The 69742-nt window shown below is 50.4% G+C and overlaps 5 protein-coding genes; 1 reads left to right on the forward strand and 4 right to left on the reverse strand.

The window, feature by feature from the left end:
- Positions 1 to 40432: 40432 nt before the first annotated feature.
- CHC_T00003483001 (hypothetical protein) lies at positions 40433 to 40750 on the reverse strand. The gene has a single exon (XM_005714795.1). The coding sequence runs from the start codon at positions 40748 to 40750 to the stop codon at positions 40433 to 40435; it is 318 nt and encodes a 105-aa protein (XP_005714852.1).
- Positions 40751 to 44716: 3966 nt separating this feature from the next.
- CHC_T00003484001 (hypothetical protein) lies at positions 44717 to 44956 on the forward strand. The gene has a single exon (XM_005714796.1). The coding sequence runs from the start codon at positions 44717 to 44719 to the stop codon at positions 44954 to 44956; it is 240 nt and encodes a 79-aa protein (XP_005714853.1).
- A 5-nt stretch (positions 44957 to 44961) lies between these two features.
- Positions 44962 to 45060, reverse strand: CHC_T00003485001 (hypothetical protein). Its single transcript, XM_005714797.1, has one exon. It carries the CDS (start codon positions 45058 to 45060, stop codon positions 44962 to 44964), a length of 99 nt encoding a protein of 32 aa, XP_005714854.1.
- A 3660-nt stretch (positions 45061 to 48720) lies between these two features.
- On the reverse strand, positions 48721 to 48804 carry CHC_T00003486001 (hypothetical protein). The gene has a single exon (XM_005714798.1). The coding sequence runs from the start codon at positions 48802 to 48804 to the stop codon at positions 48721 to 48723; it is 84 nt and encodes a 27-aa protein (XP_005714855.1).
- Positions 48805 to 49956: 1152 nt separating this feature from the next.
- CHC_T00003487001 (hypothetical protein) lies at positions 49957 to 51564 on the reverse strand. XM_005714799.1 is given in 2 exon segments: positions 49957 to 50253; positions 50254 to 51564. 1 exon segment carries the CDS (start codon positions 51562 to 51564, stop codon positions 50254 to 50256), a length of 1311 nt encoding a protein of 436 aa, XP_005714856.1. The 3' UTR covers positions 49957 to 50253.
- Positions 51565 to 69742: the final 18178 nt, after the last annotated feature.

Raw genomic sequence — 69742 nt, forward strand, 5'->3', positions numbered from 1 at the left:
CCAACGGCCAAGTTGAGAGGTTTAACCGCACGCTGACTTCCGCGTTGCGAAAATATGTTGTAGAGAATCCCAAGGACTGGGACCTATTTAGCGACGCTGTGACGTTTGCATACAACACGCAAGTTCATCGAACTACGAACACGAACATTGCACCCTTCGAGCTGGTGTTAGCTCGGGCGCCGAGAAGCATTGCGTTACAAGCGCAGCCAAGTTTGGAAGGATTTAGCTCGAATCGAGGGTATTACCTGAAATGGCAGTCGTGGTTGGAAAGCCTGATGAAAGGCGCTGATAAGAGCCTGCGAAAAGAACAAGCGCGCTACAAGCGAAACTTTGACGCAAGGATTCGCAAACCGAAGTATGACATCCCCTCAGGATCCTACGTTTTCCTCCGGAAGGAACAGGGGACCGCAACAGAACCTAGACATAAGCTCGCACAAGTTGCCACGGGACCGTATGCAGTCAAGAAATCAGATAAGAACACGGTTGTCGTCGCCATAGGCGACCAAGAAGAGCGGGTTTCGCGAGATAGAGTCGAATTAGCCCCTAGTCCCATGGACTACATGCCGATATCAGGCCTACGACAGGCTCTACAGTTCCTCAGCGGACGCGAGGGGAATCAAGAACGCGACGCGATGGAGAGTGAGGAAGGTCCTCCCACGCGAGCGCAGATGTTAGAGGACGAGGAAGATGTTGTCAGTCGAAACCTGTCAGCGGAGATACCGCAAGACTTACGAAGGACAAGTAATTCAGAAGAGTTGGAGGAGTCGGAGAATCATCAGGAGGGGGAAGAAATTAACCCCAGACGCGAGGAAGAAAATGAGAATGCCGAGTACGTGATAGAAAAGATCATCGATCACGGGTATCAAGATGAGGAATTAGTCCTCAGGGTGAAATGGTATGGATATGAGACGAAGGACGCGACGTGGGAACCAGTCGCGCAATTACCGCGCAGCGCCGTGGTGAGATATTTCCGAAGGAAGAAGTTATCCTTGCCGCCGCAAGTCGGACGCGCCCAAGCGGGGTAACACCCGTTGGGATGTCGTCAAGTGGGAATTGGTACTTTGAGACGCGGCGCGAAGACAGGGAAGAGTGGTGCTCACAGGAGTCGGGACAGCAGAGAGTAAGGAGATGGAGGGAAGAAGTGAGATAGGCAATTTTCCCTTGACCGCTGCACATGTAGAGAGCGGCGAGTGTCGCCCTCCAAAGAAATGGAGGAGTTACTGTAGTCTCCGGTGTAGATAATACGCAAATTACGTATGATCACGCGTCGCGGTCGTGCGCACGTGATATGACGTTTGGATCAGTGATCCGCCCCGGTCCAATTTGATTTGATGAAAATTCTATGGGGCATTTTAAGAATGGACAAACGGACAATTGTCGCACGGGAAAATGCGAAACACAGAAGTAGAAGTGCAATGTGAATTTTAACGAAAGTTAAGGGAACGGTACCGCTGGTCGAGAGTACAGGACGTGGAGATATTCGCGAAGTCAAGTTCGAGCATCTGCGACGGGCTGCAACACGCCACCGACGCCGCCCATGCTCCGACTGAGTCGCAAGGAAGTCCTGATGGGAACGCCGATGACGTACAGCAGTCGTGCGCGCGGTACCACCTCTAACGGGTTTCTGATTTTCTTTTGTCATCAATGTTTTTGTTTTGTTTGTATCGCTCAACAGGACCTCGTTACCGAGTAGAAGTAGAGGGAAATAGATCGTCTGGTAGACGACCGACGATCGTCGCAAAAAGACTTCAGACAAGCATGCGAGGAGGCACAAAACGACGCCCCGTGTCGCGGGCTGTTCGCAATTGAGGGCGAGCCGAAGAAGCAACACCGTGTCGCAAGCTCACGGTATCACGCGAGCAATTACACGACTGACTTCGTCATCGACGAGAAGGTTAATGTGTCAACACAATCAGAAAGGATGGGTTTCACCGCGTGCACATTCGTTTCGTCCCACGAGCGACCTATGTACCCGCCTACCTCCCAAGTCCTTCCTTCTCTTCTTTTGCTTTTGTTTTGTTTTCGTTTTCTGTCTCTTTTCTTTTTTTCGTTTCTTTTGTGACATGCAGGGCACAGACCCCGAACCACGGGGAGCGGAAAGAAAGCTGCGCGACGTGCGCCGGTCGACGTCCTTGCTAGGAAGACTTACGAACCGACGATCGCCACTAATCTACGACGCGTTGGTTCAAGTGGAGACGGAGAGCCAAGTGTCTGTTCGTTTTGCGAGGACGGCAAATTGCGAGACCCCCCCTGCCTGTCAGGAATAATGTGCTGCGTGAGGAGCTGGAAGGATGTCCGAAGAACATAAAAAGAATATGTATATACATGTATACAATGCAGTGACTGGAGTCACGCACGAAATCGAAGGAGCGGATTGCTGTCGCTCGTTGGAATGGGGGATGTCGTGGCACAAGCAAGGGTGGAGACTTTCGGTCCGTCACCGTCTTAAACCACCTGGAAAGGTGCGCGCGTTAACGCACGAAACTATACTGCACGGAGTAGGTGAATTGTTCGCTCGCCGTTTCCCTACAATGATAACGAAAATCGGCTTGCCGCCGTTACTGAGGAGGTCACATTTCGTGGCATCTCGTTCGAAGAAGACAGTATTCGTCAAAGACAGGCGTGTCATAAAGTGATACGAGCTCCGGCGCCCTTTACGAATCTTTTTATTGTTGCAGTGTCGACGCGAGGGAGATTAGAACCATGGCCACCGATTTCTGTTGACAGTCGCGGACACGAGTGGCCTCGGTCGCACGACAACCGAACGAGGAAAAGAATGAGGATTTGTCCCCACACCCCGGCTACGTAGCACCCCCGAAGTTCAGAAACTGGTAATGATTTCCGAGAACGGATGTCTGAAATACTTCCCGCAGTGTCCCCCGACGGTTAGGAGGGTAACCATAAAATGGACGTCTCGTTCAAATCCCGACTGCAGGCTGAGGACACTGCCAAACACCTGTACACGTGTCGAATTCGTGCACGACACTTTGTCCTTGCAAGGCTTAAATTGCGATGAAGCCTCTGAGCCAAGGCCCAGAACCCTGTGACTCCCGTCGTCGACGTCGACATTTCGAGACCTGCGTATCAGCGACGACGAAAGGGAAATGACGGCGCCGACTTCGCGCCGACGACGCGGTGGTGCTCAGAGGACATAATAGAGGATACATTGACACCACTTCATTTCACATGAGGCAACCACGAGGACAACTCGACGACAACGTCACAAAGGAAAGAGAGACTGTAAGGACAGTGTAGCTCGAGAACACGGCCCCACCGGCTGCAATGGATATAAGGCCAAAGCAACCAAACCTCAGGGACGCCGCACACTTCGGTGGGGTCGGCTCCGTAAGAACAACAAGTGCTCGACGAAGACAGACGCGTTCCCAGGCGACGCAAGTCTAGCCGCGCCTTCAGAAATTTTATTGGGGCATGTAGAAACGTGAATTAACGAGACAACCCGGATCGCGAGGTGTAAACCTCCTCAGATCGGATACCGGGAACAATGAGGTAGAGAAAAAAATGTTACGACAAAGTAGCTGCTGAGACGTGAACGTCAATTAACATGACGTTGGTGGGTCGAAAGGGAAGTGCAAATATAGAGAGGACAACTGGATAACGCGCACATGGTCACTCACTGCCAGTGAACAGGGAAGAGCGCGCCGCGCTCGCTTTAATGACGTCCTCGCACACGGCGATTGCTACGAGGATCCCGTGTACCCGTTGCGACACTCCCAAGACACTCGCCACGCGAGGTCGACGCACAAGGTGGAAAGGAACATTTAAAATATTCTTACAGGGTTCGCGTGCCAGGCGCGGGAAAGGAGGAGCGAAGGCCACGCTTTAGAGTGAAGGGATCACACAGTACTCCCCCCCTCCGATGACGCGCAGAACTTAAGGAAAATCAGGGAACTCGAGGACGGTTTGACGCCGTCATTTTGAGATGGGGAAGTTGCCGGACGCGGTGAGAAAGAGGAGGGCATCGTAGTAGGTCTAGGCTGAGGTCGGTCACGGCCCCGACAGTCGAACAAGACATCTACGCATCTGCCGCACAGCGCTCCCTGAGCGCGCCCAAGGAATGGAATACCCAGGGTATTTTCAATGCCACACCGCTCGAAATGGGTTGGAGGTGAAGTAGGGCTCTCGCTGTCATACTACCTGCAGATATTTGTTGACCTGATTGGAAAGGAGGGAAAGCCGCGCCAGGGCTGCGGTAAAGAGGAGGAAATTGGGAAAAAGAGGAGGAGATTGACAGAAGATGATGTGCGAACGCAAGGGCAGGGTGCATACAATAAGAGGAGGAAGTCTACGGACCAAGAGGTGACCGGAGACGGATGGAGGCATGTTGCAACGAAAATGAAAAAGGAAAAACAAAAAAAGGAAGAGGAGGAAGCTGAGGAGGAGAGAACGCATATTTACTCTCACAAGAGGGATAATGAGGCGAAAAGGGGTCATGAGGGATCGGCCGTGAACAGCAGATCAACGGGACGGAGCACCAGAGCCGCTTTCCTTCGGCAGAGAGGTGAGGAGACGGGCGAGGACGCGTAGGTCCTCCAGAGTTGCACCCTGCAGCGCCTCTGCCTCTACGCCACGGGCCCGGAGAAGTCGATGATAGACGCCTGAGGCGGTGTTATTTTCTTTGGGAACTGAGGGTGAAGGAAGAGCCAAGGCAGGCGTGACGGGTGGCTCCTCACGTACAGGGGAAGTCTGACGTGGGGTCGGACCCACGTCAGACGGCGGCACTTCCCGGACTGATAGGGTTTCGGTTGAGTTTGTTGAGGGAAACACGACGCGAGGAGGACTTTCGCGTGTGGATGGACCCACCGGAGGGGGGTGTGGCAGTGAACGAGCTGGCTGAGGTGGAATTGCAGGCAAAGACGGCTCGGTGAGACAAGGCGTTGGGGACTGTACGTCCAGCGTGGAAGGTTGGACCGCGGAACGAGGAGACGAAGGGCCGGACGGTCGAGAGCACACGCTCTCTGCACGAGGGTCCACGCATCGCTCGGGAACCGCGTCGGGGATGGGGATTTGATTCCCGAACTGTCCACTCAGTCGAGCTTCTGAGGATGAGCACAACGTCGACGTCCAGGGGTTAAACCAGACGAAGTCGCCCGCTGCGCTGTGACTACGTCCGGGAGAAAAGGAGGTACGTCGCTTTGCGAAGGAGCGGGAAGAGTTGTGAGGGGGACGCTGTCCCAGTCGATCTGCCTAATTTTGTCGAGCAGCGAGTGCAACTCAAGGTCGGTGTCGGCGCCACCCAGGGGGACAGTGTAATCCAGAAGGCACATGAGCTTAACGAGCTTCGGGGGAAGGTACCACAGACGCCAACAATCATACGCCTCCCAAAGCAAGGTGCTAGCGACCTTCACGCACCACTCGGTCATGAAGACAACCCACAACCCGTGTCGGGGGTCGTTCAGGTGGCTGCCGAAGTATGTAAGGATGGGGCCCAATTCCGACCAAAATCCTTGGCAGACTTCAAACTGACCCCACCATGAGGGAAGCTGCTGGTATCGGTTGACGTAGGGTGACCGCGCGATCTCCCCCGCCTCGATCATTTGGTATGCCAGGAAGTATTCTGTGTCCGCCCTCATTTTGCGCTCGTACCGAACGGTGTGTTGGAAGAAGAAGAGGTTCCCGCGTTTCATGCGCCGGAAATTAACAGGGTGAATCGCACGCGTCCACGACATTGCGTCATTCGTCACTGTCAATTGGTTATGCCATAAGCGGTTCGCTTCCAGTACGGGGTCACCATGGGTCCAACTGAGGAGACTTTCAAGATAATGGCGCTCCCCCTCCGTGCGGAATCTCCACGTGTCGCAGCCGAAGGAAGGAGGAATAAGGGTGTCGGTCAAATGGAGGTCAAGCCGGGCGAGTACAGTGTCCATGAATCGCAGGGACAAGGTGCGACGGCCGCGTGGAGAGGAGTGACGAAGGATGGAGGTAGGAATGGCAATGCGGGCGCGCCAGTCAAAAGTGCGAATGGCTTGTAGGGGTAGTTGACCTGGTAACATGCCAGCGCCGTCTTCAAAACTATGTTCGATGGCAGCAACATCGCGGACGCCCACAGGGGAGAACCACTGGGAAGAGGCAAATAGGGAAGGATGTTCACGCATGGATTTGTCTTGTAGCTCATCGAGCGAGGGGTATCGACGGGCTACCCAAGAAGAATGGTAGCCCGGATGGAAGGCCGGTTCGGTAGGGTTGGTAACAGGAGGTAGACGGGGTATGGAAGGAAGACCCCGGGGCACTTCGGGCTTGCGAGGAAAGCCCACACCCGGACGCTTACGGGTGGCACTATCGTCCGAGTGTTCCGACGGAGAAGGAAGCATGGTATTTTCGTCTTACCCTTGTAGGAACGCCGCGCAGAGTAATTGATGACTGGGAAACACGGTAAGGAACGGCAGGAGATTATACGATGGCTTGGCGCTGTACAAGGGCGCTCAGGAGGGGGATATGTGGTGCAATAATGGGCTCTACAGGGGGGTGGAAAGGAAGGAAAATATTTGGATTTGGATATGAAAAGTTGTCCGGGTTGGGGGGACACACGTGTGAATAACTGCACAGTTTTAATTTTTAATTATTTTATTTTATTTAGTTAATTAGTTGGCATTAATTTTGCTGACAGTAGATTAGATCTAGGATCTAGCGCCGCGAGCTACCGTAGTGGCTCCGGCGGGGCGATATATACCTTAGCCCTCTGACCACCAAGTCAGTAAAGGTAACCCGAGTTGCCGGAGTTGAATGTCGCCTTGGTCGAAGTCCGTCTCTACCAAGACGCTCCCTTTTACCTAAGCCTACGGCATCCTCTATCGCTCGGGGGTTTCTTTTCTTTTTCCTTTATTCCCTATCCTTTTCTATCTCTAATTCTACCTATTTTTCCCTTATCTTGTGTTGGTGCCATCGGCCTCGGTTGCGACCGAACCGGTGTAGGTGTTTCGAGCCACCGGGCGACACAGTTGACGTAGCGCTGCTACTGTGACCCATTTTCCGACGGAGACCGTTGCAACGACGTCTCCCTCGAAGGGCTCCGTCGTATTACGAGCCAGTGTTGGTACCATCGGTGTCGGTTGCGACCGAACCGGTGTAGGTGTTTCGAGCCATCGGGCGGCACGGTTGACGTAGCGCTGCTACTTTCATTTCATCCCGTCGGGCTGTGTTGCGACGCCCGCGTCGAAGGCCTTGTCGCGTTACAAGGTGTCGAAGAAGCTCAACGAGCATTGGCCTTACAACCCAGTGGAACCGGGGTACCTAAGTACGCGTCCCACCCCACACTCGTCGAGCAGTTCTCTTCCCAAGTCTCTACCACACCGATCCCGGGCCGGGCTATTTCTCTGTGCCCCCCCTATCAGGGATCTGAGCTACTCCGAGTCGCAAGCTCGTTTAAACGGAGAAGGGAGAGTCGGACACTCCGTAGCGCTGTGCGATCGGCAGTTCTTCTTTTTGCTGCTGTTGTTGTTTTTGCTGGACCATCGGACCGCGGTCTCTGGCTGACAGGCGCATTGCACTACACCACATAAGTCTCTTCTTCCGACGAGTTTTCTGAGGCGAACGACTCGACATCAGAAGTGAAGTCCTCACTATCGGTCTCCGAATCCGCGACGATAGGACTTACTTGGTCAAACTCCAGACTCATTTTCACGGTTTTGTTTCCGATCACCATTCTAACAGACTGGTGACCTAGATCGATGCAGGCTTGAAGTCCTTCGAGAGTTGGATACCCGATTAAGATGTCAACTGGGGATCCTTCAACAACCAAGAAGTGGAGTGAAGTAACAGCGCCGTTGAACGTTACAGGAACTTCCTCGATGGAACCCGGGCAGGTTGTCTTTTGTCCATTGGCGACGATAATCTTCGTCGAGGTCGGCTTTGGAGACAGAGAGAGCTTCGATGCCACAGAAGCATTCATAACATTAGGGATAGCTCCTGAGTCTAACAACGCCTTCATTTGTGTCCCGTAGACTTCTACCGAAACTACTTTCCGACGTTTCGGCAAAGTACCGATCGAAGCAGCTACGGGGCGTCTAGGGCGACTGTTGAACAAACGACGGATCTCTTTCTTGGCCTCGTCGCCATCTCCTCGAATCAGTTGACCGAATGTCAAACCAGAGGGGGCGTTCGCGAGGGAAGAAACCACATCGTACTTTCCCGAGTGCTCTTGGACGGCGTTCTTCTTACTCGTCCTCTTCTTTCTTGTTCGACGGCCGGGCTTAGAAGGTTTCCCCATGTGGTTCGAAGTCCAGTACTTACGCGGGTTGAGAAGGGACGGGATTGGCCCGCCGCCACCATCCTTTCGCGTCTTGGCCACCGGCTCTCCATCGGCGTTTCTCTTGACTGATACCACTAACTTCTCATCAGCAGGGAGCTTGTTGTGCGCCACAACATTCATCTGGTTCCTGCGGAGCCCGTCGGTGTACCCGACACGGCAATATCCGTCTGGGTCTTCTTAGGGGAGTAAGCGCCGCTACCTCCCCTCTGTGGACCAATCCTAGCCCAACAGCTTGTCTCTGAATGACCAAATTTTCCACAGCGAGGGCATTTCGTGTCCTTATGCGGATTCGCATCGCATCTAATAGCGCCATGACCCGGTCGCTTGCAATAAGAACAAGTACGATCATGGGCGGGGCGGTGTAGCATAAACACTCCCAGACGACTGAGGGTGTATGCGCAGTCCGACGTGGACCCCGTTCGAACGGGAAGACGGGTGAAGCACCAGCTAACGAGGCAGGGAAGCGGGCCTTGGTAGCGGTGTGGTAGAGCAGGACGGTCGGGGACGACGCGTACGTGCGGGCCGATCTACGCCTCGACGCCCCGGAGCAGCGCTGGGTAACGTACCAGCGCTGACGGGCGGAGGCGGATCTAGGCTCGCTCGCGCACGCGTGTGTCCCCTACCCGCTCCTTTCCTCCTAACGCGCGCGAAGGCGAAGGCGCGTAGTTAGAATAAGCTGGGTGGACTGACCTTGGCGGTCGGTTGAGAACAAGTCCGTGCTTGTCCTCCTCCGCCGCCGTCGGTCTGCTCCGTATTTAATATACAAAACAATCTATCATAACACTACAGTACTGAGGTGCTGTAGTGGGCTACTGTAGTGCAGGTCGGCCTGCACTGTAATACTGTCAGCTATGTCGAGGCTGACAGTACACGCATTACCCGTGGTGCGTGCGCGTTTCGTTCGCGCGTGGTACACGTGTGCACGTGTATGCGCGTGTCCCTTTGTCCCCGTGGTGTACACGTGGACAGGCGCGGTTGTACTGTAGAGCGTCGAGCTCTACAGTATGGGATCCCGTTGTTGATCTAATGTAACTAAAAAAAGCCGCAGGGGGGGTTATACTACACGGCCCCCCCTCAAGATTGAACGTCCGCGTTCAGCAATCTCGGGCTTGTAGAGGCGACCATGTGGCATCCCCTCCCTGTAGCCCTGGACTTGACCCAGATTCCAACCGCCGTGCCTCGCTCGTCGCACACCGCCCGGTTTCCAAGCGTCCGCTCCTGTAGTGCACTGTACACTATGGCGGGACAGCTGTCCCTAACCCGCCATAATCGCGCTTGCCGCCACCACGTGTATCACGGGTACACGTGGGCCCCATGTGTCCCGGCCGGACCATACCAGTGGACACGTGTGATCCCTCTGCCACCCGTCAGGCCTATGGGGGCTTTTACTTGGTCCCCTCGGGGCTACACCCGTTATATTCTAGTTATTCTAATTTACAGTATAATTTAGCTTCGCCACGACGGCGACGGGGACTATATAGTCAACCCGATAATCAAAGTAAAGAGGTACGAAGCCTCGGGTCTTTACCTTGGTTTCTGGATTCCAGGTTGTAGCCTCGACTCGGTACTGGCTCGCCCATACCGACCGAGACATCTACACCCCTGGAATCCCAACTGCCTTCCCCGCGCGCGTCGACCCTACCGCGCGAGCGCTCCGTTACCTACTGTGCTGTCCGCTCTGTTCGTCCTGTTTTTCCTTCAATTCTTCCTCTTTATTGCTGACTCTAGTTCTACCTTTCTACCGCGCAAGCCGCGCCCGGATCCCGGTTCCGGTCATCCACCGGGTAGTCTCCCGAATTGCCTTACGCGTACGAACGCGCGTCGCTCTGCCTACAGCCGCCACACGTGGCTGTAGTGCACGACAGCTCCTCCGCGCTCTCCCTCGAAGTCCCCTCTCCCCTTCGGCGCACCGTGTTCTTACCGGTGGTCGGCGTCCGTTCGTTGCGGGTACGCTCGTCGCGTCACCGCGACCAACCCCCTTTTTTTGGGGCGCCTCAAGTCCCTGGTGACCATGTCGTCTCCCATAGAGGGTCGACCCTCCCCGCCTGCCGTTGCTTCCTCCTTGCCAGCAGAGTCGGTGCCCCCGCGTTCCGCACCCTTAGCTTCCTTCTCGGGAGCCCCCGGACGTTCCGTACCCATGGTCGCCGGGTTCGTGCCCCCGGCGCGTACTGTGGCGGTCGCGCGCCAATGGTCCCCGATCCCTCCCTTCCTGAAGGTCTGGGGCTCGCACGAGTCGACGTCCTCCGTTGAGCTCGTGACGCGCGAGCCCCTCCCCTCCAACACGTTGGCGGGGCAGCAGGCCGGCCCGCGGCCACGTCAAGCTTTGGGAGGACCCTCAGCGCAATCCCTTCGTACCATGCGGCAGGTCGGAGACGCGGTCAACGCTCTGTCCGAGTGGGTTGGGGTCCCGCTCGAGCGGTCGTCTCCGCTCCCCCTTGACCGATTACAGTTCGCTTGGTGTCATTATGCCCGCTCTGGCATCACTGTAGGCGAAATGTTGAGGCGCGAGTCGCTTCGACCAGACTTGAACAGCAGTTGGCTCTTAAAAGGACTTTTCCGGAATAAAAAGATTTCTGAGGGGGGCATTTGTCCCAAAAATAGGGCTAAATTATTTAAACATCGAGCAGTTGATTGATAACCTAAAATTGTTTAAATGCTTAGCTTACTGTAGTCTTCGCCGCATGCAGTCTAGTTACGGCGTGATGACCCAAACCTGAAAGTTTTCTGCGCGATGGTCAGACCTTTTACGGGAGAGGTTTGGGGCCGTAGAATGAGTGGATTGCTAGAGTGTGGAGAGGAGGAGGCGTTCGAAACAACCGGAAATACTCTAGTCGAGAAACGCGACGAAACTTGTGATGACTCATTAAGCCCCCATGATCTCATTGCAATAAGGGACGCGCTTGAATTGGCCGGTCTGTTGTTGAAACGAATTGAGGACAGCACACCTACCACCTTCTTGTCGCAGAAAGAGATTGCATATAGCTGGCATTTCAGAGATGCCAGCTATATGCAATCTCGCAGTCAGTCGAGCACATGATGCTCGGCAAGCGCTCGAGGAGGTGCTACACGGCAGTCCGATGGAGGTATTGATGGGGCAAAAACTCCTTTACGTTCGACCGCGAGGGGTGCACAAAGGAGCGGCAGTGGCTGAAGTGTTGAGACGCTTCGATGTCGAGGGTGAGACGCCGGACTGGGTTTGTTCTATTGGTGACGACCGAACCGATGAAGACATGTTTAAATAAATATATCGCAATGCTGACGGGAAGAATATTAGTGTTCACACATTTACAGTTGAACGGAAGAGCACTTCAGCCAATTATTACGTACAGCATGTTGATGAAGTGCGTGACTAGTTGGAAAGGCTCACACAAGTAGATGTAAATTCGCCTTGATGGGGCATAAAATATTTGTATAGGAAGAAGACGTCGCATCTTCGCAGAGCCTGTCGCTTAATGTTTTAGTCTTGGCCTTGCCTCCCTCCTCTCACTCCGTCGCTTGCTCGTGCACACATTGTTCCGATCGTCTACCCTGTTTGGCAGCCAACCGTTAACAGTTCGACCCCTTTCCACATCTACCAGAATGCGATGGCCTCCTGACCTCATCCGGTTCGCTTCTCGCTATGCAATCTTCATATCGCGTTCTCGTTCAAACTCAACAAATGCGTAGTCTCTCAAAACTCCCTCTCGATCTAATGGCATAACAGTTGCCACAGGGCCATATGCCTCGAATGCATCCTGCAATGACTTCTCCACCATGGTAAAGGGCAGATTAGCAGCAAAGAGCGTGCAATACGCACTTTTTGTCTTTGCAGAATCGTCGCTTTTTGGGTCCCATTGGTCTCCTCTCGTTTTTAACGATTTCCGAAGCCTTCTTCAACGCGGCGTTCCGAACACGCCCCCTTCTTTGAGCAGGTGCTTCAAAGGGTGTCTCCGGCTTGCTCTCACTTTGATCAGCCATTTTCGTATCGAGGGGTTCGGGGGAGAGGAGAGAGGAAGAAGGTCGAGGCGGCGACGGCGTCTCGCGGGACAACTCTGCAGCTTCCATTGCGGCGGGGACCACTGCAGGACTTGAAAATGGATAAGATGTGGGCGAGTGCAGTAATGATGCGGATAGGAAGCGTAAATATCACCACCCGAATCCGCCCCTAGGGGTGAAGGCGGGAGAGGGAAGAGAAGAACGACTGGGGGAGGTGCAAGAGAGGATGGCGAGCGATCCGTTTTTGGGCGAGCGCAGGCTGTTCACTTGCCACACGCTCACGCGACGTGGCACGTATGCCCGAGTCACAATACTGATCCATGGATATAAATATTCTTATTACATAAAAAATTACATCCCGCAGCGCCTGCGCCGCGCGCTGGTGTGCCGCGCGCTGGTATGCCGCGCGCTGGACACGTACCGCCTGCAGAGCGAGGTGTATGTCATGGAGCGCGCGACGAGGCGCCCCCATCCGCACGAGCGCGTCCAGGAGACCCCGCTCGTAATTGCCCTTCATCCCTTTTCGTCGTGTGAGCCCACCATGGCGGTCTCTATTCGTTATTCGTTCCGTCATGCTGCGCACTTACACCCGCACCACCGTCCCGCGGGCGCCGTCACCCATCCTCGCCCCGCATTGAACAAAAGGGTCCCGCTTCTCCCCGTTCCACCCGCCCACACATTTGCCGCATCTTACCACCACCTCTTTACCCTCTCACTTCCCGCCCCTTGCACCTCTGGCCCCCAACCATCGCCTCTTAACCCCCCTGCAGGGGGGTGAAGAGGCACCGGGCGGCTCCCACCGCCGCATCCAGTCGTGCAACTTCTCCGAGGTCGACTTCATGGACTCCGGCCCGGGCCGCTCGCTCATGTCCGAGCCGCGGTCCTCGGCCTGCAGGACGAGCTCGACTCGCTGCAGCTCGACGACGTCCTCGTCGAGGAGTACCTGCTCGTCAAGCCGGTACTGCGCACATTTCTTTCGCAACTTTGTTCACACCAAGACGCCACCCTCATGCCCTTCTTTTTCGGTTCTCGCTCCACCTGGTCTACCTGTATACTTTTCTGTATTTGTACAACACTCTTGTACATCGTGCTTTCTTCTACGAAAGAGGCGTCATATCACTTTCTCATTTATTAGCATGCTAGTTCCTTAAGCCCATCTCCTCACCTTGCCCTTTGCCACCTTCTCCACTGAGTTGTACAATAAAGTTGAATCGTCTAGTCGACACATCCCGACATCTTAGTACACATTGGCTTCCCAGCTTCGTTATGTTCAACTCCGCGTTCGGTGCTCGGGGTTCACCAAACTTCCTTCCGTGCCTCTGAATTTCGCTTTGATCAAACCTTGCCGCTGCAATCTATAGCGCTAATAGACCCATCATCATAAAACGCTACTGTCTTCATCCCCTTCATTTCAAACGTCGTTCCCCAAACCGAATCTCGGTGTCCCTTACAGATATTCAAAGTTTCCCCCATCCGCCGATCCCAAATATTGACAGTCCTATCACTCCCCCGCTCACAATAAAGTCCGAATCATCTGACCCGGCCGCACTCAGAACCAACCCTTCATGCCCCGGACATGTCTTTGCAGCATGCCCAGAGCCTAAGTCATTGGTGTTCAGCAACTGGACATCCGAAGCCGTGAGCAGGAGTCGCGAGTTATTCTTCAAACATGATATCGGTCGCACTGCACCCCCGTGTTTGGCCATATCCCCGTACAACATTCTCATGGGCAGTGTCCTCTGTTCCAATTTTGGTGAAGCGCTCTATCACAACTTGCACCGCTAAGACAGTCGATTGAGATTGTTTGGATCAGGTTGAGAGGCTATCGATTCGCGAAGAGCATGTCAGTTATATAGTGAAGTAAATTAAAGCCTCGGCTCCGTCCCTTCGTTTCAGACAGCTTCTGGAGGGTCTCAAGTCTGAAGCCGCGCGCTGATCCCTTCGCTGTTCCAGCTTTAAGAAATTACCGACGGTCAGAATCGCGACCAACACTTTCTCAAAGCGTTTCGACTGTAAGACTATCTCTTGAACAATCTCGTTGAGATCGGCGGCACGCCCAAGCAAGTCTGCATCTTCCACGCTATACTTCTCTTCATATCACTCCAGAGCTTTGTCGGAAAAGTCGTTTATGGAGACACCCTCAGGTGGTTCCAGGTATTCGAAGAATAGGTCGACACCGAAGTCATCAATTGTCTCAAACTTAGTCGCGAGGGGTGGGGCCATTCGACATCCTGAAAGCGCACGAAGTGATACGGAGGTTGGAGGAAGCCTGTGTGACCTGTAGTTGTAAAAGGTGGTTTGGTGTCGTCGGAAATAGGGACCCAGTGCTCGAATACAAGAACGATATCGCCTGAAATGACCTCGTTGGTGGCCAATGAAGCATAACCTGTACCAATCATGGCATCGTTTCCCAGACCATTGTCCTCTTGCAGAATAGTGGTGCACTCTTTGGTCTGGTTCCGACCTGCTTGAAATATGCGTACAATGGGATTCCAGGGCTGGTCATCAATCTTGACAGTTCCCTGGACGAGAATCTTTGCTATTTGTATGGGGCGGTTGTTGGGGAGGACGGGGCGGATTCGCAGCATTGTGAAGAATCGTAAATATTGTTACAAGGTGGGAACGCTTGTGATATCTTGCTCCATTTGACGCTCTGAGCACATCCCTGACTTCTTGACGAGATTCATGAAATGATCAAGGGCATCGACACCATTCTTGTAGATACTGAAGTAGGTCAGGTAGGCGCGGGCGACAAGGGCAACGGCAGTGAGAGGCCGATAGCGGTCGGAGACCGCGTTGCGAGCGATGATGGTAACAATGTTCTGGGAGCCCATCTCCAACCCCTGCGCGAGCCATTGGTAGGCTGCACAGACAATCTCAAAGACGGAGGACAAGGAAGGGGCGAGATAGTACGGACCGAGATGGCTGGTGGTGGTAACGACGACGCCGGGGAGGATATCGGTCATCCATGGCTCCTGACCTTGGGCACCGACGTCGAGGACGAGAGCTCGTCGGGTTTCGCCATACTTCTTGTACGCCTGCTGCAGAGCGACTTTCCAATCTGAGACAAAGGTGTCCTTCTCGTAGAGAGCAATTAAGACGCCATCGGAAAGCTCTACGATTTTGCGCGGCCTCGGCTTCTTATAAAAGGTGACTACTGTGCTGGGTACGAATTTCCCATTCCCTACGTCCAAAAACCTTTCCTTGTATATTCGTTTATTTTTGGGGCGCGTGCAGTGCAGTGTCATGAGCGAACACACAGCCGCTCACAGCATAACATGCATCAATGTCTGGTAAATACCCGGAGGGTGTTCAACATTCTCCAAATGGGTCTAGTGCTTCCCTAGTAAGGCGCTGGACAACATCCGGAATCTTACCGGTCGTGTTCAAGTCTGGAAAGTAAACGAGAACTGCCGCAGAGGGTATAATACTCTGTGATTGATCGTTTTGTTTCATCGGGGCGTAACGCCCAGTGTAGCATAATCTTCCTCCTTTCTGTCCCTGTACAAGTTCGAACCACCGCACAGTTAAAACGACATTGTTGCTATTTGCATTCTCAACATGTTCAATTCTTCCCAACCAAAATGGTGTCACTTCGGTCACGTTTGATCCGCAGTTCGCAGTCACCATGCTGCCCCTATCATATGAGCACGTGTCTTCCAGTGCCAATTCGCTTTCCGAATCATCATGTGATGCCTCAACTTCGCCGCAATCATCGCAAAAAGAAGCAAAATGCTGGAAGTCCCACTCTGGCGGGGCGGACTCCTTGCTTTCCATTGAGTCTATTTCAGAAAGAAGTGATAAAACATTTTCTCTGCATCCAATTCTATTCTCTGTCACATTTGTGGGCTTGCGATACGCGCTGATGTCAACTTTGGAGGGCTTATTTGTTTGTATGACTGGCGCTTTTCTCATATCTGGAACAAAATGGAGGAAAGAACCAATGAATCCTTCGGTTCTATCAAGTTTTTGAAGCGCTTCCCTCCTTTCCACCATTTTGTACCCGACCAGGCAGGTAACATGAGCACCACCTCTTTCGAGCTCATGAGAATCACCCCGCTCGAAGACAAACTTTCTGAACGCGAGCATGTTGTTGATTCTCGACGCAACTGCACTTTGTTTATCACAGGCACCTGAAAAATTGTTCATCCCAGAGACGCGGGTAGCATGTATGTTGTTTTGTACTGACGCGGAGTTTTCCCCTTGACTTTCAACAATGTGCCCGTGAAGTTCCGAAACACAGGCTGTATTCCTATCCCGCATGAAGACAGAAATTCGGCTGAATCGGCGGTCAATGTCCTCAAGTGTGTGCCCAACCGGTAAAACGTTAACAACAATGCGGTTGAAGAGCCCTTTATGCACCATGTAATCACAAAATGCAAAAAGAAGCGATTCTTGCTGTCTTTTGATGTATTATCCAGCTGAACATTCAGCTCTTTCGGAAAACAACTCATACCTTGAGCTCTTTTTGCATCTTGCAACAGAAAAAGTGAGCGACATAGCGCATCAATTGTCTGATTCGCACCTGAGGGGATGTTGTCGGCTGACGTGAAAAAACAAACGAAATGCTGTCCAGAAAGTGCCCCGTGATAACAAACACCAGTGGCCTTCTGCTTTAGAGGCTTCCCCGTATCTCTTTTTGTCGTCGTGTAGAAGCGCGGTAGTCCAAACTTCGCCTGGTCGGCCCCGTCAATAATTACAGAAAGAATTTCCTGGGGCCTTTCAATTGCGTTTGACTGAATGAGTCTATATTGTGCTCGCTCAGAGTGGATTTGCTGCAGATGTGCGCGGAATCCTTTCTTAAGTTTTTCTCTAGATTTTTCATATCCTGATTTCCTAGCAATTGACAGAAGACCCTCCTTAAAGCTTGTGCACGTGTCACAAACGGAAAAGCCGTGTCTTCGTCTACACTTGATATGTGAGGCATACCGTTTCCAAGTTTCGTAAAAGTGAGAAGAAGAGCACGCTCGACGGCCATACATCCCTTCATTTTCTCGAAACAGCGTGTAAACCAGGTATTTATTTCCATGTGGGAGGTGCCGCTCGATGCTGTGCGACATTTCATCTCGAAGATCGTCTGCCAGGGCTCGCAGGAATGAAATCACCGAGGATTTTTTAGTTGAGCTCCCATCCGATCCCCCCATTCTCCCGGGGAGGCAGGAAGCGTTCGCTGAAGGTAGTTGCATGACATTGGAAATCATGGTCCTTGACACGTCCAGAGTGTCAATCACCATTCTCCAACAAACCTGCCAGCCGTCACAGTAGAAGTATCGCCGTGAGCGCTGTGGATCCAGAACGATTAGATCGACGAGGCGTGCCTTTCTTTCATCACGAGATATTGACAGGAAATTCTCTCGCATTGACCTACACTTCTCTGTACCGACTTCGAGGACGCAAAGACGCTTGCAACAGCGTTTTGGCATCCAATTGTTGATATTCATGATGGATTGGCGTCGTGTCTTCTGTAATCGCGACTTCAATGATTTACGGTTGAGCGCGATTGGAACTTCTGATAGCGGAGGAGGATCGTCTAAGGTCGTCATGATATCGCTGTATGTGAAGGTTCAACGCTTCAGGTAGTAATGACGAACCTGCAAGTATGGACTGTGTGCAAGCACGCACTGCGGTGTGGGATCAAGAATGTGCAGCCGAACGACTATATATCCCTTACTGGTATTCGGCTGGAAGCCAAAAGTCAGCAGCCCGGATCACTGTGGTCTGTTTTCAAAATAGTAGACGTCAGGAAACTATATCAGATTCCTCTGCTGTGCTTTTAAATTTTTTTCTGAAGGTTACACTTCGAAGTGTTTATCAAAGTCCTTTTCTACGCCTGTCAAATGCCTTGACAGTGACAAATATTTGCCTTTACCAAGCAAGTATTGCGATTCCTACGCAAAACATTTCGTCAAAAGACGCGAAATCATGGTAGAGCAACAGGAATTTGTTCAAGTGGGTGACTGATATCTATATCATCTGCCTTACCCCTAACCTTTCCGAAACTCTCACATTCGATCGACCTGTTCAAATGTTTGAACTCAATGTTCAAATCTTCGGAATGAGCGGTGATTCTCTCATTCGCCTACGATGGTTTTTGTGCCTACACAAAACAACATTCTAAACAATTGCCCCGTACCCGAAGCCTTTGCTGAAGTCACAAGATTCGCGGCATTACCTTTTACGATAGCCAAATCCTACAACTAAAGCGAGGCAGAAAGTCTTGCAGTCATGAAGGTTTCAGGAAGTGAAGTTACGAGTGATACTGTGACTGAATACGTCGATCCGCGTAAAATTGTCAATCTCTGGTACTCCAGGCCAATTCTTCCTCGAGATGAAGATATTGTCAGAGAAGGGTTTCTGCAAAATGGATACATCAGCAGTTATCTCATATCATGTCGAGTGGCTACTGTTCCTGAAATACAGCTACTCTTTGAGAGAGAGCCACATTGCTACACGCCTGAAAAGGCATCAGAAGTGGCACGAGCAGTGATAAGAGAAGAGACAGATAGACGCGCTGGAGGGTATCGCTTTTGTTATGATGGACACATCCGCAAAAGAGTAGCGGTACAGCTAATGGAGGACGGGGTTTTGATGAAGGATTTCAAGTTGAAAGGTGAATTGGTAATGTCGATGCCAGCCCAAGATGAGATTGCGTATGGACTTTCGAGAAATGCTCTTCACTCTTTCTGTGTCCCGCTCTCTTTCCTCGCAACGCTCCTATGCTGCCACGAATACGACGTTGAACTGAATACCTGGTTGAGCCAAAGGCGGCAAAAATGTTTATCAGCGACCGAAGTTGCCCGTGGCCTGGTGTGAAGTACTGCAAGAGGGGTTCAGGATGACAAAGTTATGAGCAAACAGACTGAAACCAAGCGCCAAATCTTGGGAGTTGCTCGCAAGCTTCCCATTTCTACAGTTGACTACTTACGGGATTTCATGTGCAATGATGATGGAGGCTTGCAAGTTGCGTTCACATTGGCAAATTTGCGAGCAATTCCCAAAAGAGTGACGGCAGAGGAATATTTAATGTTGGTGAAACGATTTATCAGGTATTATCAAGATTGCTTGCCTTCTCCGAAGCGGCTTCTCCCCAAAGATGTTTCGACACAGTTGGTGCAGTTACGCCAAGCAATTAAAGAGCTTGAAAAATTCAAAACCCTTTGTGATTACGACGAAATCCCGAATGAGATGACCACAATTGCAGAAAGAATGACGTGTACGCAGCTGCTGGATATCCAAATGCAGGAACATGCGTTCAGCAAGCACCTTATACAACCACTTGAAACTGCTTGCAGAAATCTGGTGCCAAATGGGACTAACCATTTGGAAATCGCCCGAAAAAGATTGCAACAAATACCTCAAGAGAACAGTGAGCACTCAGATACACATAAACATCCTGCGATTGATTCAGACACTGAACTATCATCTCCAGGTACCTCAGAGAATGGAAGCTCAAAAGACGGTGAAGAGGAGGGCTCTGCGGCCGAAGCATCCCTCTTATCGCACAGTCAATACTCAGGCGGGCCCTGTGAACGGCACAATGAGAGACCAGTTGAATCAGTTGCAGAGGCAGCGTCAGTAATTGAGGCATCCCAACTATTACCGGTTGGGTGGAAGATTGTGCAGGCTACACTTGAGGACTTCATGACACAACACGATGAGTGGAAAATGGTGCAGGGGAAAGCCGATATGGTCATGACTGTTCTACAAGACGATGAATCTAATGAGGACTGCCTGAAACAGGTTGTACGTCACTGCGGTATGGCGATGAAACAGAGCGGCGTGTGCTATATCGTGTGCAATTTTATTCACTTCTCGAAGCTTTTTTCAGTTGTATGTGCGGAGGGCATGGAAATGATGAAGCATCCCATGCTTTACATACAAAATCCGTCAACAATCAAAAGAAAGACATTATCACAGCACCCTCAAGAGTCAGGCTTCATCGCAGCAGTATTCTGGAGATCACCAGATCGCAGGCAAAAGCATCATTACTCATATGCAAAAGGTTACAGAAGCTCAACCCTTCCGTCGTGGGTGAAATGTGTCACAAACGTACAACAATCGCGAAATCCCCTCTGCTGTGAACAAGGCGAAATCCTTAAAGTTAGAGACATTGAAAAGGATCTCAGTGTATCTATTCTCGAGCAATGGTGCAAATCTGCAGGTATCTGTTATAATCCTAGAGCAGGCTCTATGTCCATGGGTTTGGCATGTTTGGACTTAGGTATCCAATACGTCGCGTTAGAACATGACTCGGAAATTTTCAGAGCGGCAAAAAGGAGGTTAGTCGCATCTGTTCAAGACCAAGCCTTCAAGCGAAGGAAACTGGAGCGATGTACTCGGAGAGGAATAAAGGAAACCGACAACGAAAAGGAGAAAGAAGGAATGTCCTGTGGGATTGGGGAGAAGCATTGTCGCTTTCCGGGATTGGAAACTTCGTTTTCGTGCACAGCATGCGGCGTAGGAATGCATGACCTATGTGACTGGGCCAAAATCGTGAGAAACATAAGCGTCGAGTTACGAGAAATGGTTGCGGTTTGCTCGGAGAAGTGCTTTGCATTGGAGAAATGAGTCCATTTCTTCGAAATGGCCGTCTCTTTGGTCCTACATCTACCCTTCATTACATCAGCAAGCTGCAGTTGACAGCGGCGGTGTCATGTTTGTTGATTCGAACAAACGCCGCGTGAGAGGGTTTGTTGCTGTTCTTCGTAGCCTTCAAGATTTTCTTGAAGCCGTGGACACTTTACGCGAGATGTCATGGACAAGCTCTCTCCTAAGTCCAAAAGATGGAATCCTTCATATCGTCTTGCAACCCATTCTTCGATCTGACATAATATTGATAAAAGATATCGCGCGCGGATCGCAAGCCCTTATAAAATGACAAGGGCAACGGCGCCTTCTTCGTCTTTTCTAAAACTACCTGAGGCAGACACCGGACAATATTGCCTTCAGTCATTCTCCTCGCAACTGAACAAGAACACAAACCACAGTTTCGCAGTTCGACATGGCGAAATCGCGCGGAACGAGACTACGAGAGTAGCGCTAAACTCCCTAGCAGAAAATGAATAATTTGGGAGTGCAGCTACAGTGAAATGTGATATTTTTAGCATATTTGAGTCAGAGTGCTCTACCCTCATCCCAAGAGCACACTCCCCCGTGTTCACACATCATCGGCGCCCTGGATACCATTGCCCCCGCCGTGCCCCCGCTCGACCACGGGCCCGATTCCGCTGCCCTCGGCCTCCCGCTCGCCCTGTTCGGACGCGGCGATCGCGTCATTCTCCAGCCGTACGCCTCACTGCCGCTCGTGGCAGAGCTCATTCTGAATCAATCTAGGAGGGCCTGCCGTATAGGCACCTCGCATAACGTGGGCTTGCAACTCTCGTCGACCGCCGCCTCGGCCGCAAAGAAGGCCGCCGCCGCGAAGACGGAGTCTCCGCTCGTGCAGACTGCCCACGCATTTTTGCAAAAGTCTAGCTCCACGCCGACGCGGCCTTCGGGGAAGCCCACGCCCAAGAAGCAGACGCCGATTCGCGGCTCGAAGAGCTCTTCTGTCCCAGTGTCGTCGACGCCGTCGCCAGGGAATGGAGACACTTGTCGTTTGTCTACGCCCGGGAAACCGTCCCCGGTTCCAAGCGCCCAGACGGCCTCCGCGGAACGGCGGAGTGCCTATTGTGGACGCACTGGTCAATTTGACGACGGGCAAGGTGTCGGTGTCGGGGAGTATCGAGCCGCTGTGTCGCATTACGTGCGTCGAGCGGCGATTCATGCGCGACTTGACTTTTTCGGCGGCCACGTCGTCGGCGTCTGTCTCGTCGTCGGGGGCGTATGTCGGGCTGGATGACTACATTCGTAGACGGTTGCGTGAGTACCTGAATTTGCTTTTTGCGATCGGTGGCGTCGGTTGAGGGGGTGCTCGGGGGACCGTTAGGCGGCGAAACTTGGAGCTCCGAAATGGTCGACGAGATGAGTGTCTCACAGTTTGAGCTGTACAATAAGCAGTTTGTCAAGACGTGGATGAAGGCACAGAGGCCGGGAGCGCGACGGCTTCGAGCGGCACGGGCGAGCCGAGGACGCGCCGTTGCGACTGCAGGCTGGAAAGGGAGGCCAATTTTGGAGGGAGCGGGGGTGGGCGCGGTGTGGACGGTCGGGTCGCGAGCGGCCGTAGCGCTTGCGCGGCGGTATAGATACGGCAGCGGCGGCCGACGCGCCGGCGGCCGATGGCAAGCGCGCGGGCGACGCCAAACGGACGGGCATCGCTGAGGTGGGCGGGCTACCCGGGCGGGAGCTGCAGCAGGCGTGGTCGAAGCGATGCGGGCGGGCGCAGTGACAAGCCCCCAGGGAGTCTCCGGAAATTAATTTTTGTGTCATAGTCATATTTTTCTTTTTGTACACTCGCTCTGCAGGCGGTTTGTGTCCAGCGCGCGGCACACCAACGCGCGGCGCGGCGCAGAGGGATGTGCTTTTTATGTAATAAGGATATTTATTTCCATGGATCAGTATTATGACTCGGGCATACGTGCCACGCCGCGTGAGCGTGTGGCAAGTGAACAGCCTGCGCTCGCCCAAAAACGGATCGCTCGCCATCCTCTCTTGCACCTCCCCCAGTCGTTCTTCTCTTCCATCTCCCGCCTTCACCCCTAGGGGCGGATTCGGGTGGTGATATTTACGCTTCCTATCCGCATCATTACTGCACTCGCCCACATCTTATCCATTTTCAAGTCCTGCAGTGGTCCGCGCCTCAATGGAAGCTGCAGAGTTGTCCCGCGAGACGCCGTCGCCGCCTCGACCTTCTTCCTCTCTCCTCTCCCCCGAACCCCTCGATACGAAAATGGCTGATGAAAGTGAGAGCAAGCCGGAGACACCCTTTGAAACATCTGCTCAAAGAAGGCGGCGTGTTCGGAACGCAGCGTTGAAGAAGGCCTCGGAAATCGTTAAAAACGAGAGGAGACCAGTGGGACCCAAAAAGCGACGATTCTGCAAAGACAAAAAGTGCGTATTGCACGCTCTTTGCTGCTAATCTGCCCTTTACCATGGTGGAGAAGTCATTGCAGGATGCATTCGAGGCATATGGCCCTGTGGCAACTGTTATGCCATTAGATCGAGAGGGAGTTTTGAGAGACTACGCATTTGTTGAGTTTGAACGAGAACGCGATATGAAGATTGCATAGCGAGAAGCGAACCGGATGAGGTCAGGAGGCCATCGCATTCTGGTAGATGTGGAAAGGGGTCGAACTGTTAACGGTTGGCTGCCAAACAGGCTAGACGATCGGAACAATGTGTGCACGAGCAAGCGACGGAGTGAGAGGAGGGAGGCAAGGCCGAGACTAAAACATTAAGCGACAGGCTCTGCGAAGATGCGACGTCTTCTTCCTATACAAATATTTTATGCCCCATCAAGGCGAATTTACATCTACTTGTGTGAGCCTTTCCAACTAGTCACGCACTTCATCAACATGCAGTACGTAATAATTGGCTGAAGTGCTCTTCTGTTCAACTGTACATGTGTGAACACTAATATTCTTCCCGTCAGCATCGCGATATATTTATTTAAACATGTCTTCATCGGTTCGGTCGTCACCAATAGAACAAACCCAGTCCGGCGTCTCACCCTCGACATCGAAGCGTCTCAACACTTCAGCCACTGCTGCTCCTTTTTGCACCCCTCGCGGTCGAACGTAAAGGAGTTTTTGCCCCATCAATACCTCCATCGGACTGCCGTGTAGCACCTCCTCGAGCGCTTGCCGAGCATCATGTGCTCGACTGACTGCGAGATTGCATATAGCTGGCATCTCTGAAATGCCAGCTATATGCAATCTCTTTCTGCGACATTGCCTCCGCACTTCATGGGTCAAGATTGTCGAATCTGTAGTTCATCGACATAAAGGTAGAGGAGATTGATCTACATCATGACTCCAAGGAATTATTCACTCTTTGAAACCGTGAATTTCACAGTTTCACAAAAGTTACACACTTTGCTGCAGTGCGCAAAGAATAAATATACTTTCCCGAATTGGCGACCTGTGTCTAAAAGCCATAAATAGGCTTAAATCGGCTTAGGCAATATTCAAACGCAGTTCTTTTTAAGAAGGAAAATTTTTTAACAACCAATCACTGTTCTTCTCGGCTGCTTTTCCCGTCTTCGGCAGTGCGGAATTCAGAAGAACAATGTTGACGGCGTCCTGGCAGCATGATGACGTCCTCTCTAAAGTTGAGACACGAGAAGCTACAGCCTTGATTGCACCAAGAATTTCCCTCTGTTCAATGGCAGGCTGCTTCTCCAAACGAGCATGCAGTTCCCGCATGACTCGAAGTACTCCGTGGTTAGAGTCTTCCTCAAAATCTCGAGAGAAATAGGAGCACCGTGGCTGACTCGGCAAGGAACCTGCCACGGACTCACGACGCGTGGGAACGATGACGTCTTCCACAACTTGAGTTTTAGGCGACTTCGTCCATCTCGGCTGCACTAGCCTGCACAATATCGTCGACGTCCAACTCTGGCTCGCGTCCATGGAGCTCGAACAACCAACGATTCGCCCGTTTGCGTCCTGGATGTTCATCTTCCTCGCCTTGATCTCCATCCCCGAACAAACGGGAGAAGTCTTCACTCGGAGACGAGCCGATGCCGCGCTTGCGCTTGCCCGAACGCGAATATGCTGCATCAGACGGGACGCTTCCCTGACTTCGAACGGGAAGCGAGCACGTGTCAGATGGCGGACTGCCTCGGGGCGTCCTGACCGTATTACTTGAAACCCGACGGGATTCCTGTCCAGGTCCCGCGGGAGTAGCTTTGGCCGCAACACGGGGGATGACCGGCGTTCCACGGGAACCTGGGCTCCAGGCGCTCGGCTGTTATAATTTCCAGATGAGCGGCCTCGCTGATTGCCTGACGCAGCGGGTTTCATACCAGACCATCTTCGCGGGGTCATGGCTCCTCAGTAGGAACACAGGATGAGGAAAGTCGGGAAGGAAAGGGAAACGGATGGGGAGAGAGGATTCGATGGATTGGGAAAACGTGAAAGGGTCCAAGCACGCGTCTGGTAATAGCGCAGGTAAGCATGAGCTTAATCTGGTTTGATCACGTGAAGGTTAAATATATCACGGCCAAGCCAATTTAGGCAGCGGAATAGCACATCACTTTGCTACATCGAGGTATCAAAAAAACAGTTCCGTTACAACTCTGGCACTCCAGCAAAACGTTCTGGTTCAGTCACTGCCCGGAACCAGACACGCCCCTCATCCCCGTGCTGAATGAGAACGGTTTAAAATTTGGCAAAAGAATGCTGCTCGCGAACCAATGAAGCACGGACCACCGTTCATTGCTGGCAAAAATCCAGCATTTTTGGCCCCAAAAAGAGCCATATCATTGCTATTATTAAATTTATCATAAATTTGATCTTCCTGTGTCAAGACCGAGAACTTCTGTTCTCATGGCTTTGGCGAATTCACCAGATTTTGCTCTTACATCCCCTTGTTCGATGATTTGGGTCATAAGAATGTCGGCGGTGGTTGTTGTGTCAATCGGTGCAGCGAGTTCCAAAGAAGGGAAGGTACCTCTCAAAGGTCCCGTTTCCATGAAGGAGTTCCAGGGCTCGCACGGATCTTGGTCAGTATGGATTCTAAAACGTCCAGCACGTCGCCTTGAGGTACTGTTGTAGGTTCCATGTGCAACTCTGCAGGCCCCGACACAGCTGCATTCCTTGGTTCACGAGTGGATAAAATGGGTACGAAGGATGCGGGAGTGATGTACACTTTCACTTTGTCGATAGACACTTGCTTGTTAGTGCCGTTCAGATCAATGAAAACACTCTTATCCTTTACCGCCACGACTGTGTACGGACCAACCCACTTGTTCTCAGGCTTTTTCCCTGAACAAGAGAACGCGAGAGCTAATTTGTATATCTGTGAGAGCTACCGCCGGGACATTCATGCGCAATGACCTGCTCACTCTTTCCTTTGCAATGACTCTGTTCATTTCTTTCCTAGCCAATGCCATAGCTTTCATTCGATCTACTTCAGCCGGAAGGTCGGTGGGGTAACTGGAATCCGCGGCATGGCGCCAAAGACGAGGAGAGTAGGGAGCGGGCCATGATACCCAGCTGTGTCGTTCATGGCCTTCACAGAAAGTGCAAGATTATGGCCATTCTCGAGTTGTAGGAATTGCTGCCGTGTCTTGCGGTATATATCTCGCAAAAATGAGTGATACCGCTCACCAACGCCCAATGCGTTGTGGCTCTGTACACCGGAAGGGTGGTGTTTGATCCCGGCTGGATTGACTAGGTTGAGCAATCTATTGGACGTAAATTGAGGTCCCTGATCCGTTGCCATTATGTCTGGGAACCCAATATATAGACAGACCCACATGCGCATGAACGTGGTCCAGGATTCATCTGCAGTCTCCTTGGAGAAGAATGAATCCGCATTGAATTTTGTGTCTTTGTCTACTACGTGGAGGACAGCGGCATTGTCGAGGTACATGAGGTCCAGGCATACGGTCTTATTGAAAACCACTTCTCCGTCTGGGAGTGCGACCCGGAGTCGATGCGGGGCATGTGACAGTCTCTGACAAAGGTCACACGCTGCGCTGATGCGCTTCAGGTCTTTCAGGACCTAAGGGGACGTTTTCTCGGGTCCGACCTTTTCATGACAGCGTAGAGCCTTTCAGAGTCTGGGTGGTGAAAGTGCTTATGAACATTCATTAGTTCGGTTTCAGTAAAGAGGATTTGTGGTCCCCACTCGCAGTAAAGGTGCCCCAATTTTTTTCTGAGTGGAACAGTCCACCCCTGGAGTCTTGATGAGAGTACGCACTTATCTGTGTCAATTACCATTCTATACCTTTCCATATTATCGAGGCCGAGAAGGAAAGGTACGTTGGTATCAACAACATCCACTTCGAGGTGTAGAAAGTGGCTCGGCGAGATGGGCCCTCGCATATCCATTGTTCCAAGGCCAGGGTGTTAATTGGTTCCGAAGCGAAACACATTCCTTGCTTTGCTGGTGGAGGGCTGGAACTGAATGTCGAGGAGGTTACAGTATGCCTGTGCTTAGGGAAGTCCTGTTACCGACTTCTGAGCTGCAGAGTCGATGCAGATACCCTGAAACACGTCTAGAGAAGGTATGCTGTAAGCTTGACTTGTGATGTATACATGGTTATTATCTGCCATTGGAGGTGGAAGCTCGTCCTTCTGATCGGAGTCTTCTTCCAGGCAAGGAAGGTCTTGACGTAGTATACTCTCAAATATGCTTATGTTGTTGTCCTCAACAGCCTCCTCCCTATCGTCCTCTCCTGTGCGATCTAGCTGCTGGCATAAGTCGGCCAGAACATGGTGCACTGCGATGGGCTTCGTAGCTGTCTTCTTCGCGTAGTACTCCATCTTTCTTGCGGCGGCCCAGATGTGTTCAGTGGAAGGGAGCAATCCTTTAGCAGATGCTTACTCTGCAGTTGAAACATCCGGATATGGAAAGGGGGTCGAACTTTCATCCTTGCGAAAACTTATCTTCTGACTCCCTGGGGTAAGGGGGTGGTCTAAAGGAGGCTGTCTGCTTACGCGGTTGAAAGAATTTCGTACCATGGTGGTATCGGCCCTGCCCTGTGTACAAAATCCCGGCAGAGTCATCTTGAGGGATCTGTCTTCCCCCTAGTTGAGCTCCATCACGAATAACTGCCAATTTAGACTCCTTGTCCAACTCCAGGGCTGCTTCCAATTCTGCATAAAACTGTTGGAAGGTCAGTTAATGAGTGGCACTCGGATAAGCGGCTCGCTTAACCATGGTGTTCCGACAACGGCATTTCGGAGGAATTCTGCTTTATGGGCATCCCCTTGGTGTGATCTCGACGCCTGCCTCGACAACTTAGTGACAGACTTGTATAATTTCGCGAGCGCTTCTGACATTTCTATGCCATGAGCACAAAAAGTAGTCACACGCAAAGAGTTCGGGTAGTTTTTAACCCGATTCTGCCGTACATGGGAGTTGTATTCTCTTTCTAGCATCTCGATGGCCTGCTGAAAACTGGTAGCGTAGCCGTCAATTTTATCGAGAAAGTACCTCTTCGCGTCTCTTTGGAGTAAGTTGTGGAGGTATTGCAGCTTCTGCGACGGCGTTAAGGAATAATCCTTAGAGAGTTGGAGGTAGTCGTCCACATACTCCATCCATGACTCACCTAGATCGCCGGAAAACTTTTTGTCCTTTTCCCGAAGTCTCATTGCAACGTTGTGTGCAGTTTTTCGAGGGAAGGTGAGATTGGTGGATGTGGCTTGTGTGACTAGTGAAGCATGTGGGGCCTCCCCCCTTAGGTTTGATCCCAAAGAGTTGGGTCTTGGGCGACGGCCAGCAGCGACAATTTCGTTGGCCATTTCGATGGCCGCCTGTGTGTCTTCGGCCTCCTCGTCAAGACCGTGCGCGAGTGTCATTACGATGCGGTGGGACGAGTGTTGCTGTTGGTTTGCACCTCGCTCATCCAGGAAGTTGCGAAGCTCAATAAAGACAGCAGGAAGGTCGCATATTTCTTCACGGAAGAGCGAGGCCGGGGGGAACATGTCTGCCATAGTACGTTTTAGCTGAACGCCAGTGAGATCTGGGCTTGATTTCAAAAATAGAATTGAGGATATAAAACACTTTTGCGCACTCGAAAGCGCACTCAAAGCGTTGTTTGACATCCCTCTCATGAAGCTATGTTCCGGTGCAGTGGGGGCGGAACTAGGAGGTTGTCCGCCCTCGGACGGCCCTGCTCCATCGTTGGAGGGTGAAGGCGGCATGTTGGAGAGAAGAAGGCAACAGAAGAGGACTTGGGTATTGTGTTCTTTACGAACAAGAGCGAGGTGGGCAGTAACTCGAGCTGAAGATGGTTGAACTTGTTAGAGTCCGACCCTCGGCGCCCGCCGCTCCAGCGGGTGGAAGAGGTCCGACCTCTGACGCCCGTAGACTGTACGGGTTAGGAAACGTCTTCAGCTATCTACCTGCTCCTGCGTTCACCGAGTAGGCGCTTTTAGATCCCTACGAGACTTCCACAGCAGCCAGTACACAGGCTTTAAGGCTGTCTGGTCTCTTGCGGGAAGCAAGCTCGACGGTTAGTTCGGAAGTTCTGTCTTTTACCTACTCAGTGCACCACACCCCAGAGGATTCCCACGCCCGGAAACACCAGACCGCAGAGGGTCGACACCGTTATCCGCCCTAAAAAGGACCGGTGGGGTTCCCTGCCGGAGAGGTTCACCTTCCAGTTCGAGTTGCCAGCGTCGCGTCACCGGGTATTTATTCCGGGCCAACCGCTCTCGAGAAAAGTTAAAACAGAACCGATTGCCTAACTCTCACAAACCTCGACTACAGTCTTACAGTCCCTTTCTTAGCAGTCTCAGTACCCAAACCGTGTGAATCGGCCGGCCACCTAGTAGTCCAAGACGACAACCCCCTTGGCTGGTGAGGGGGTGTGCACTTGACCCCCAGTGCTTGTGCTGGAGTGCCCCAACACGACAACAGAAAATGCGAGTAGTTGCGAGCGCAGAGCCTGGAAGTGGGAGGCAATGACGACGGTTAGTGTGTAGCACGGCCACAGAAGGCGTTGGCTGCGGTAGTGGCGGCGGCGGCACGACGGCAAGGTAGCAGCGGCGTGCTTCGGGGGCGCAGCGGAGGCGCAAGACAGGCAGAAGCGAGACCCGTAAGCAGCGGCGCGGCGGCTGGGAAGTAGCAGCGGCGGCGGGTGGCCGCGAGGCGGCGGCAGCGCACCAACGAGAGCCGTGTGCGCCGGGGCGGCGGCTTGCAAATAGCAGCACCGTCAGTGCGGGGCGGCGAAGTGGCAGCGTAGGGCCGGCAGCAGCGAGAGGAGAGCGCGGAGGCACGGCGGCTTGCTGAGTAGCAGCGGCAGAGGCGCGGCGCCGCAGTGGCGGTGTACACGTCGTCGCAGCGGCGACGTAGAACCGACAGCAGGAAGAGCCGTGCTCAGCAGCGCGGCGGGTTGGGAGCAGCTGCGGCGGCGGCACAATAGTGGCGCAGCAACGGCGTATGGCCGGCATCAGCGAGAGGCGTGCGCAGCGGCGAAACAGGTTGTGAGAGGCAGCAGCGTCGGCGCGGCCGCGGCGCAGCAGCGGTGCGAACCAGGTAGAATGAAGGCCCGTAGGCGGCGGCTTGTTGGCGGAGCAGCGGCGACGGTGCGGCCGAGGAGCAGTGACGCGGCGCGGCAGCAGGACTAAGGGCGCGGCAAGAGAGATTTGAGAAGCGAGCGGCGACGCAAACAGCGAGTCAGCGGTAACAGACCCGTGGCTAGAGATCGGTAGCGAGCGATCGATAAGCGAGCTGCGGAGGAGCTCCGAGCGAGCGGCGAAGCGCGGCCAGCCAGCCTCGTGCGGAGCTGCGAGCGAGCGGTGTCAAGAGCAATCAGCGAGCGGCGAGGAACACACGAGCTGGGGGGATGGAGATATCAGTCCCCCCTCAATTATGAAACAAAATACTCTTTTTAAGATATTTTCGAAGGTATCTCACCATTCATCCACGTACCGACGTCAAACGAAAGCGCTCAACTGTCGCATCACGCTCATAAACTATGACCCGATGAGGCTTCTCAGCGGCATACCAAATCGCAGAAATCTGTATGCGTCAAAAGCCTCTCAATCACCCTACATGTGCCAAATACTGAAACAACATTGCTGTGAAAAAAATCTGAAATGCTTTATTTGTGGAGAGGAGCCGGTAAGGTACTCTGCGCACGTAACCTGGCAATTGCTCTACGGGTGTCTCGGTTGTCGCGCAGCGTCCTCTTTCGTTCTAGGCGCCCAGCGCACAACCTCCGACTCTCCTCCTCCTCGAATCGCTCTTGTGCTTTTCCAGCGGCCTTCTCGACTGCATTTTTCTCCCTTTGAATCTGTCGTGCCTCTTTATTAACTGCTTCTAACTCTCGGGCTTCTTCGCGAGATCGGAGAGCATCAAGCACATCCTGACCAGTCAGTAGAGCTCCACTCTTAGTGTTAATCGTCCCATTGACAATTACAGGAACATCAGAGCGCAATAAATTTCGGCTTTGCATGAACGCGTGTAACAGTTCTTGATAGCTGCGAAATGCAGCCCCTCGAGACCCATTCGAGCCCATATTTGAGATGTCTCTCATTTTTATGACCTCAGGGACGACTCCTCTGCGAACTGCGCACCACACCCCTACCGCCTTGAAACCGTTAACAATATTTGAGTACGAAACAGATGATTTGTATGCCTCGTGAATGAGTTCACACAGGGTGTGAATGTCATTTCGAACTCCTGCTCCTACAGTGTACACGCGTTTGTTGAGACCGTTTCGCAAAAATGTCTTGAAAGGGGAGAACACAGCATAGTCCAGCACTTGCGTTCTGTGGCTGGTATGGGCAGGAAGACCGACAACTACTATGTTGTTCTCACTAAGGAGTTTGAGCGCTTTGTAATTGATGTGTGCGCAGTATCCATCCATAGTTATGACCATGTTTCTGTACTTCTGCCTGAGCATCTTAGTATCATCGATGAACGACACTACCCATTCATGAAATATCAACGAGTCCATGCCTGCTGGATCACGATGGCACACAACCGCATTTTGAGGCAAGAATGTGGCTGGTGTCTCGATAGTTCCATCGCCTCTTTTTCTCCACTTCTGTCTCTTCCCCGATAGGATCGCAATAGGTCTCCATGCTGTGCCATCTGCAGATACGACGGGCATGATGGTGACGTGATCTGCATTTGCAGACCATTTGAGGTCCACGGAATTGCTGCTGCCAACTGTTTCCATAACAGCTTTCGCTCTAGCCCTTGAGGCGGTACGGGTAGAGAAACTGCTTTCTTCGAGGTTGAAAACCTGCTCCCCGCTTGAGATATTGTACTCCTTATAGATGTGATGTAGTCGAGCAAAATGTCGTGCTAAATTCTCGTCACTCATTGCCTCAGCACGGCTTTTCTCCAAGCATGCCCGTCGCTTCAGAGAAAGCTCGGGTGGCAACGTAGGAAGTTTCTGAGGTACTTGCCGCCTGGTCGCCGCTGAGCAAACGGTATGACCTGTTGTCTTTCTTCTAGCAAAAGTCGCACGAGAACCTGAAAAACGTCCTTGAGACACTCTCGGGAGAGCGGAGTTCCATTTCTGGCAAATTCAACAACTGAGTCAGCAACCATTTGCTCCTCGTCATCTCTCAAAGCAGGCAGGCGACCCACTTTGGGAACAACGGCAGTACCTAGTTTGAGACATCTCTTCAACGTGCAGTGTGATACGTCATACACTCTTGCAGCGTTGCGAACAGACGACTTTCTGACCTTAACATGCTCGGCAGCCAATGCGAGTCGCCTTCGATACGCGTCTGGATGCGAACTCGAGGAAGAATGCCCCATTTATAATGTGAGTGATGCGGTTACTTCAGGATATCGGCAGGGGGATGGCTGGCAGAGGAGCGTAATGGTCGTTCCAGTTTTATCACGAGACTGGCTGTAGTCTGTACCTGATGTTAAATGCCCCGAAAAAGGCATTCAAATGGTCATATTTGGAGCCATCGTAACACTTTTACTGTTATATCCAAGATTATGGCGGGCTTAGGTTCCAAGCTGCAATTGATTCATAGATATATGCAAAATTTTGTATCACATTAGGAGGCCGTATCATCAATAGGACACCCGATGATACGCGAAGTGTTCCGAAGGAGTCGTGGCGGATCGCCGTCTGGCCAATGGAATGGTCTAGAAAAAACGTAAGGGAAAACGCGATTGATCAATAGAGAGATTACGCAAGCAAAATTCTGTGGGGAATTCATGACACGAGTTACACGTGGGGCGGTGAGCAGAATTCTGGCTGAGAGACGTGAGAAATAAAGCAGAAAAATGACCCATTAGTCACCACTTCAATCGCGCGAAATGGAACATTTCAGGACAGATGTCCAGGAGACGAAACCATACGGCGGACGTTTTCCCGCGATCTTCAGACATGGAACGGCGCTCTCATCCCACTCTCCCTCTCTCTCACTCTCCCTATCTACCTTCCCTCCATCCACTATAACTATTCCCTTTCAACGATCCTGCCCACACTCACTGAAACCAATATGGCCAACGTTTTGACTCTCTCTGACGAAGAACTCGCCGCCGCCGCCTGCAGAGGAACGCGCCATTCCCGCTTTACAAGCGAAGAAGATCTTGTAATCGTCCGAGAAGTTGCAGCATCACGTGCACATCTCGCCGCGTTCGGGGAGTCCCGCAAGAGATTCGAGATCGCTTCTGACACAATAAACGGCAATGAGGCAGTAACGCAGCAAGTCACTTGGAAAAGCGTCCGGGACAGCTATCAACGTCTACAGAATTCCTTCGATCGCGACGATAACAAGAACCAAAAAATGTCGGGGATAGGGGGGGAAGTTGGAGAGCTAGAAGAACTACTGATGAGCATGCGCGATGCTCGGGATGATCTTTTAGAGCAACGAAACGCTGTAAAAAACGCTTGAAAGGAGCGTGACGCAGAAAAAGTACGGATTGGAAATGATCTCATGAATTCGGCCATGCAGCGTGCTGGAAACAGGGACAGTACTGAAGATGAAGACTCTATTTCTCCGCGGCCCCTTAAGAAGCCCAAAACCTCCAAATCGAGTATTGCAATGGGCGAGATGGCACAGTTCGGAGCCCATCTACGCGATGCCGATCTCGCTCGAGTGGACTTGGAGCGCGATCGGCTGGCATTTGAGCGAGAGAGGATGGCCTGCGATCGTGAGGAGCGCACTCGGGATCGTGAAGAACGTCGCATTGAGCGTTTGGAAGCGCAACAGCTCGAGCTGGACAAGTTCAAGCTCATGATGGCGGCTTTTACGAGCAAGTAATGATAGTCATGTTTTATTGCTTTGAAGTCGGTGATACTAAATAAAAGTTGCGTCTTTGTTGTGTTAGCACAAATTTTTCTGCTCGCGCAGGGCGCGCGCGAGCAGGAGTCTGTCGTTTAATAGGATAGCGGTTTATTCTTTATGGTGGATGTACTGCTCTACAGAAGGAGGAGAACAGCGAAAGAATTGGGAAATCTGCATTGGACTTGCACAGTTTCTAATGTTGTAAAGTAGCATTGCACACAGGTAGAGCAGGCCCACTGGTGACTGTCCAATCCTTAATTTTCTTTTGAAGTCCATGGCTGTAAAGTAAAGTTTCACTTCTTTGAACGCCCACTCGACAGTAATCCGAACGCTTGACATGGCCTTATTGAAGGCTCTTTGAGATGCTGAGAGATTGCTTCCTTGATAAGGAACCTCCAAAAACCACCTCTTGGCGTACCCGCTATCTCCGTAGATACAGAAATTTTGATGTTCTGAGCTCATACAATCTGGTAGCTCTTGCTCTAAATTGGTTCTTGTGTACAAAGTCCAATCATGTCGACGGCCCTCTACAGGACCGCAACCATGCAGAATCAATCCATCTGGAGCTGTGACCTCTTGAATCTTGATTGCGTGCTTCCTTTTGTGTCCATTGTACATCACTAGTTGCTTGCTAAATCCCCCCGATCTGGCAACACCAATCACTGTACCGTCAATAAAACCGACGCAATTCCTTAGTGCATTGGACTTTTCGAATATGCATTTGGAATACAAAGTATGTCGGCGTTCCATAAATGATTGCGGAAATGGCCCCGTGAGTAAATGCACCCGCTCCTCTGCAAAGCATTCTATTGTTTCCCAAAATATTTCACAAAGCTGGGAAGAATGCTTTCCAAACTCTACTTCCAGCTCTTTCCATCGAAGCGGCGTTGCAAGGCGCCGCAGCATAATGCATGTCGACAAAATTGGATTTGTCCTATAGCGATTGCGGGTCGTTTTCGTTTTGTGCGTTGGCCATCCAATAAAAAGGACAGGATTCAGGATATCAGACCTTCCAAATCTGAACAGGAAGAGACATGACGCCTGACTATAGGAGTTGAAGTTGAACATAAAGTCTGCAGAGCTGATGCGGTTACTCCTAGAAAGGTGTTCGGACAATTCTTCTCTTGCATCTTGGTATTTGAGTGCAGTATATGATATCGTTAGAAGATCGGTGAAAGCTGATGTATGTCCTGACATGCGCTTTACGCTCATGGATACCAAGGCAACTTGCCATGTTTTCATAGTCTCCTTAGTCTTTGCTTTGGTAAAATCCCTTTGCCTACCAGATCCCATAGTGTGAGTGTCCAAAGGAGAACGAGATTCTCTAGGCTATGGGAACTCGTACTCACAATGAACGACGCCGAGGGGATTGCGTAATTTACGTTTTTCTAATTTTCTGCAATAGAATTCTGTCCGCAAATCACGCATACAGTAGACTGGGCTATCCTTGCTGTCGGAAGTTTAGACAGAATTCCGTTTTTGCGTAATTCCACGAATGTGGGAATTGTCCCAGAAAAATTAAAGGAAGTAGTTTAAACAGTTTATTAATGTCCAGAAGAGCCCACCACCGGCTCTTCAAACCCAACCAAACCTCCGGGTAATCGGAGCGCTGTTCGAGAAGGATTCTGCGTAGACCCGTTTGTTCAAACCTGCCTCGGGGCAGACCCACCCGCTAGTCGCATGCGATTGTCCGTTATATACTAATTTACTGTAACCCTAAACAAGGCAAGTTCTTTCCTCACCGCGTGACCCATTCACGTGGTGAGGTATATCGCCATATGAGAGACATTATGATGGAAACGTTCACACATGTTTCGCGAAAAGGAAGTCAGGTTCACACACCACGAAGGAAAAAAGGGAAGATTATTCCGGCCTAGCACGTGAGAAAATGAAAAAGAGTGAGAAGAAATCCGATAGCACTGAACTGTAACTGCGCATATGAGAGGTCGCGAAGAAACGATGCCCGACTGCAACCCTTCAAGACCACGTACTGCATTGCCTTCCTTGTCGTAAAAAAAGTTCTACGCATAGCACTAAACGTACATCACGATCCTGTATTTGGAGATATGTCACACTTCATTTTGCATATGCACTTCTCGTGATAAGGGACACAAATTACTTCCACACAACGGCAGTAATCATGATGCACATTGATGCAAATATCATCATGCCCATCTGGGCGGCGGAGGGTCGCCTCGTCCAAGACAAAGCTTCGAGTCGATCCTTTTCCCACAATCAACGGCCTTGTGCTTTCACCTTCACCACCGTCAGGTTCAGGTTCAGGAGAGCTTCCCAAGTATATTACCTTGTCAACAGGATACCCAACATTATCTGGATCTACTTCGATGTAAAATGGGTCGTCGCAGTCTCCATGATTGAGAATACCACCATTTGTCCGAGGACCCAAAACGTTTTTGATCAGGGCTGCAGTGCCCAACTGCGAACGAATTTCATCCTTCCCGCTGATCGTATGGTCCCTCTTTCTTGCTTGAATTTTTCTCATTTTTTTTGGAATGAGACTTGAGCATTCTATAAAAGACGCCCCTCGAACCCCTTTTGGCAAATGTTCGTCAGATGCTGCTTTCGAGCATTGGAATTCAAGTCGATAAGACGTTTTTGAGGCCTGCTCATCCCAGTGTTCTCTTGATGCGAAAGCAGGTTGAACAGACGCGGCCCCTGCGAGCAGAATTTGACATGCGAAGAGGGCCAAGAAGTACCGCATAGAGAAGGCAGTGCGATGCATGATTTGAGGATGCCGTGCGCGGTAGAAGCAGCGATGTTTCGGAGGCAACTATAGCGGACGACTTATGGCGGCCTACATATATACGGTTGTCGTTAGGGCTCGCATTGATGGATTCACGAATTCCAACGGCAAAGGTTATATTCTCTCTATTACAGTATTTGAAGTCATGATATGGTGGTTCGGGCATGTCTTCCCATTGCCCTCACAAAAAAAATCCTTTTGGGAAAGAAAGGATTTTGATACAAGAAGAAGAACGGAAATGCTCAATAGATTACTATTACTGCGAGGGCGAGTGTGTGCAAGGACATCTGAACGCATTTTCTATGCTAACATGTGGCTAGTGTTTGTTAAGTTTGTGCCAAAGAGATTGCAAAGACAAGGTCACTTTTGCCAGTGTCATGAAAGCAATGCCGTTGAGCCCAAGGCTAACCCCAGAGCCTAATCTATGCCAAAATATAGAATACAGGGAATACCATATCGTTTGTGAAAGTCAGAGGGCACTGTATTGGATTAAAACCGATGCCAACGCACACCCACCCAATGTTAGCCATGTTCCCCTTGGTGACAAAGCAATGAAAAGTTCTGTTCCACCTCTCATCTTTCCGATACTGAAACTATATCAAACTCCTTCTTTGTGAATGTTTGTGAAGTGGAAGGTGAGCCGGTTCTGCTGTGGATGTGAGCTGTCGTACATTTCTTGAAGTGCGCATTGCATTGTACCTTGAGAAGTGCCTCAAATCAATTTCGAATCGTTGTGTCATGACAGTTCTGGCTTTCCCAGTTGATGCCCGTCATAAATTATGACATAGCACGTATGAAGAGTGCATTATGCAAAGTCGCCTTGGCATGAAAGCCCCATTCCGATCATAATCATCATCACTCCTTGGGAAATGCATTAGACTAAATAATACCGCTATTTCACAAACATCAGTTTTGATTGCTGCGTTCAGGTGCAATGTTTATTTCTATGACGTCTTCTTTCGTACACGGAATATTAATCTGTGAAAAATCCACTGGCTCTATTTACAGGTATCTGTGTTGATACAAACGAAAGAAATGGAGACACAGTTCGCTGTGGATTTTTGTACAGTAGGGCAGAGATGGATTGTTGTACAGTAATCCCCTTGCTGCCGCATTGTCAGTGCGAATTCTGGAGAAGACAAGCGGACTTACAGTAATTGCGGAAGCACCAGATTGAATAAAGTTCATTTGTCGTTCAAGTCTGGTTAGAAGCACAGGCCTACACAAACTACATGGTACTGTGCTGAGGAGAGAAATTGACGAACATAATGAGATGGTGACCAATTGCAGGGGACCATTACATTTCTTGCCCTCTGTGCGACGACGGATCAAATGGAGCGAATGCTGTATCTAGATATTCCTTTGCAACTGTTCGAGGGTACGCATCAATTTGCAGCGATGTCTCGTTCCTTGAAATTCGATTCTTCTGCCTGTTGATCATGGATTTATGTAACCCTCTTGTCAGGATTTTTGACTAGTTCCGTGTGAGAGAAGGTGCACCCTCAGAACAGAAAACAGCATCGATTTCAGGACTCCCATACTGCACCTTTTCTGAGGGTGGGAGCACTTCAAGAGTTGGCAACTGCAGAGCGTGACAATTACATCATTGTTCGATCATGTACAAGGGCGAGAGATGTCCATTGCAATAATCTGAAGAAGGAACACCCACAAGTAGAGAGCAGGTGCCTGCTCTCTACTTGTGGTGCCACAATTTGCTGCATTTGCTGCCTGCAGCAAATCACATGAGTTTTTGTTTCAAAAATTTCTGATAACAATTGCCAGGTGCGCTTACCTTTGCTACACAGCCCTGAGCCGGCGTTGAATATATACCTGACACGTGCCTAAGCCTGGGTTCAACACTATATTATATTCTCCTTGTCGAGCAGTACCATTTCACGAGGGAGCCTCGCTGAGTTAAACTTTTTTGCGAAGTGCTGGGGCGATTTGTGATTTTCGGAGTCTTCCATTATAGTTGATGTGTCTGGAAAGAAGACGTATTCAAAAAACTACCCTTCAGCGTATCACCATTCGTTTCAACCTGCATGTCCCTTACTACTTTAGCATGATGACGTCGCCAAGGGGTTCTTACTCGGAAACCGTGAGTCATCTCTCAAGGACAGATTTAAACGATTTACATTGGCCTAGAATATACAGTAGTGTAGTGCTGGAGGTACAACAGCGCACCTCGTTCAGAGCCTCCGGCAACAAGTCCAAAACAGAAACCAGCAATGGATCACATGCTCCATAACCCGTGTGTAGGGTTTTGTGCCTCGCCACGTGAGTACTGTACGGACAACGTTTTGCAATGTCATTTTACTGGAGTTCTACTCTCTGCGTGACATACATCCCACATTGGATAGAAAACGCCGAGACACGGACACGCCCCGTCTAGTCAAGGCTGTCTGGATCATAGCTACTACGGTATACATCCCAGCTCCTCTAGTGTCTAGACGACCGGCAATTTGCCTCATATGAGGTCAGGCTTGGCCTCATATGAGGCCGGGTTTTTTTTTGCAAAAATGTATACATTAAATCGAAATTTTATAAAATCAGTTTAGACACCATTTCTTTAACCAATATTCCCTCGGTAATAGCTTCCTGCAAAACATCGGGATAGCAGTTATGAATACACAGAAATACTAAGAATCTAATATAGTTTCAACAATCGGATGATATTTTAAACAGGCGTTTTGGTTTCGAAGATATCAACAAAAAACGTTTTGATGTTCTTTAAAAAAGCTTCTTCTTTAGGTATTCTCAAAAAGCCTGGAAAGGACGTGCACATCTCACCAAGCTCCACCCTTCCACAGCGCAGAAGTCAACTGCGGTGGCGAGAGTATCTTTTTCCATTTTGTTCAGCTAGCACAAGTCGAGAAAAATTAAGTTGAAAAGTGACCTCATATGAGGCCATTTGTCACCTAGACACTAGGAAGATGATTCACTTTGCCGTAGTGTGTTACAGTCACGGAATTGGAACCTGCTTATTCTCCGGAGTTGTAAGTCACACTTACGAAATGCTCTCGCTTTGGCGGTCATGATTCTGCGGGTGCTAAGTCAAAAATACGTAGACTTGCCTCCCAACTCGCATGACTTTGCAAGCAGGCTCCAGTGTAAGTAGTGCTTCTCCTAGCCTCTAACCAGATTTCGCCCCCAGCGCAGGAACAAGAGCCTTTCCTGGTTTTCATCTGATATAATACATCGTCCTTGATGATCTGAAACAAACCCTCCTGCTCCCGAAACGGACAATCGGGAAATCGTCATTCGTTCGAACACTGGGGTAGGGTGAGGAGTTGTACAAAAATTACAAGTCCGCCAGATTCCACGCCCGCCGTTACAGTAACTGGCATTCTGATGTGACTCTCAAAGACCTCCCTCTCGCAGACAGACGTCCTCGCCAGATCATAACGCAAAAATGGGACAACTCGTTGCTTTCTGAGCTGTTCTTGTGACCAACTTGCCCTAGCTGCACCAGATGACTGTACATAAACGAACAAAATCTAAAGTCAGAAAAATAAAGTTTTCGATCGTGAAGAATGCAAAAACGAATTCAGCGGCCTCGACCGGAGTTCCGTCCACGCTTTGCACGCTTCCTGAACGTGGCGATGCTCATGTGAAGTCAACTACGGCATCCCTTCTTCGCATACAGCGGCACTCTTGTCCTACCGTTAACGGAATGTGATTAGGGATTGAAGAAGGGAGGACGCGGCTCCGCCCAGCTAAGGCATTCCGGCGGACGTCTTCATGGATAGAGACGCACACCGTATACTGTTCTTGTCCAAGTCTCAACAGCCCCTCTTCTGGTTCCAATTCCCACTCTCTCCGTTTCTCAACTTGCCGTCCAAGTAGTCTCGCCAGTCCCCGTTCGTCGTGAACAATCACAACCGCATGCTTCTTCCTGAACAAAGAAAATTGCAAGAAGGTCATCGTGAGCGCTACAAGGAAAATCCAGCCCACTGGAATAACCCACCACAAGGTAACCACGGTCACTGCTTTCTCTCCCTCGGGCAAAAGAAGCCTGAACTTCTCCTCTTTGCCGTATGCAGATATGAACAGCGTATGCATTAAATTATCAGTTGTTATATGCATGAACTCAACCCATAACTGGATATTTTCACGGTCTGCCTGAATACGACGACATAAAGCAGTAGTTTCTTTCGCTCCGGGGCTCAATTTTCCCCTCTCGCATGCCCACGCGTATTTTCTATTACTTTCGTAAAAGACAGAAATGCACGACAAAGGGGATAGTGTTGGAGGAGATTCCAACCCACAGTCCGAGGAAAGTCCTTGACATACGGATTCGCCGTTCTCACACGTATACCTTGTCAGGTACAAACCACAATCCGGGTCGGGAACACAATGTCGTAACTGGACTTGAACGTCCTCATCACGGATGCCCATGGAATGAATGTAAACATAGTCGTGGAGCTCCGGATAGCACTTGCTATTAATGACGGCACCGAATGTGAAATTCTCATTATTCTCACTGTCTTGGCTTAAGCAGCGTTGTCGAAGTTCGATAGGGGCGCCCACGTTGAGATTTTCGTCGAAAGCAGGTGCTGGGGTGCGGACTGTTGCCTCGACTTCTTTACTATTAGCTACGGATCGGCCTTCCAGGCCGTAATTGCATAAAAAGACAGCAACCACGATGGAAATGCGAAGCGAAAGTAAGATGAAGCGGTTGCGGCCTTTTGACATACATATTCCACCCCCAACCAAGGGGATCTCGCATGGGACAAGATCAAGGCGGTTGTTCTTTTGGAGGGTGAAGTGGTTGATATAGCCCGCGAGAATGCCGCTTATGTACATGACATAGGAAATCATTATAAAGTCAAGAACAAGGAAGTTGACGAGAGTGGTAACCTCGGAGGGCATGTTTATCGTTAGGACCATGAGGTACCTGGCGATCAAGGGCGGACACCATGCGGTTCGAAAAACGAGAGCGGTCAGTTGCGAGCACGCGGCGTTGACAGATATGTGGAGAGAGGGCGGAAAGTCAAGTTTCGGATGTAGCGAGCAGAAGGAACGGTGCGGGGAGAGCAGGAAACTTTGGTCGCAGAATTAGGCGACGGGGCACGGTCGGCTCCTTTGTCGTTGTGCCTCATGCACGTGGGGATGGGCAGGAGGCATTGGGAGTGCGGAAAGGGGGGGGTGCGGAAGGGGGGGGGAGGGCAGGAAAGGGGGAAGGGGAGGGGGAGGGGAAGAAAGGGAAAGGGGGAGGGGGGTGACAGAGGTGGGGGGAGCCGGGAGGGGGGGGTGGGGAAGGAGGCTGGGGAGTGGTCGAGCTAATTGTGCGAATGGGGATGGGTGGGTGGGTCGGTTGCGGGTACTGTACTGCAGGTGTTGACAGGGCAACGGAATGGATGACGTTAAGAGGATCGGGTGAGTTAACTGCGTTGTTGCCAGGCGGTTGGAACTTCCATCTGCTTCATGAAACGCCACTTCCAAGTTGGAAGTGGCGTTTCATGAAGCGGAGAAATGAGCGACGCGGAGAAAGGGAGGCCACCAGTGTAGTTTGTAATCAGCTGCCAATAATATGGGAAATTCGAGACCATCAAGCTGCTGGCGCTTGTCCATCTCGTTTTTCGTTTTCCACACTTTGCGGAATATATTATTTTACATCCGCAAGGATCCAATCGCCCAATAGTGATGACTCCCCGCCCTGTGGTGATATTTCATCGCACCTTTTTTCCTCTGCAATTCCGCACATGTACCTTCGAAGGTACATAGTCTCCTCATTAGCCACACAGTCCACTACGAGTGAACCCTGCCTCCAAACTATGAGTGAGGCCTACCCTTCGAATAAGATTGGTGAACCCCGTGGTATTCTTGGAATACACTGTGCACAGTACCACTCCAGAAAAGTATTATTTGGTAAAAAAGGCTAATTTGGTGATTCAGTTCTCGTTGCTCCCACCGTACGAAAGCATGCCGCTGAGGTAAACTCAGTGCGGACAATGAGTACAGTCATTCATCCCTGGACTCCAGGGAAACGCTCTGGGGCTTGGAGCATTCATCACGTCTACAGTTCCCCGCAATGTTGCCTCCTCGTCTTCGAAAAAGCTGAAGGAAATTGTCAACAACGAAAAGTCCGCTTCGCTTGCAATAAAAGGGGCAGAGATGCTCCTAAAAATCATGATAGCGTTAACAAGATTGTTATGAATGCAAGTGCTCCCAGGCCACAAGGACCAAGAGAAAAGAGTCACACGGGCAGAAAAGAAACGATTCAGCTGGGGACGCCGGCAATTTATCTGACATTTCGCGATTTTATTGCGCGCAGGAAGCAGAAAAAATTAAGGAGGATCGGCTACAGCGATAAAAGGCGGAGGAGAAGGCTGCCCGGCAAAAACAAAGAGAACTGCAGAAAGAACAGTAAGCAGAAGCGAAAAAGCTGAGGGCACAAAAAAGTCTGGGAAGCATGAAAAGTGGCAAGGCCTCAAAGCCTGTCAACTCAACCAAGAAGCGGGCACGATCAACTGCGGTTCCAAAGGCGCACGAAGGCCCCTCCCCAACGTGCGTCAACTCCTCATCATTCCCCATCAACGTTGCCGCGTCCGCGTTACTTGGTCTTTCTGGTGCCGGTCAAATTACCAAGTAGACCTTTTTCTAAAACATCTGTGTATTGCCGCACCAATAAAAGAAAATTTGGGGTTTCTCTGATCCAGTACGGCTAGAGATTCTGTATCTCCTCCCAGTTGATTAGCAAACGCAGAGCATCCATCACTACCAGTCTGACCTCATTTGGGCAAGGGGAAGTAGTTTTTCAAGTTAATTTAAAAAAGATGTTACCAAATTCTACCTTCGGGGAAGGGTACAGCCAAAAATGCTCGCAGCGTGAAACGCTGCATCTTGCATGATCTGCAGTGCATATATTTTGCGCAGGCTGACGAGGGCTCGTTATTATACCAAGGGTGCTGTATTTCAGTACTGTATTCAGAGACTTTGGAGAAGTCTTGTGCACAACTCATATCAGCTCACTGAGGCGATATTTGGGGGGACCCACCTAAAATTATTAAGAATTTCTACATTTCAATGCCAAACGGCGCATGGTAGGATCAGTCCAGAATGATTCTACCGTACTGTAACAGTACTAGAAAGGAGGCTTCACTGTACTTTCTGAACTGCCACTGTTCACTTCTCGTTCAGTGCCTTAGCCACCTGTCCCAACCTCTTACAGGGGGGGGTCGCTCAATAGTGCCTACTTTAGTAGTGCTTCCCTCTATATAGTGCTATGGCTCACCCTCTGGCACAGGTTATCATAAGCTCACACGTGTATCATCCGGCATGGTTCAGTACAGTACTCAAAGGATGAAGTTATTTAGTTGTGTTATACAGGCTATGTTGTGTTTGTGTTAGCAGACAAGTGCTTTGTCCCCAAATATATGTATTTGAGCCTCCTTTATATAGTGCCATCCCTCCAATAGTGCCATAGCTAGAGGTATGTCACGCTATAGCACTATATCGTAGGACATCTCACCATTCCCCCTCCTCCCATATCAAACTCGATACTCGCACTCTCAACTATTAACCCACTTGCATTAACCGTAACCTCAAGAGACACTATTCAACTTGCCAGCTACTCTTCCTGTTATACCAACCTGATTAAAGGAAAGAAAACACACACACGCACACACACACACACAACTTCTTAAAGTGAGTACCCCCATGTCAAATGAGATCCGTGCCCAACTTCAGTCTTGTGCATGGCGCCCCGTTCGTCTAGTTGTCCGCAAGCATGCATGCTATCAGAAACACCCCCTTTCTACAGTATGCTTTTTAAAAAAAAACTATAGTGTAGTCATGGCTGTCCTACTGTATACTGTATCGTACAGGCAATGAGCCTTCCTTGAGGACCTTGAGGAGCGCACATGGTGCGGAACAGCACCCACAGTCATGTTGCGCCAAGTAAACTTTATTGACAACAACGACAACCAAACAGCCAAAAAATCCTCCAGCTGGAGCTTCTTGCGTGCTGATTCCACACGTCAATCAGGCTGCACCATTCGTAATACAGTGCCTGCAATTCTGATAAAGTTTCTCCAATGTCGACGCACTGGCTACCGAAACTCGAGATCCCCGGACCAACGAATCCACTTTCTCGCAAACCTTTTCTCGATAACACGCTGTAGTTAAATTCGTCACCCATACAATCGTAGCGTGCTTTCATCCATTCCCGACTTTTGCTGCATTGAAGCGAAAGCAACACAAAGCCCTACATCAACGTTGAGTGATGCCATATCAATCGCCATATCGAGGTGGCTGCTCCTCTCTTCTGAATCTCACGATGAAGAGACGTTTGCCTGTCTCCTGCTTCGCGCACGCTTGCCGAATTCCCAGGAGAACAATTTCGGATATGACGTGCTCTGCCCGATACAAAAGACACCCAGATGGCCTCTTTCTTGAGCCAGAATTGACCATCAGGCGTGCACGCAGTATCGCAACATACATTAAACCGGCATGCATACCATCGCATCAACAATTCCCTTCTGCGTCCAATTCTTATTTTTTGGCCACCATCCTTCTCGCCCTCCCGCCCCTTCCTCTTTCTAACAGGTATCGCCATTCCGTCTTCAGGCTTGCACAACACAGACTTTGAATGTCTGTGCTCTAGGCAGGGTTTCAGACGCGGAGCATTCTAAGAGTGATGTATCGATTTTACGAATCCTCATATACTGGCAATGAACGCAGAGCTATTGATGAAGGAACCTCGACGTCATCTAGGTAGTCATTGAGCATCGTCTTCTCCACATCGATTTTGTTGTTCAGCAATCTTGTAAGACCGTTTTCGTCGTTCCCCACATTTTTTGCACCCCGCCTCAACAGGTAGATTGCCCATATCGTCACAATCCACACGATTATGATTTCTACCACAAGTGGAACAAGCCAAAACAAGGTCACTACAGTGACGTTTCTCTCTCCAACTGGAACTGTGACCTCCTTGCGCTCGAAAGCGCCGTATGCCGCTCCGAAAATAGCCCTTTCCAATTCATACGTGCTAAACCGGAAGATTGTGTTCCATAGCTGTATGTCTTCTCGACGAGCTTCGACTTTGAGGCAACTAACAGGTTCATCTACGACGCCAGGACGAGCAGAAAGGACCGGACAAAGCCATACGTGGTCTTTTTCGTAGATGATAGACTCGCATCGGCCTCGTTCGGGCGGCGGACTGGTTTCATTAAAAAGACCCAAACAAGTGACGTCGACTCCGCGACATCGGAAAATAGTGAAATGGAGTCTTTCAGCTCTGGTGAGAGAACAGCCCACGGCCGATGCTTTCATGTTCGTGTAGGTGAGTGCAATACTCTTGATATAGACCTCTGAGGTGAGCTCCGGGAAACACTGATCATCGACGACAGACCCGTACGCTATTTGTTCGTCTGCCACAATGTGCGCGCATCGCATGTTACGCTCTGACGCATTGAACAGCGTGGTTGTGTTCAACTTTTCAATGCGCCCTGGCTTTCTCACTGTTCTTATCCCAGAGCTCTGAACGACGGTTGTGCGGCCCTCCAGACCAAAGTTGGATGCTGTGATTGCGACCAGAATCGCAAAGCGGAGAAATATGAGAATGTACCGAGCACGTGAAGTATTCATAACAAGCCCACCTCCAATCCCAAATGGAGAGTTGAACACTTTCAAGCGAAGAGAGCGGCCTTTGTCTAGCTGCAGAAAGTTTAAGGCACCGGCAATGTACGATGTGACGTGCATCGTGTAGGACATGATCAGGAGTTCGCAAATGAAGAAATTCAGGAGCCCCGAAATCTCGGAGGAGATAGCAACTTGCAACATGCGGCAGTGGGGCGCGAACGACAGCGCCTATTGCGAGGAGAGACTAAGGGAAAGAAGAATGCACGGGCGTGGTCACGATTATGGCTTCAAAAGACTCGAGCCATGTGGTAGAGTTGTAGAAGATGCCGGATGAAAGGGGAAATGTACCGGCCTGCTTGGCTGAAGCCGCTGTCTCAATTCTCAAAATGACGTTAAAGCCGCCCGCAGACCTGAAGCCTGTGCAGTGACAATTGATAAAGCGGCGATCGCACTCAGCTGACGGTAGACAATCCATGGTGCATGCGAGAGAGGAAAGCTGATATAAGTCACTTCTGTAGGCTCTTAGATGAGGGATTCTGTACGTGCACCACACTATGAATGGGTCTGAGTATGGGCTTTCTGTGAAGACTGTGCCCAATTAGAAATCTGGCGTGACTGAGAGGTGCAGCGCCATCCACGTTGGAAACCCTGGAGAACCTTCCACATGTTGTCCATGACATCATAGAGAGTACAGAGAGGATCGTCATGCTGGCAAATTGGACATGTTTTGGTGCTCAAACCGGTCGACATGACTGTCCCTTTAGAATTGGGATAACTTGCACTGGCCCTGTCACGATGCAAATGCACTAGTCGTATTTTTACGACAAAAAGCCAATGACCTTCGACGAAAGGCTTCTAATTGGCGAAACTGGAATCCTTGGCAGGCGCCTTGTGCAGCACAAGAGCCTTGGCTCTTGACAGCATCATCTTCAACGCCAATGTTTGCAATATTCTGCTCTGAATGTTTATGACTGCGAAGGGCACGGAAGTGATAATAGTGTATGTGTGTGACGAAAAGCCATTTGTGCCATCACTCCTCATCAACACCATAGTGAGTTCTATTCCATCTCAATTTTTTTGCCTCCTGCACAGCAAGGAGCGAGCGCAATGGTCATACCTACAGCGGTGGAGACACCTCCTGTTGAGCCCCGTCAGGGGGGCACAGGTACCACGACATTATAGAGTAGTGTTGTCACAGTTGTATGTATGTGCTGTACCTACAGTACAGTAACTTACAATACATACCGTATGGGCAAATGAACAGAAGCCAGAGTTCTGGAAAATGCACCCCGGCGCAATCCCTAACGTCGTTTACAGCTCTGTGCGTTTACGAGGCTTCTCACAGAAACCGGCTTTGCACAGGCCTACAACAGGAGTCTGCCTACAGTTCTTTTCTGTTCTCACTAGAGTTTAAACGTCATTCGCAATTGCGAATGACAGGAGCTCTCTACTCTTAAAGTTCACTTCTGCGAGTTTCTTTTGGGTTCCTTCTTGCGCACTGCGTCCTGAGGAGGACAGCAGGGCAAGAGAAAATGGAGGGTCTTCGCAGGGTGGGAGCAGTTTGGCCGCTTGTGAGAGGTGCGCCAATCGGGAATACCGTACACACAAGAAGGACAGAAAATTCACAATTTGGAAATGAGAATTCTTTGCTTTCACATAGGCTCCTTCTCTGCTGGAACGTGGAAGAGGCCAACAGCGTGACATTCACAACGGCTCACCATCTGTCCAGGATGCTTTCCCCTTTTTGACTAGATCCCAGTCTCCTTGCAACGCGGAGAAAATGCGTACAATATCTCGCTACAGTATCAGCTCATGGCAAGTTCCCATCTAAGGAAAAGCAGTTGTTCCATTGCCGTGCAATGTAATGTTAATGTTAGCTCCTGATTTCCGTGAGCACACGACTAATCAGAATTATTTTCAACCCAACACATTACGGTAAAATCCGCCATAACTTCGTCGTAATAATGGCAATGGACGAGGACCAGCACAAGTCTGTCTCGCAGAGAGATGAAGAGAGATGTGGCATGGTCTTCATGGTCTTGTTGTCCTAGAATTGCGTGACATGGTGAGGCGCTGCCTCTCGACTAGGATGTGCCCGCTCCCTTACCTTCGCATGCTACAGTGTGCCCCTCTCTACCGTTGGCTATTCAGGACAGGGGGCTCTTGTACATTTCGGGCAAAGGTACATTCTTGTTCTCTTCCTATGAGGGAAGAAGCTCAAGCGCGGCCTCTCTTCGTCGTAATGGCAATGGACGAGGACCAGCACAAGTCTGTCTCGCAGAGAGATGAAGAGAGATGTGGCATGGTCTTCATGGTCTTGTTGTCCTAGAATTGCGTGACATGGTGAGGCGCTGCCTCTCGACTAGGATTTGCCCGCTCCCTAACCTTCGCATGCTCTGACTTCACCTGAACAGTGCAACGCACGTGATACATGCTTGCCTTAACATGCGTCAACATCAACATCATGTGAGTCCCCTGTAGTTGCACTGTATGCGACAAGGAGATGCCGCTGTCATACATTCCGCAAGCAATGCTTCGAATCTACATCCACACCAGGCGCAGTGCAGGAGCATTCTTCTTCTTGAGGCAGAGGGACAATCTGTTAGATATACTACGTACTGGCCCATACAAGGATAGTGTGGTCTTGAATACAAAATCTTTCTGCATCAAACAGTTAGTGCATCTCAAAAGAAGGTCTGCGGCCACGGGCGCAGGGCTCCCTAGGTATCCCTTGTTTTATTCAAACACGTTTCTGCTGAACCCGCATGTGGTTTGCAAGTCATGATTTGAGCATCTACAGTACAGCACTGCCATTCACCCACAAACCACCTTAAAGCACTCTGCAACGTCACGAAAATGCGCTGTTCCACTCTCTGAACATAAGGACGCCATTCGCATACTTCCTTTCAACAGGGGGACGCGCCTGGAGGAGGCTCAGAGGCTTTGACGCGGAAGCTTGGACAACGACGACATGAGAAGTGCGCCCTAAGGCAGTATCGAAAGGGTTGGAATTGATGTCGAGCTAGAGCCAGAGCTAGAGTAGACTTGAACTACAGAATGGCTCGTGGGTTTTGGTCGTTTGTAGCAAATTTGTTTTTCTCTTGCGCAGCGGAACTCTACTGTAACAGACGTGACACGCACTCCTATCTATCCTGCAGAGCAGCAATAGAGCCGGCACACACCCTTATGGCACCTACGGTATATTACATGTCGAATTGCCATCTCGATGCTCACCTGCAAACTTCCAGGTGGCCTCCTTGCTTTGATAAGAGGCCATGTCCCTTTCATGCTTCTCTTCCACCCTGAGACGTCGTGGCAGTTCCACGGCTTTCCTCAAACGAATATTTGTAGCGAATTGAGGTGTTCATCAGTATTCATGAGGAGTTTGATGGGGGCGTCTCATCGCCAAAGTACAGTTCATTGGGCTTGCGTGTCGACCGGTGTCACGCCTGGCCCTTGTGGAACATCCGCAGCGCGATAGCGTCGAAAATCCTAATCTGGCATCTATGGGATGGGGCCCAAACTCCCTTGATACATTATGAACGACAACGCATCTCGTTTAAAGATATGGTTGCAAATAGAAAGTTACAGATAGAAAGTATACGGTATGTGCACATTGCGCTGAGCTAAAACGTTGTATTATTTCACGAGCCTCAAAACTTGACTGCTCTGCCTCGGTTCCCAACAGGATCTTCCGGATCGACGTTGCAGCTGTGCGGAAACAGATATGCACAAGGTAGTGGAGGAGGGCATCGCCTCGGGCGGCAGGGAGCGAGTGTAGGAACTGGAATTGAACAGGCACTCGGATGGACGACAGGCAGGGAACAGCTAGGGCGCAGGGCTTATGAGCCCTCTCCCTTCCTCTCGGTGGCGGGAGTGCCCGCAAGGAGCGGGGTGAGGTCCCCGAGCAATGTGCTAAAGGTGAAGGGGACGGGGTGTGCGTTTTTGTCGGGGAAGTTGTCCGAGGCCGCGCGGGTGATGGCGCGGCGCTCCTCCATGACGTCGACGACGGCGTTGCGGACGGAGAAGATGGGCTTTGCGCGGTACTCGCGGATGGCCTTGAGGGCCTTGAGGATGGTGTGTAGGCCGGTGATGTAGCCGTCGTCAAGGCGCATGTCGCGCGACATGGGGCCGGTGTGGGCAAAGTCGATCATGCGGACGTCGCACTTGGTGCGACGCGTGAGTCCGGAGATCTGGTCCTCCGAGAGACGGGCGTTGGGGTTGAGCGTGTGGAGCTGGCGCAGGGCGCGGGCCCAGCGCATGTGCGGCGAGCGGTTGTCGTTGTCGTAGATGAAGAGGATGGAGGAGCCGATGAAGCGAAAACGGGAGTTCTTCTCAAACTGGCGCAGGATGCCCTCGATGGCGGTCTGGAAGCGGAGTGCCAGGTCAGTGCGGACGCCGGACTCGTCAGTCAGGAAGAAGGTGATGACGTCCTGTAGCGAGACGCGGACCGAGAGCGAGTGGCTCTGGGCCTTGGTGCCCTTGATGTGCCCCTTCTCCAGGGTGCGGTACATGGAGAGCCCCTCGAGGCGGACGCCGGCATACTTGGACTTGGTGACGACGTCCAGGGCGGTCATCTTGAGCTTCTTAATAAGTTTAGTCTCTGTGTTTTCGACGGTCTGCTGGCCCATCTTCAAGTCCATGACGCACGGGCGGTGGAAGCCGTGGGTAAGGTTTTGAATTTTGATGGCGTCGCCTGCCTTTGTCCGGCCGTAGTACTTTGGCAGCAGGACGGACGGCCAGTCGCCGGCAGCGGCCTGCTCGTAAAATTTAGCCTCCCTCTCGGTGACGTTCTTGACGAGTGTGGCACCGTCGTATTGGAATGCGCCCTCGTGGCCGCCCGCCTGGGCGAAGGTGGGGTCGTCGCTGTGTGCGCTGGTGACGGCGTTCTTCCCCTCGAGCGAGACGAGCTTGAAGGTGGCCGGGATGACCTTCTGGCCGGCGGAGGACATGGAGATGTTGTCGTCGGGGACATCGTCCTCCACGGGCGGTTCCGAGGTGTCCATGCGCGAGAAGGACGGCTTGCGCAGCGTGACTAGCGTCTCCATCGGGCGCCGCGACGACGTGCGCTTGTGCCACGAGCGCGACGACGGGAACGACGCGCCCGACGCGGTCGACGTGCGCGAGTCCGACTTGCGCGACGTGAGATGCATGGTGCGGTGCGTCGGGCATGGGCGGGGGGCGGGTGCAGATGGGGAGACGTGTATATAGAAGCTGCGGGGAGGCGGGGGAGGGGAGGGGGTGGGGGGAGGGGGCGGGGGGGGGGTTGCTGGAGATAGGAAGGGATTGAATGCGGTTAGGCAGAGGACCGGGTTGCGGAAAGCGCGCACTGATCCAATAGATGCACTATGGGATACCGGTTGGAGGGGTGCGTTTTGGGACGGGGGAGGGGGTTGGTGTGTCGAGAAAAGGGGCGGCGTGCGATGTGTGCGTTAAACTGGGCCGCAAATGGCTACAACAATGGGCGTGGATGGAGTGCGTCATGGCATTAACGCGACAAATGTGCGTGCAATTTCTTCCGCATGCGGAAACAGCCTTGCCCGCCTGCCCGCCCGGGGAGTGGGCGCTGTGAAAATATGACTGGAAGGGCAGTTGGTGTCAGACTCAACCAGTTAGAGCATCTCCACCAGGCGTTCGGGAAGGATACTAAGGATACTGAACTGCGGTTGGCACCCCGGTGTTCTATTAAGTCGGCGGCGACGGCCGCTCTGTGACCTCGCGCCCTCCCGGGTTGTCGGAATATAACAATGTCTAAGAGTCGTTCTCTACTTTGCTCGCCCCTCGGCGTGCGGCCGAGGCTCCGGCGCTGGCGGCCCCTGCCGCCACAAAAGCGGCAGGGCCTAATGGGTGTGACGAAGGAGGGCGGTGTCGGACGAAACTAATGACCACCACGTGGTCTCGGCGTTACACCCGAATACTGCAAATAGTGCGGGTGAAAATATAGTGCGGGTTCGAAATTAGTGCAGACCGCAGTAAATTGTGTTTCTCGCGTATCGCCAATGGCGCAATTACTGCGGTCCGCACTAATTGCAAACCACACATCTAATAGTGCAGTCTCAGAAGGCAGCCAATTCGCTGTCCTGCGCGCCATTTTTGACAGATACGAACCCAAATCTGGAACAAAACGCCATTGTGGTGTTTCGGTTATGCACATATAAAGGCCTACCTTTTCCATTCTTACATCAAAGCCGCATCCCGCCGTCCGAAAGATCCAGCTTGCGTATCATGACGGTATCAGCATCTCCCATTATTGCTTCCCTCCAAAATGCCGAACGCCTGCAGAACGAAAGAGACGCAGCTTCAACACAAGAAGCTACTGTAGATGCCCATCATTCCTCTGCGGATCCGCCTACATCTGCCACACTCCAACCCAACTTCGGCCTTCCGGCACCGCCGCCCAACACAGCCGCGCCCTCGGCGGTCCGCACAAGAGCGGTCTAACGTGTGCTTACGCGATCAGATCGCGTTAGGATTGTCAAGTGGATGTCTAAGGAGGTCTTCAGGGCAGGTTCTAAACACATTGCCTCAAAAGCTGTCCGCCAGTTTCCCCATCTGTTCCGTGGCAACGAAAAGGCGAACAATTCTAAGGCAAGTCGCTTATGGAAAGCACGCCTCGAGTACCTTGAAGCAGACGAGACGACTTGCGCGCTGCGCTCAATTACCAGGTTTTACAAGCTGTGGCTTCAAAAGGGTGTATCTAAAGGCCAATCATGGCCGCGGTCGGAAGAGGTCTGCTTAGGTAATGGCGCTGCAAGCCGACCTCCTTGAAGAGTTTGACAGGCTTCGAAAACCGGACTAAAGTTCAATGCCAAGCTGCTCGGGGATCTTGCGAGACAGCTCATAAAAAGTTCTACGAGGGATGAATATTTTCTAAATTGTTTTGATACGTCGTCAAAAACGTTTATTCAGTATATGATCACACCGCGTTGGATCCAGACATTTATGAAGCGGAACTAAATTGTTAGTCACGCTCAAACAGGCAAATTGATGGTTTCCCCGGAGAAGCAAGCTTTTATCGAGAAGAAAGTGGCGCATCATCTTGGCTTTGTGGCTCGAGCGTTTCGTTCAGGACGTTTAGATAAGGACGATGTATCAAATGCCGACGAAACGCACCTTGTCATCAACATGGGCAACCATCGAACGTTGGGAATTTGCGGTGAAGCCGAGGTAAAGTATTCGGACGTAGTGTCTGGAGCGGAAGGGATGACAGTGATTGTACGTATATCTGGTAGAAGGGATGCCAGAATCGAAGCTCCAATGATGGTTTTTCAGAACAAGAAGAGAAGCTACCCAATTCAAAGCGTTCCTGACGATGTAGCGAGAGTTTCGTATCGCTTGGGGCAGAAGGGTTGGATGGATCGCGAAGTAATGCCGCAGTGGCTGAGGGAACGGAAAGTAATTAGGGCGCTTCGGCACGGCCGCTGTCGTGTTTTGTATATGGACAACTGCAGTGGGCATGGTGAGACTGCGGCAATGTTGGAAGCGTTGAACGAAATCAACACAGAGGTCAGGTTTTTCCCGCCGAACTGTACGGACCTACTGCACCCCGCCGATTCCTTTGTGATACAAAAGCTAAAAAGTGCTTGGCGTTGTCGTTGGGACCAGCACAAAATGGAGCACATAATGGCGGGTGACTTTACGGCTTCTTCTGGCAAGTTGCCTAATCCAGGCAAGCACTACTTTCTGGAGCTCGCCACAGCTGCTGTTCCGGATGTTAACGCACAACGCGACAGCGAGGGTCCAACCTACGCACGGAAAGCCATGATTAGATGTGGCTTAGCGCTCAACACAAATGGGCAGTGGGAGGAAAGACAATTGTTTCCCAACCTACAGAACATAATTCAGAGGCATAGAAACCATTTTGAGGGAGCTCCTGTGATTGCAAATGAGGGCCAGATGGTTGGCGAAGGCGCGTAGAGATATCCAGTACCCTTACACAATAAAAATCTCAACTCTTCTGATTGGTCCAGATTGCATTCGGCAGTACAGACAGAATTAGGGTAGACCGCACTATTAAGAACAGAATTATTTACTGCGGACCGCACTAATAGGGGAAATGACTTAATTAGTGCGGTATCAATATTAGTGCGGACCGCAGTAAATACCGTCACCTCGGCTTCGAATTGGCGCTCCAAAATAGTGCAGACCGCACTATTTGCAGTATTCGGGTGTAGCCGGGATCTATAAGGGTGAGCGCGGTCTGGTAGCCCGAGTAAACTTCATCTTTCTCTAACTCTCTTCGTTTGTCTCGGGACCCGATTGACACCATTTGCATCTTGTGATTCCATGGACACCGTTACCCCCGACCCTCTCGGGAGCGGGGAACGACGGCGACTTTATTGTTCAAGTGAGTGAGGTGCTGTAATGCTGTGTCTTATTCTGCGTGTGCCTTACTTGCTTGGCTCTGGATGGAACCATGTGTTGTTTGGTTCTGGTGCATGCTAGCCGAGCGTCTGTTGTCAGTTCTGAATGGAACCACACTCCCCCCGACGCGAGGGCTGGTGTGCGCTTGTTGGTTGTGCGCGGATCTGTATGTTTTCCTTGTGCTTGGTGTACAGTATTGCTTTGAGGGGTTTTTGTAAATATGTTTGCATATTGTTCGGTGGTGAGTATTCGTAAGATTTTGAGTTCCCCTTTTTTCACTCTGTCGTGCAAACAGTGGTACCTGACGTCGATAAATTTTCTTCGTCGTGTTGCTCCCATATTTTTGCTATTTGCACGGCGGCTGTATTGTCGACGTGCAGCCTGAAAGCACATGATGTGATTTTCGCAACTACCGGTTGCTGTTTTGCTAGCCAGTGCACGGGTGCGCCATTGACCATTGTTATTATCCTCGTTATCGATTTCCGTGTGGTCTCGTCATTCGCGTAGTCGGCGTTGTAATACGCACTGACTTACACTGTCCTCTTGTTGCTTGCAGGCATGAAAATGCCTGCTGTTCTCGTGGTTTTGAGGTACTGTACGAGTCGTTGCGCCAGGTTCCAATGTCTCTGCGTGGGGTTTTTGAGGGATCGAGCTACACCTGATCACAGCAATTAACCTTGGTCTATATATTAACCTGGATTCAGAAATAAACTGGACCAGTTTACTATTGGTTTTGACCTGGAGGAAAAAGTCTTATGATAAGTCGCATTTGGAGTTCAAAAAGGGCGAGAACGCATGTCGCCGCCTCGATATGGTCTTTGGGAAGAGAAGCAGCTCTTTTCTGAGCTGCAGACAATAATATCCGAGCATCGTGTCCATTTCAATGGGCAAGAAGTGGAGCCGTAATTTCTTGAATACTTGTCAGCAATGTTAGAAATCAAGGTTAATCCAGTGGTTCATAAATAGACTGGACCATGTTATATCTGATTTGACCATATATTAATCTGGGTTCACAATTAATCCGGACCATGTTACATATGGTTATAGACCTGAAAAAGGGGCTTCAGAATTAAGTTGGCCCAGGTTAATTGCTTTGATCAGTGTAGCGCTGTGGCTGCGAAGGCGATATCTGTCCTTGTGCTATTTGCTATGTAGTGGATTTCCCTATGGCTTTGCCGTAGATCTCGGCGATCTCTGCTCGAATAGGCTCGCTGTCCATGCTGATACCAATTAGTATTTTGCCCTTCTCGTTTTGTTTGCGAAACAGTGAGGTGTCGGATTGCATTTGCACAAATCCATTTTTTGATATAATTGTGGAGCTCTGTGCTGTACGTGTTCGCAGCTGCTGGGGTTCCATATACGTTCCCTTTCAGTTCACTGTGAGTGGTCGGGTGTTTATATGACCGGTCAAACCACTGGGGCTGCCATAAAAAACCTTGTTTTTGTGTTGATATTTCTCGTTGAGATAAGCTCCTGTTATATCAAAGTGCTCGATGGCCATGTTGCTGGAGGCTGCCAGTGGGAAAAGTGTCCGAATTGTTGTTCGGTCGGCTATATATGTCGCTGTTTTTCTGGATCGTAGTGGACATGGGCTTTCATTCGGTCTCCTCTGATGGAGCATCTGTCCTTACGTTTGATATTTGTGCTATCTTTTTTGTACCGGTAGGTCATTGTGGTGGGCATGGTGTCTTTCCGGTTGTTGGTCGGGCTCTGTGATTCCCAGTCTATCGCGTGCATTTGGTCCAGTTGCTCTAGTTCGCCATCATGGGCTTCTCCCCATTGAGCGGCGTCAGGGTATTTCCTGGCTTGGTTCAATTTCTTGGGCGGTGCCGTGGTTCGGTTGACAGTTTTGGGGATGGTGGGTGTGCGCGGTTTTTTCTTGCTCGGCTTGGTCTTGCGGCTTTTCGGATTTTTTCTTCTCCTGCTGGGTGGTGTCCTCGTCCGTGATTTTGCGGAGAACGCGGCGTTCGTGCTTATGCAGGGGGTCGGTCTGTTGGTAGTACAGTTTGAAGTCATTTGCGCGTATCTTGGCGTAATGCCTGGTTACGATGTTCTGTATGCAAATGTGCGTGTCGTCGAGTCCGTACATGTACTGTACTTGGATGGCTCCGTTTTGGAGCTTTGGTGCGTGGGGTTTGAGCCCTGGTGTGTATCCTAGTTCACCGAAGGTGAATATGTTTTTGATTCGTGGTGGTGTATCGAACCATGCTGTGCGCGGGGTGCTCTTGATGCCGTGGTGGTATGTCAAATTTTATTTGAATACGTCGTCGTAGAGCGCATCTTGCCAATGTGTTTCAGGGAGTTGGCTGTGAGAGAGCTTCGCCCTGACTCGTTCCATGAGTGTCCTATTGATACGCTCTGCTAGGGCATTCTCTTGGGGTGTATACCGAGTTGTTGGGCGAAATTCGATTCCTCTCTGTGTGAGCGCGTCCTGGACTGATCGTGCGAGATATTCTTTCTCGTTGTCCGTGGCAAGCAGGCTACGGTATTGTTGATGTTGTGCCGCTGTGTGCTCGGTCGCGTTGATTATGGTGACCGGTACTTGTGCGCGATTGTTTAACCCATATACCCATATGTATCGCGTGGCGGTGTCTATGAGAGTGATGAAGTGGTGCGCGTTGTGTGTTGATCTGGGTTTGATCGGTCCACACACATCTGACGAAAGACTGTCTCCGATTTGCGTTGCGTGTTGGGTTCGGCGGTGAGGTCTTGTGGTGGTTTTGCCATCTATGCAGGCTCTGCACGTGATTAAGGCGGTGCAGTCTGTGATGCCTTTGGGCCTTGGGGGCAATAGTCGGTTTTTGGACATGGTGGCGATTGATTTTGGATGTGCGTGTCCGAGTTTGAGGTGCCATTCGTGCAGGAGCTTCTGCGTTGCAGTGAGTTTTGGTGAGTTTTGGTGGGTGTTGGTGGGGGCTGCGGCTGTTTGCAGCTTGGGAGTTGGTTTTGTTCGTGCCGAATATTGCAGCGTGTCTTTTTGTGGGTTGTCGGCGATTTGTGGTTTTGGTGCGCGGGGTGTTGCGGTGAGTTTTTTATTGTTTGTTACGGCTTTGTTCGTGCGCTTGTATTTTCGAGCACCTTTCGCCGTTGCTGTGTTGTCTTGTTCGATTCTGTATTGGCCTCGAGGGTATGTGGCCGTGAGTTGTGCTGTTGGTAGCTTGATGGGTGCGTGTAGCTGTGCCCTGTTTCTGCTAAATTTTTGAATGGGGGCGGGAGGCGGGAGGCGGTCGCGTACTATGAAGAGTTCCTGCTGTTGGGAGGGAGGGTAGTGGGCACCTTTTTGACGATTCGTTGGTACTTGTACGGTGACATGGCGCGGTTGATACGGGGGGTGGAGAAGAAGGACGAAGATATAGCAGAGGTCGATTGGGGGATTTCGACAGACGATGGTGGAGAGCATAATTCGGAGGGGGGATGTTGACTGGGGGATTGAGACTTATGTGGCCGGGGAGGTGGAGGCGATCGAGGGAGACGTCGGGGGGGAGCAGACTGCTCCCCTCCCTGACCCGCACTGAGTTCGGCGCAAAGCGGGGCGATTGATTGGAATGATGGTGGAAATGCAACGGTTCTAGACGAGGTTGCGACGGATTACTACTCAGTGGAGCAAACGTCTTTTGAAGGGAAAGACACAAGTTTGCTTTAAAAGTTGAAGCATTTTCCTCCAGTGCAGCAAAGTCTTCAGAATTCACATTCAGGTATTGACGTCTACATCTACTGTACATGGTTTGTGACGTGCATTTTCAAACTTTCACAACCCGTCAATATGCGGCAACAAACTTTCAGACGTCTGCTTAGCCATGTAGACAATTTAGTTGAACCAGTCTACAAAAGGCAACAGTCTGTCTAGAAGATTGATCTCAATTTGTAGTCGTCCCATTGTTTGTAGACGATCGCAATTTTTGGGTGAATATAAAAGTTTTGTTGACGGTGTTCGATCACTTGTGTTTACTTTTGGGTCCAATATTTTTAGCAGACCAAATTAGTTTACTCAATCTGGCGCATCTCCTTCTGTTCTAATCTCTACCACAAGTTTCTTATACCACCAGACTCAGAACAAGGAGAGCCTTCCATTGAACTACTTTTCGTCCCTTCAGTACGGCATTTGGAGAAGTTATGGTAATTTGACCCTAGTGGGACGCAAAAGAACAGTCTACCAAATTCAGCACAGGGTTCAGTTCAAAAATATTCTACATCTTAAATATTTTACACCGCTTCTCACTACTCCCAGCGGTTCGAAAACAAGCATTTATTACGTTGAGATCGTTTCTGGTGGCGAAACCGAGGGTACAGACAAAATTTGCACAAATAGACCCCCTGATTGGGATAAATGCACCTTCTGCACCGTTTAAAAACGGGCATCTCTCCTAGAGAGCATGTCCACGGACTCGAATTCCCAGCCCTTATAGTCAACCAAGCAACACCGGCGAGGTACGCCCCCACATGTAGGCAAAACTCGCATATGAACGCGAAAACCATTTAGTAAATTACGTTGTATTGTTTACTGTGTGTTACTATTGGCTCCAAGGATCGCCCTTCTTCTCTACGACCACAGCCAGTGTACGCACGGGGAATGGATTCGTAAAGCTTAATAAGGTACTGTTCCGAAATAGAATACCAGCAGTCAATGATCTTGCTAGCAAGGTCTTCTAGCGTATCAAGTTGACGTCCATTCCCATACACACACCGGGCGAGAAACCCCCAGACGTTTTCAATTAAGTTCAGGTCCGGTGACTTCGCTGGCCAATCTAATATCTTCACATTCTTTGATGCAAGCCAATTCGTAGTGTAGTTTGACCGATGCCAAGATGCACCATCTTGCTGACAGGTCCATTCTTCGCCAAAAGTCGTAGCAGCAAACAGTAAGAGGTCCTCCTGTATTACACTTCAGCACTGCGCCGAATCCATTTTGCCTTCCACACGCACAAGATGAGACGTTCCATAGCATGAAATGGCCCCCAGAGCATCAAAAATGCTCCTCCTTGGTGCCTAGTAGAAAACAATTTTTCTTTGCACCTCAAGCGGTGCCAATACGACCCAAGTCCGTCCGGTCCATCAAGGTTACAAGCTTTTATTCAGGAAAACAACCTGACGCCAAAAGCACTTCCTTTCTCATGCATCTTCCTGCCGCACTCCAACTGCACATCTTCATGCCTTTGTAGCATTTGTGGACCCTTTATCATCTTCTTGTACTTCAAAAGCGGCGTTTGACGAAGTATATGGTGAAATCGACGCACGCAAACATCAATTTGGCGGCTGACTTTGAGTTTCTTGCACGACTTTCTCCAATACCTGACTCTCGCAGCAACAGCTGCGTTCGTGTTTTTTTGCCTTTTGTGCCGTTTCACGTGCATTTAAGTCCATCAACGCGCCGCGGATGCCATAGAAAGTTGTGTATCGCACCGGGACATCTGTGGAGCTTGCGGGAAATCTCGCGAATGCTCACGCACTCGAGTTTCATGGCCACAATTTGTCCTTCTCCATAGTCTGACAACAGCTTCCTGGGGGTATTTTGGTAACGATAACATTAGTTCTATTGCAAAAGACTTGTTCCTCTCTTAAGTATCTATAAGTTGGAGGCCACGCCTTCGTTTCTATTTCGGTTTGCCGCCAACATTGTTAGGTAACAAGTGCTGTACTATATGGGTTTTCGCGTTCATATGCGAATTTCGCCTAGATGTGGGGGCGTACCTCGGCAGATATTTTTCGGTTGATGATAAGGGCTTTGGAATCGAATTCGTGGACGTGGTCTCTAGGGGTGATGCCAAATTGGCGTCGCGAACGGTGCGAGAAGTGCATTTATCCCAATCAGGGGAGTGTATTTTATGCAAATTTCGTGCACCGTATAGCACCAAAATAGATATCTTTGCAGTTGGGATGGCGAACGCAGATTGGCCCAAATTCCAATTCCGGCCGAAGTCGATGTTGGTTGAAAGTGTCCTTAATTCTATGCTCTCCACCACTACTTCCCCGAATCCTCCACATGTCAGCACTCCGCTTCACATTTCTCTGGCAGCCATCGTACGTCTTTCGAAAAGACAACCGACACTTCTCATATGGGCGAACTCGAAGCAAACACGATCCTCTGTAGCCAATTTTATGCTGTCCTGTCTTAACCATCCCTGTTTGTCTACCTGATACCGCGCAAAATTTGATATACTCGGAACCGTCAGATGCCACATTTATTCCAGCATCTGGTAGGTCTCGTAGTTCTAACTACTCCACAAAGCTCTATCTCATGCTGGCTCGAACGTGAGTGCCAGCTTCCCAGGATCCTATTATTGGGAGAAGGAAGAGTCACAGGCATTGTTCGAACGAATGGAGGCGGTATGTAACCGCCTGTGCCCTTATGCCTCTGAACGAAGAACCGGAGAAGTTCCTTAAAGCTCGTTGCAAGCTACCGCAAAAGTTTTGCATGAATTATAATTGTCTGGTGAGAAGCGCTCATATGGAAAAGCCAGAGATGCGTCGAACGTCTATATAGAAAAGATGGCTACGGGGCTTTACCATGACGTAACAATGTCTTCCATCACTGATTAGTGTGGACGGTACTCAGATTTGAACCAGTATGTTGACTGCCTATAAGACATCCGAAATACAGTTTGTCAACCTCGAGTGCAAATTGAAATCATTTTAAAGAGAGTGTAGGTGAAGATGATGGCCTTTTAGGAGAACTTTTATCTGAAAGGGATCTCACATAGGACGAGGACAGCAGCCGACAAACGTTCACGAGTGGCATTCGACGCCCAATCAGACGAAAGAATGTAAAGAAAGTTGGTGAACTCGAGGGGACTTGGCAGAAAAAGCGTCAAATAGCAGCGGAAGCTGTTGTCCTACACCAGCTCGCAATTAGTCCCGAGAAAAGAAGAACGAATTGCTGCTATTTTCTGTTGCTGCTGAGGCGTTCAGCCATGTGGACACCATTTAGTACTTCACTTTGTTCCGTGCTGAGGCTTTACAGAAAATACAGTCTTGTTTGGGTGGTGTCAGCGAAGCCTCCGGAATCATAATGTCCTCCGCAACGCCACAGTGTGCTAATGATGCTACAGCGTCCGATGTGGAGAGTTCCCAATTCAACGACACAAATTCTCGTCGTTAGACAAATGTTTTAGTATTTGAGCTCGAGGCTCCCTGTATTGCTTCAGACGTGTTCCCTGGCGACCGTTTTTGTTCAATTGCTCAAAATCATTATTCCTAAAAGAATTTGCATGGCACAAGTCTTCAATACTATTGGGAGCTGCAGCTGTCACTACAGCGCTATGACCTGAGATCGCCCACATAAGGAGATTCACGTCGCCAGTACCCGTGTCAAAGTGCACAACCATGTCCTCAACGCACATATTATGCAATTTGGTGCAATATTTCATTACTTTCTCCATAGATTCGATACCCCAAAAGCGGCCGGGCAGGGTGACAATATGCTACATTGCCTGGAGAACCCCAAATTTGCGTGCCACATCTTTTCGCTCTGACTCTTATCTCGTGGAAAAGAGTTTTTTGGGAGTACCTGGCTCATCCCTTGAGTGTTCAAAGGAGGGTCATTTAAGATAAACGCCATCTACAAGCCTGTATTACAGGCTTGTAGATGGCTTTTATCATATATGACAGGAGCCATATATCCCTAGTAGGGATATGTGGCTCCTGTCCATTAGTAGTATATTGAAATGAAGGAGGATATGTCCTACTTCTGATTTTGCTCAACAGGGTGGGATTGTTGAGCAATTGTATGTCGTTTGATTCATCGGGCATTCAGAGAAACAGTGTCACATCCACAGATTGTCATCACAAAGTCCCTCTAGAGTGATGTTCGGTTTATCTTCTTTCCCTTCGAACTGACCATGTCACCCTATAGGGCAGTTCTTCCAATGGCACTTGCAGGAATCTGGACTCCCTAGTTTACCAGGAAATCCTCCAGCAGAAGATCAAGACAGCAGTAATTTCAAATCCGCTGTTGTTGGACTGATTAGGGATATTTCCTCATAGTTTTGCAGCAAAAGTTCCAAAGCCTGCACAACAAATATTCTACTGTTGAAAAAGTTATTTGGAAGTGTCATTTGAATGAATCACGAGCCCCGCCACATGCTTGAACTCTGAGTGACGCTCTCGCTTTCTGTACTCCACTTAGACCCTTTTATCTGTACAGTCTTTCTGCCGAGTAAAATAGCGGTCCGATCGCGGTACATCAAAAACTTTCCATGAAGCATTCCTTAACTATTTGGAAACTTGTTTGAAACCTAGACCCATCAAATGTTGTAATTTCACTTAAGTAGTCTTGGAACAACAGTTGAGCACTTTGCTCTCGATTTCGCCCGAGAGTGCCCCTCTCCATATAAGAGCCTTTGTGTTTCGTGATCTCGTTGTCTCTGGCCGGTGACATAGCCCATAAGCGGTGCTCGTAAAGACCTAACGCCATCTAAGGAACGTAGAAATGACATAATTGGGCGCACGACCAAATAGAGAATGCCACAACTTTGCCTTGTTTATCGAAAGAAATTACTCTTTGTTTGTTCCTATTTTGCACCTAGGACTGATAGAAAAGTATGGCTTTGTCATTCTTCAACTGGGAGAAACTTCTATGCTACTCATTTAGCTTCTAAGGACAACAGAGAAGTGTGAAAAATGTGCGTGGTTTTGTTCTTGTATTTTGTGCTCACATCTCCTGTGAGTCTGACGCATTTGCTTTTGCCGGTTTTGTTTAGAGAATTCTCGTAAACCTCCGTAATGTAAAGCATTTTCAGTAATAATGCGAGTGAAAATGACGATAATACTCTAAAATTACATAGGAGAAAGGCCTGTGAACTTGCTTGTTACTGTTGAGGGGCGTGTTCCTCAAAGACAGCAACACTTTTCGTCTGCTACAAACGTTTATTAAAAATTAAAATTGAGCAGTCCTCATGAGAGGACTTTGTTTGCCTCACCCCAATATAATATATGTTCGGATAGACGCTAGGGGTATAAGACTGGGTGGGTCGGGGCTTTAAGTTAAAAGTGGCAAGGGCGCCTCCACATGCTTTCTGCCTGTAGTAGAACGCGAAACGTAGTCACGAGGTAAAACAAGGGTCGTTCGTGGGGTCTTGTATTAGGTTGCTAGGAGGAAGTGGTGGAGGCTTTCGGACGACTGTAGAACCCGGGTGTGCTCGCGAACCACGGAAACTAGAAGCGAACGATGCGGTGCTATCGACCCAGCGGGGTTAACACACGACCAGCGAACTGTGCGCGCGAGCGGGGAGGCAGCACGAGACGTGGCCACGAGAGTCCTAGGGCGCGAGGGAGGAGAACGAGAGAGCGTGAACGAGAAGAAGTTAGTTACTACCGCGCAAAACTATGAACGAGAGTCGCGTCCTTGGTCCTTGGTTGCTTGTCCCCAAACCCACCCGGCGCAAGCGCCAACGACACCATATACTGTACTACATCGCGGTCGAGATTAACGTCTAGAGCTCACGAGGCGGCGTCATAGTACATACGTGTACAGGCACGGTAGTAGGTCCACGTGTGTGCGTGTCGAAAGCGGGCAAGGCTTGTGTAAATGGGCTTGGTACTGTACGTCGGGATACTTGAGTTATCTAGATACACGTGTACACGAGTGGTGCGAAAAAGGATGCTAGAGTGCTACGAGTTAGTACCACACTGCCCTCGACCTTCGAGCGTACGGATAGTGAGGTATATTGGTCTCCAGATGGCCATCGGTTATACTGACCTACGCTCCGGTATAGATGCGCGTGTCAAGTGCCGTGCACCTACCTTGTTCTGCGCCTCCTACCGTTCGGACGTTTCTACCTGACGTTCCGGTGTAATGGTTTCCCACGCCTTTTCTTTTCAGTACAGCCTGTCTTTCTTTGTCTGGCCAGAAAACGAGCTCAGGCCGAGTCTTCACTTCTTTTTCCCACGAAGTACGAGGAGACCTTCGTGAGCCATTTTGGAATGCCCCGTTCCGTCTTCACGCGATTTATGGGTGCAGTGGTCCAGAATGAGCTGTAAATTTGCGATGGCGTGCGCGCGAATTCATTCAGCCAGCTGGGAATAACCCTTCTACTAATAGTCGTAACTGCTGTTTGTCAACTATCTTACGGAATGTCAGCGGGCTTGTGCAACGACTTGATCGATGTTTCTGAAAGTAAAGCGTCAAAGAGCCTTAAAATCTTTTCGGCTAGTGTAGTAAATGTATTTGCTGCTGAGTCCCTTCGCCAGCAGACGTCGGATTTTATTGTACGTATTGAAAAGAATATCCGTGCAGTTTTCTTCCCTCGAGATACAGGGGCATTGGACTCTGCTGGTTGGAGATGGAAGAATGCAAAAAACTCCATGCAATTCAGCTTGATTGCGAAGAATGGTTCGCCCGTCTTGCGCGCAGGGGCTGTATTTGACTTGTATATATGGATTTGGTCCTTTCAGTTCGGGCTGCCCGGCGTGATGAACGGAACTATCGTTCTAGATGTGAGAGGGCACTTTGGAAAATAATGAAGGGGCCATTTCCTCTAACAGCTCCACGATATAGTATCGGTACTCAGTAATTTCGCTTCTGGTAGTACTTGGCCGATGGCATCTATCCCAATTGGAATATATTCAGCAAGACAATGGGGGAGCCTATACTCGTCAAAGAGAAGATATTGTGCAATGATCAGGAGGAAGTACGATAGTGTGTGGAGCGGCTCTTCGCAGTTCTCTTTCAAGAATTTCGCATTAGTTCCATGCTATCAGAGTTGCGCTCTTCAGGCGATTTGGGGAAGACTGGTCTAGCGTGCATCATTCTGCATAATATGATTACAGAAACGCGCTGGTAAAAATACACTGATGATGACAGAAGCGAACTGAGCAGGCACTACAATGAGGCCAAAGGTCAGACGAATTTAGATTTGGAACCTTTCACGACTTAGGATGTACAAGTTCCAATGTATCAGATGTGGTCTGTGAGCGAGCTCTTGAAATCTCCACGTGTACACTGCCGACTGCATAGAGCTCTGGTGGAATACATATGGAATCGCAAAGGAAATAATGACTTACATGAAACTGAATGAAGATATAATTTAAGCTCGATGGGCTCCAGTTGACGGGGAGGGGCTCTTCAGCCTATGAGACTGAAGCTTTAGCATTCGATGATGCATTCTTGATCTTTAGGCTTGTAAATTTGTACTGAACTGTTCGCTTTGTTGACGACGTACTGATTCCGTGCCCAGTAGCTAGCGAATAATTCACATTCGATGCATCATAGTCATTCAATCTCGCAAAGCCTGAATTACCTCCAACATCTATAGCCACTGGTTCAGAGCTAATAATATTGGATGCCAGTATAGAAGCAAGCACTTCCCTGCGCATCGTCCAAAGGTATAGCTGCTTTCTGGACATGCATCATCGCGCGGTGTAGCTTCATATGTAATGATTCTTCTACGCATTTGCCTTCCGCTTCATCACACTGATTTCTGTTCTCAGTTGCAATGCCATCTCTGAACAGCTTGGACCCCTTTTCAGCAGCTGCCGCCATGCTCTCGGGGCTCTGAGCTCGACGATCGAGCGATTTATGCTCTTTCGCAAGAGCTACGGCACGTTTATTCCCTGTCGGCCGCCAGTTCGGGAAGCCTTCATTCCCTGCATGGTATTCCAGTACACTAGTAGCATGAGACTTTAGTGGCAGCGTGTATCCTTCTATCGCTGCCACCATTCCCAGGGGACGCATAGGAATCCGGGCCTCCGGTCTGAGAAGAAGTACGAAGGACAAGAGACATGGGATAAGCCAGCGCCGGCTTTCGTGATAGCTGCGGCTGCTGTACGGCGAGTAGAAATACAGTCCATGAGAGACCCAGATGCTTGTAGTGCGAAGGTTACCGGAGCTTGTGAAGACATGGAAGCCGTTCCCCGGAATCTCGGCAGCTCGTGGTGTCTCGGAGGAAGTAGTTGCCCGTGTCCCTGGTCCCAGCGGCTCCGTTTTAAACGTCTGTAACCGCGTTGAGAAGATATGCTGCCGTCGGATCTCCAGTGGGCTTGAATCGCCTGATAGCCTGTACACGGCCTTCCGACTTGATGTACTGCTTGCGTACCTTGTCGGGTTAGCGGCCGCGGCTACAGCAGAGCGAAGAGAATCCTCATCGAATGCCTTACCATGTTCGCTGCGCATAAGCAGTTCGTCCTCATCGACCACCGCCCCGTTAAAAACAGTCAGCTTGGACCCATTTATCGGCATAGGGTCTTCCAACGCGCGTATGAATGCCTTGCATCCCAGGATGTTCTCCTTCTCTCTCTACCCCATACCTGCCTTTATCTTCCAAACAGGTAGTCTCCAACAGTCGGCCTGTCGCTATGAGTACTTCATCATGTCGGAGTGCAACCTCCTTCGGACCAGAAACTGGCACCTGGGTTTGTGCTACCGCAATTTGAGGAATATAGTCCTCGTAAAATGTGCGGCAGCGTTTGTGCGCACACTGGTAACAACTTTCAGTGAGGAGAAGAGCGCAGGGAGACTTACAGAGGCGGAACAAGGCCAGATAGAGATCTCGGCTAGTTAGTGCTTGAGAATGAGCCACCTGCAAAGTATTCGAAATATGAGAACTTTGGAACGATTTGTAGGCGATCCGTTCCTTATCTGTGACTACGACAGGATTGGGTTCCGCTGGTGGGAGAAATTACAGCCCTAAATTTTCAAAATTGGAAATGAGACCGATTTGGAACGCCTGGTGGAATTATCTTAGAGCATTTCGCACACGCGCTCCGAACTCTATTCCCATAGTCGACGTGGCGAATATTCATTGCGCCACCTCTTAATTTGCCATGAGCAGCCAGCAGTGAAAACGATGACAGAAAATGAAATAGGATGGAATGTGAGTGCCCTACCAGCAGGCTGCCAGCAGGCCGCAACGTCTGAGACCAACGTCTACTCCAATTCGTCATGTTACACGCTCTTTGTGTGCGGCCTCTTTGGAATGAATCATCAAGATTCATCCGACACAGGCAGCTCGACCACGCCATCGGAGCTCTCATCGGTGGATGTGGCGGAAGCACAGCAAGGGATGATTCTACGGTTGAACGAAGAGGAGGATGCTGACAAATTCTCCGTTCGGTGGCAGGTTATAGCTATATTCGAGTGTGTAGGAAGTTCTAAGCGTGGAGGCCCTGCCCCGGGCAATAGTTGCAATGTTAAGAGACTTTGCGTAGGCGCACGGCGAGTACATGTTGCGATATTTCTGGCCAGCCCACCACCTCAAACCCAGTCGCTGCTCTAATCGCCGAGGCACACGTCAGTCAGAGTAAATCTTTGAAAAGCGGTTTAGAATGCCACGACACGTCTTCTCGCGAGTTTCCGAGGACGCCAGGAAAATATGAGCCGTGCTTCCATCAGGGACGGAGACCGAATGCGCTGGGACAGCTCGATATTTCGCCACTACTCGAGGTCATCATGGCTCCTCGTCAGTTGTCGTACAATATTCCGGCCGACCTTTGCGATTATTTATTAAAAGTCTCATAGACTACCGCCCTGCAGTGGTAAAATAAGTTCATCGCCACTGTGGTAAATATCTTTTCTGATGCGTTTCTTTGTGAGCTCACCGCGTCTGATATTGTAAGCATCGAAAAGAAGTTTGGAGCCGTGGGGTTTCTTCGGTGAATTGGCGCTGTAGATTGTGCCCGGGTGGCAGTGCCGGACCACTGCAAAAGTGATGCAAGGAAGTATGGTTGGGAAAGACGGGATTCCAGTGCTCCGCGCAGAAGTAACCTGCAACCTCGATCTATGTACCTGGCACTTCTTGTTTGGTTCGTCAGGAGTGCTCAATGATCTGAATATTCTCGACCTAAGTAAACACTACAAAATTTGGTGATGAGATCCTTAACATTTGCCTCTACTTCCTACAGGATTGAGGGCGACGAGTTCTGCGGGAAGCATTATCTGTCAAACAGTATTTTCCGAAATGGAAACTATTCTGTAAGAGAATGAAGGAACCCTTCTCGGAGAACGAAAATCTGCCTTGAAAAGCACTGGAGGGCGTGAGAAAGTTCGTCAAGCGAGTGTTCGGCGTTCTTTTCCGTCCAATCAGCATCAATGCCATGCCCTCCGAGTTGTGGTTTTCTAGAGGTATGCGGAATATACTCTTGACACGTGTCATAATGCATAATATGATTGCTGAGACCGGCTTGTACAACTACACTAGCGATCATGGAAGAGGTTTGAGAGGGCACTATAATGACGCTATCGATCTGACAGATCTCCAGCTCACCCCGGTCCAACCCAGAACTTGCCTCTCCCATTGCAGCAAATGGCGGTCACGAACGGACACCTTCAGTGCGTCGACCAACATACTCGTCTGTCCTGCGCGGTTAATTAGATACATTTAGAATCCCAAAGGGCAGTATCGAGAAGTATGAAATTGAGCAGTACACTTTAGGATCTTCTTTATGTTGAAGGATGGACCTAGCAGGGGTCGACGTGCAATACTGGGCGCAAGCCGGAGACTCATGCTGACAAGCATTCAATGGCAATGGCCTTGTGTTATGATCAAGCACGACTTCGATTGTACTGCTCATACTCCGTACACAACTATTATTTACCAAACTATAAGTTGGAATTGTACTGACGGCTCCTATAATACACAACTGAGGGCCGGATCTAACTCAACAGAAATCTTAATCAATCGCCTTTACCATAAAATGGAGATACTTGTGGCTTATTCATTCCGTAGTTTGATGTTAATCTTTGACGTTAACTGTTATCTCAGCGCCGTAAGAAGGGCACGAGACTCACAGCATTAGAAAATTAGATGGCTCCTATTTTTGACTTCCAAGGGCCTTTCTTAACTCGCCTATGCGGCGTGCGTGCGTGCGTGTGGAAGTGCATTTCTAATCTTAATGCTGCATTAGTTTTTAAAGTTTTCTCACGCTCCATGCTTCTTGCGGCTACCTCATGAAATAGCTGCAAGAAGCACGGACAACAGCATTGGCGCGTGCTGCCTCTCGGCGCGCCTTTCGCGCGTCGTCCCTCTCGCGTGTCTT

This window comes from Chondrus crispus, genomic scaffold, assembly GCF_000350225.1.
Source record: "Chondrus crispus Stackhouse genomic scaffold, scaffold_191, whole genome shotgun sequence".
NCBI classification, from domain to species: domain Eukaryota; phylum Rhodophyta; class Florideophyceae; order Gigartinales; family Gigartinaceae; genus Chondrus; species Chondrus crispus.

What these genes read in the sequence shown, in the direction of transcription:
- CHC_T00003483001 (XM_005714795.1), bottom strand. Translation starts at nt 40,750, where the DNA reads ATGACCTTCTTGCAATTTTCTTTGTTCAGGAAGAAGCATGCGGTTGTG.
- CHC_T00003484001 (XM_005714796.1), top strand. Translation starts at nt 44,717, where the DNA reads ATGTTGCGCCAAGTAAACTTTATTGACAACAACGACAACCAAACAGCC.
- CHC_T00003485001 (XM_005714797.1), bottom strand. Translation starts at nt 45,060, where the DNA reads ATGGCATCACTCAACGTTGATGTAGGGCTTTGTGTTGCTTTCGCTTCA.
- CHC_T00003486001 (XM_005714798.1), bottom strand. Translation starts at nt 48,804, where the DNA reads ATGCGAAGGTTAGGGAGCGGGCAAATCCTAGTCGAGAGGCAGCGCCTC.
- CHC_T00003487001 (XM_005714799.1), bottom strand. Translation starts at nt 51,564, where the DNA reads ATGCATCTCACGTCGCGCAAGTCGGACTCGCGCACGTCGACCGCGTCG.